The sequence below is a fragment of the Hypanus sabinus genome, unplaced genomic scaffold (genome assembly GCF_030144855.1).
Source record: "Hypanus sabinus isolate sHypSab1 unplaced genomic scaffold, sHypSab1.hap1 scaffold_705, whole genome shotgun sequence".
Lineage (NCBI taxonomy): Eukaryota > Metazoa > Chordata > Chondrichthyes > Myliobatiformes > Dasyatidae > Hypanus > Hypanus sabinus.
The window spans coordinates 132221-204309 of NW_026781557.1; the positions used below are offsets into that span (position 1 = coordinate 132221).

General features: G+C 46.7%; 2 protein-coding genes and 1 long non-coding RNA gene across 3 annotated transcripts in view; all 3 read right to left on the reverse strand.

The window, feature by feature from the left end:
- Window positions 1–358: 358 nt before the first annotated feature.
- Window positions 359–5782, reverse strand: LOC132389918 (uncharacterized). Its single transcript, XR_009510726.1, has 3 exons — window positions 4959–5782; window positions 3856–4743; window positions 359–1249 (listed from the first exon to the last, which is right to left on the reverse strand). It is a non-coding gene; the product is annotated as an uncharacterized LOC132389918 (long non-coding RNA).
- Window positions 5783–5787: 5 nt separating this feature from the next.
- Window positions 5788–25256, reverse strand: LOC132389916 (uncharacterized). Its single transcript, XM_059962483.1, has 6 exons — window positions 25183–25256; window positions 16948–17019; window positions 15859–15978; window positions 9236–9352; window positions 6491–6883; window positions 5788–5804 (listed from the first exon to the last, which is right to left on the reverse strand). Exons 1-6 carry the CDS (start codon window positions 25232–25234, stop codon window positions 5788–5790), a joined length of 771 nt encoding a protein of 256 aa, XP_059818466.1. The 5' UTR covers window positions 25235–25256.
- Window positions 25257–55505: 30249 nt separating this feature from the next.
- The window catches only part of LOC132389920 (uncharacterized), a 26528-nt gene continuing 9944 nt past the window's right edge, over window positions 55506–72089 (reverse strand). Inside the window, exons 4-8 of the mRNA XM_059962487.1 lie at window positions 71391–71510; window positions 64730–64846; window positions 63784–64006; window positions 56077–56219; window positions 55506–55576 (exon numbers count right to left, since the gene is read on the reverse strand). Coding sequence (XP_059818470.1) covers window positions 63927–64006; window positions 64730–64846; window positions 71391–71510 — 317 coding nt within the window. The 3' untranslated portion in view covers window positions 55506–55576; window positions 56077–56219; window positions 63784–63926. The remainder of the gene's footprint in view (window positions 55577–56076; window positions 56220–63783; window positions 64007–64729; window positions 64847–71390; window positions 71511–72089) is intronic.

A 72089-nucleotide genomic window follows, 5' to 3' on the forward strand; every position in this document is an offset into this window, starting at 1 on the left:
TATGTTTTCAGTATAATTATCGTTTCCTTCTTTATAATCGCAGTCAAAGCAGCAGCAATACCTATATATATATAGGTATTTGCAGGGTATATATATATGTATAGATTATATATATATAGAGGTAAGAAGACTTAAACTTATGTATGCGCAGGTGAGGAAAAATAGAAATAACATTCAGTTTAAGAAGTGGCTAAAGCGCTAGGGTTGGATCCAGGTCTTCAGATATGTGTATCACCGGTCTCTCTTCCACGGAAGGTGCGACATCTACAGACGAGACGGTTTCATATCATTTCAATTCAATTCCATTTAAGTTTAATTGCAATTCCGTCACACAGGAATGACCATGAATACAGCCAGGGCCAAGCTGCAAAACACAACACCAACAGTCCCGCACGGCACAATTCATACATAATATGTATAAAATAAAAAGATAGCAAGCATATGTAGGATATCAGTGAAATAGATTCAAGCAGTATTTATGTATACACACACACACACACACACACACACACACACACACACACACACACACACACACACACACACACACACACACACACGCACACACACACACACACGCACACACACACACACACACATTTATGCAGCTTGAAGTCCCTGGTCACTTTGAAGGCCACGGTAATCTACTATTCTTCACATCAGAGATTGTATTCTGCCGAGTGAACACTGGGGGGCAACACAGACCCCTGCAGGAGGCCGAGCCTCCCCGACCCAACTTGCTCAGCTTTTTCCTTTCCTCTCCAATGTGCAACTCTCTCAATATACACCTGAACTCGATTGAAACTAATATCCCAGCGGTCAGTTTTGCCATCAAAAGATGGGAAGCGGTGGTAAAAACCAGATTTGCAGGGGATGAAAACAAGAACGCCATTACAGATATTTGAGTGGTTGTTGGGACAAACGTTGTTAAGAACACAGGCAAAGTAATGAAGCAATAAGTGGAGCCTGCGGGTACTCCTGTTCTGAGCTGCGTACGTTTCAATTCAATAAGTATTGTTCGAAGTGCAGATGCGCTCAGTGCAGGGGTTAACGCCTCTAAGCCTGACACTGCAGATATTAGTGAAACTTGACTGCAACAGGGACAGTACCGTTTGCTCAAAATTCCCGTTTCCGCTGTTTCAGTCGTGCTAATCTGGGAATATTTCAAGAGCGAAGAGTCGGTTTTACAAGTCAGTGATAACATCACGGCAGTGCCCCGTCTCGTCTCAGTGCGGTTTTATAGTCGGAACTGAAAAATAAGAAAGGTATGGTCTCAGTCATGGGGCTACATTATCGATAACCGAACAGTCCTGTGGGTTCAGAGGAACAAAAATGTAGGGAGTTCGCAGTCTCTTGCAAGAAACATAAGGTTGTGATAAAGTGTGATTTCAATTTTTTAGGTATTGGGTGTGAGCCCCAGATAGTCAAAGGACGAGTTTGGTAGTTTGTCAAATGTTCTCAAGAAAAGTTCCTTTATCAATACGTATAAAGTCCTAACGAGTGAGTGCACCAATTTATTTTCTAGTGCGGAATGGGAACAGGCGGGGATATAAGTTTGTGTCGGGGACCAATTTGCATCTGGTGATGGTAATGCCATTAGATGTAAGCTCATTATGGAAATGGACAGGTATGACCTTCGGTGCCGTTTCTGAATTGGAGGAAGGCCAACATTATTGGGGTCAGGAATGATCTGGCAAGTGCAGATTCGGACCGGATGTTTCCTGGCAAAGGGGTAGTTGGTACGTTGGAGCTCAAGCGCTATTGAACCTCAGTGTCGAAGGGACTGGCCCATACGGTCAACAGTGGGAAGTTTTGAAGGAGAGAAAGACAACAGTGTACCAGATTGTGGTGCAGAGTAACAGACGGACAAAGTAGATTGGGATTGTAACTGGGGCTGACGTTCCCGAGTTCACTAATTCATTTCCTGTCGCCCCGTTACAGGAAGAGTATGGATTTTTTTGGAGACATACCAAAGGTTTCACTGTGGCGTTGCCACGAATAGAGATTTTCTTTTGTCTGGAGCGGGGCGGTCTGAGGGAACATCTGACAGTTGTTTTTTTATCATTACGAGAGACACAGATAAAGCAGACAGCAGATATTTTAAGCTCTAGGATGGAATGTCTAATCGCAGAGGGATCGTATCAAGATGAAAGTGGGTAATTTCAAGGGATATGAGTTTGGTAACTTTCTGTTGTCACAGAGAGTGGATTGTGATTGTAACGTTCTGCCAGCGCTGGTGGTGGAGGGCGATTCAGAGAGGCGGTTAAGGGGGTCTTCAACAGGCACTTGTGTGTGCAGGGAACTGAGGGAGACGGAGTTGGTGTCAGAAGTAGGGATTTGTTTGCTTGATATATCACATTTCTGAGCCGAAGTGTCTGTTCTCCTCTCTGATCTACGTTCGCTGTTCTGTAGACAGAGAAGAGAGTGATTGGAACTCATCAGAAACCGTGATATAGAGGAGCACCAGGATGTAACCCGACACAGCTCGAGATCACATAAATCACTCATGACCCCCGCTACCCGGGAATTGCCCTGTGCCCACTTGTACCATCAGGGAGGAGATATCGATGTCCGACACTGAACGAGTGTGGAGTGGGTTCCACGCGGGTGAACGGAAATGATTCCGGGATTGAAACGCTTATCAGAGGAGGAGCTTTTGCTACGGGTCCGTACTCAATGGAATTCAGAAGAATGAGGGGTGACCTCACGGAAACCTGTGAAATGTTGGATATCTCGATAGAGTGGCTGTGGAGAGGAGGCTTCATAATGTGGGGCCGGGGGCGATACTAAAACAAGCGAGCTCGACCTCAGAATGGAGGGATGTCCATTTACACGGAGATTGGGAGCCGGAGAGATGTGAGTCTGTGGAATTCGTTGCCTCCAGCGGCCGTGGAGGAGAGTTTACTGGGCATCGTTATGTCAGACTTTGACTGGGACTCAGACTGAAGTGGATCAGCCAAGATCAAATGCTGGAGCAGACCCGATGAGCCAATTGGCTGAATTGCGCCACTATCCTCTGATTGGAAGTTCCTGTGAATCTGGGAGTCAGCATCTCTGAGGATCTACACTGGGTCAACACATTCAGGCAGACGGGAATGAGGTGTCGTATCCCGACTGAACGGCCTCAGGCATTCAGATTTCAACACTCCCATTCCTCGCTGTCACTTTCCCTCTTAGACTCAGACTGCCAGCTATTCTGAACCAATGTTCCGCCATGGGATGTCTATCGGTAAAGTCCCGTGCTGAGCACTCAGTGCTCTACCGTAAGAGATCCATTTATTGCGCCGCTCTTTGTGACTTTACCTTTGGATTTCACCATTGACGACCTGTTTATTTCGTGCCTGATTCGGAGTGCATTCTGGACCGGACTCGGCACTTGCCTTCACCGCCATCGGTAGCTCTCCCGTCACGGAATGGATGGCAGCGGTGGAGAGCTTTCTGGCGTGTCGCATGCCCGCCTCGTGTGGAGGCGGCAACACCCAGGGTCGCCGGTGGCTGCAGAGGGTTACGGACCCACTACGAGCACAACCCTTCCAGCCAAAGTGGACATCTGCATGTGGCGATACACCGAGAAGATCACATCCATCATTGTGGACCCCCGCCACCCGGGAACTGCCCTGTGCTCACTTGTACCGTCCGGGAGGGGATACAGGAGCCTGATGACCGATATTCAACGAATTAAATGATTTGCTTCCCCTCCGTCATCAAATTGCGAGCGCTTCCTCGACACATAAACACTGACTTAATATTCACCTTCTTGCAGTATTTATAATTTCTTTTTGATTGACTTTAATCTTATATTTTAGCACTTTAATGATAATGATGCTGCAAATAAACAAATTACAGGTTATTTACCAGTCTCAGATAATAAATCAGGCGGTGATTATGGTGGACAACAAGCGACACCGTTAGACAGGAGATTCGACACCCGGACCGTCATCACTCAGGGCGCTGAGCACTGGATTCACCAGGACACGTTGGAATTGTACAAGACGTTCGTGCTTGCGTTTTGGTGCCACTGCTGTTGCAAAGATGCCACTGAGCTGGAAAAGAGTGCGGAAGGAGATATACGAGGTTGTTTAGAGAACTCGATAGACTGAGTTATGGAGAGAAGTAAGGAAAGATGTGACTTTATTCCTTTGGAGGGTAGAGATGGCCTGGCAGGGGCGTATATATCCACTAGTGGCACAGATAGGGTGAATGTGCAGAGACATTTTCCGCAAGGTTGGGGTAATCAATAGACAGAGGGCACAGAATGCAGATGAGAGTGGGTGTGCAGTGAGTAGGGAAAGATAGGCTGGAAAGAGAAGGGAGAGCGGAAAGGACGGGACTATGATAAGGACGGGGTAGGAAAGGGGAAACAGAGTGGGAGATGGAGATCAGCAGCGGGCAGGTTGGGTATAGAGAGGAGTTGCGAAGGAGAGCGGGGTAGAGAATGGGGACGAGAGTGAGCCAGGAGAATGGGGCAGAGAGGTTGGGAGATTGGGAGAGGATAGGGGAGTGAGAGTTAGGGAGAGATGCGGGGGTTGTGGAAAGAGGGGTCGTCACTTGACTCAAAGTGCACCCATGGGATCTTGACAGAGATCAAGCATCTTTTCAAGAACATCCGGGGACAAAGGAGCAGACTTCTCACAGATGAAATAGTGTCCATCACTACAGTTGTAAGTCCATCCGTACGCTTTACACCGAGTGCAGGTGGGTTTTCTATCTTTCACAGTATACAGGATATTAGATTCCACGTTCCTGTCAAAGAGGGTTAAACAATTACATAAGAGAGAAAAAAAAATAGCGCACACACATTCCTACAACCCTGTCTTGCACCCCCCCCCCCAGAGCCATGAATTAATCCCCAAACTAATCCCATTGTCCCATTCCAACAGCACAGTCTCGTGTTATTCCCCAGATGGATCCCATTCGCCCACTCCAACACCACACGCCTGCGCCAGTCCAAAACTCACCTGTCTTCACATTTTCCGATCCAATATGTCCGGTAACGGTAGAGAATAGAGTTGGAAATAAAACTCTGTGAAATGAATTATCGTCTATAAATGCTTGGAAGGAGAATCTTTCAGTGCATGTACCCGGCTGCGTGAGATGTGACAGAGTGCGAAGAGATTGAGATTGTGTCTGTCCCCGGGAGTGTGTAATGGGACGGTGTGGAGGGAGATTCACTCCGGGTGCGTGAGATGGGACAGAATGCGAAGAGATTCACTATGAGTCTGATCCCGGGAGTGTGTGACGGGACGGTGTGGAAGGAGATTCACTCTGTGACTGACCCAGGGAGTATGGGATGGGGCGGTGTGGAGCGAGATTCACTCTGTGTCTGACCCCGGGAGTGTGTGATTGGACGGTGTGGAGGGAGATTCACTCTGTGTCTGACCCCGGGAGTGTTTGATGGGACCTTGTAGAGGAATAATCGCTCTGTGTCTGTCCCTGGGAGTGTGTGATGGGACCGTGTGGAGGGAGATTCACTCTGTGTCTGACCCCGGGACTGTGTGATGGGCGGTGTAGAGGAATAATCACTCTGTGTCTGACACCGGGTGTGTGTGATGGGGAGGTGCAGATGAATTTTCACTTTGTGTCTGAAGAGAGTACAGAGCTTCAATCACTGCCTCTCACCCCCAGTGTAGAAGACGTTCGTGTGTTTGTGTGGAATCATACAGTGGTGTCAGTCATACCGCTTCGTCATTTGAATTTATTTCAAACAGTCTTGAATCAAAGCTTGAACAATGTTGTTTTGCTTCGTCGTAAGAAACGTAGACGGTGGATATGAAATAACAGCGGCCTTTACTTCTGATCCAGTTCTGGGAACACGTTTGTTCTGGAAATCAGGAACAAAGGAAAGTCAATCTGCTCACCCGGTACGTCAAATAACCCGAGCAAAATGAAACACCCTCCACACCGTCCCATCACACATCCCGGGATCAGACAAACAGAGAACCTTCCTCCTCCCCCTCCCATACACACTTCCGGGGTCTGACACAGAGTGAATCTCCCTCCACACCGTCCCATCACACACTCCCGGGGTCAGACACAGAGTGAATCTCCCTTCACACCGTCCCATCACACACTGCGGGTGTCAGACACACAGAGAACCTTCCTCCTCACCCTCCCATCACACACTTCCGGGGTCAGACACAGAGTGAATCTCCCTCCTCACCCTCCCATCACACACTTCCGGGGTCAGGCACGGAGTGAAACTCCCTCCACACCGTCCCATCACACACTCCCGGGGTCAGACACAGAGTGAATCTCCCTCCACACCGTCCCATCACACACTCCCGGGGTCAGACACAGAGTGAATCTCCCTCCACACCGTCCCATCACACACTCCCGGGGTCAGACACAGAGTGAATCTCCGTTCACACCGTCCCATCACACACTCCCCGGGTCAGACACCGGTGGCCAGATTCAAATTATATCTTCCTACCTCTCTTTAATATGATGAGTAGTAGGTGAAGGTGGTTTGGAGGTTGGTGTGTTAACTCACCTTTTCTGCTGGTCAGCAGTTGACAGATTTGACCCTTCTCTTTGATCAGAGATCGGTACTGATTTTCGAGGTCACTGTTCTTTTGACGGAGGTTGGTTTCGATTTGATTCAGATCGGAGAGATGGGTTTTCAGGACGGAGTTTTCATTTTCGAGGACGAACAATTTGTTTTCGAGGATGGAGAGGTTGTTGTTGAGGACGGAGATATCCTTGAGACAGGTGCTCCGGGAGAGAGCCAGGCGGGAATTCTGGGTTATGCTGGATTCAAGTGTTTTGTTCAACTCATCTTGCTGAAGTCGACATTGCAGCTGGTTCCGGTTTATCTCCTGATATTGTTCCCAAATTTCCTGGTGGCCTCGGTCGCAGGTGATCAGAGAGTGACGAATCTGTGATACTGAGAACGATATTGTGTCAAATATCGCTGTCACATCGAGTGGCGTGTCAGTGTTACATTGATTAGTGTGTTGGTGTCATATTGAGGTGTTGTCGGCTTCACGGTGAGGCACGTGTCAGTGTTTCGCTGATTGTCCTGTCGGTGTCACGGTCAGGGTATTGTCGACATCACATTTGCCTTCTTGATAGTCTGCTGCACAATTCCCTTTCCCTCTCAGTTTAGTATCATCAGCAAAATTAGATACACTACACTCGAAGCCCTCTTGCGGATCGTTAATGTATATCGTGGAATGTTGCGGGCCCAGCACCGGCTCCTGCGGCACACAGGATTGCTAACCACAATAACATCCGTGTATCACAATTCCTGCTTACCTTCAATTAACTCATCTTCTATCTATGCTGATACATCATCCCCAACTCCGTATCTTGTGGATAACTCAATTATGCGACACGCTTTCTGAATATCCAGTAAATAATGTCCATCCCTTCCCCTCTGTTCACTGCGCACGTTATATCCTCAAATGTGTTTATCAAACAGGATCTGCCTTTCCTGAATCCACCTTGCGTCTGTTTCATGGATCCATTTATTTCCAGATGTCTCGTTATCTTTTCTTTAAAGACAGCCTCAAGCATTTTCCCAACTACATATGATAAACTAACTGGCCTAGAGTTAAATGCCTGTCGCCTAAATCCTTTTTCGAACCGTGACATTCGGCGCAAAATTTGGGACCGGCCCAAAGCCCAGAGGATTTTGCTAAATTATCACAAAGCCTCAACTATAACTTCTGTCGTTTCCTTCAGCACCCTGGGATGCATTCAATCCGGACCATGAACTTGTCTATTTTCGGGCCCACAAGTTTGCTCAACTATTGTATTGAGGCCCTCAACTCCCGTCACATCCATGACATCTCTCTTTGGAATGTGAGGCGCGTACTCCACCGTGAAGACGACACAAAGTATTCATTCAAAGCCTCTGGTATTTCCTCATTTCCATATATCAATTCCCCCCTTTTCTTCCGCCAACGGACCTACATTCACTTTGGCCATTCCTTTCTGCTTTAAATAATTTCAAAAAAATATTTTTAGCTAGTTTGTTTTCATGATCTAGCTTCCATGTTTTTGTTACTCGTTAGTGTTTTTTTTTTCGCTGCTTTATAAAGATTGCCCTGTCTTCCAGTTTCCCACAACACTTGGCGAATTATTGCACCAGCTTTTAATCTGATGCCTTATTTTATTTCCTTCGTTATGCAAGGCAGGCTCTCCCCACCCCTCTCCCATTGTCTCTGCAGTTTATAGTTTTGTTCAACAGGGTAAAAAATTCTTTGCGTCCACCACTGTTCCTCAACCGTCCCACCATATTGCCTGTGTTCCCAGTCTACACTACCCAAATCCTCACTCATTCCATTGTGGTGTCACAGTGCGGGCTGTGCCGGTGTCACGTGTCGGGGAACTTCGGGGTCACGGTGAGGCGTGTCCTGGCGACCCGGTGAAGTGCGCGTCCGTGTCACGATGAGAATCGTGTCACTGTCACAGTGAGGGGGATGTCAATGTCAAATTGAACCGGGTATCGGTGTTACAGTGAGCGGGATGTCAGTGTCACATTGAACCGTGTGTCGGTGACACGGGTAGGGGATCGTCGGGGTCACGATGAGGATCGTGTCACTGTCATAGTGAGGGGGATGTCAGTGTCACATTGAACCGTGTGTCGGTGTTACAGTGAGGGGGATGTCAGTGTCACATTGAACCGTGTGTCGGTGTTACAGTGAGCGGGATGTCAGTGTCACATTGAACCGTGTGTCGGTGTTACAGTGAGGGGGATGTCAGTGTCACATTGAACGGTGTGTCGGTGTTACAGTGAGGGGGATGTCAGTGTCACATTGAACCGTGTGTCGGTGTTACAGTGAGCGGAATGTCAGTGTCACATTGCTCCGTGTGTCGGTGACACGTGTAGGGGATCGTCGGGGTCACGATGAGGATCGTGTCACTGTCACAGTGAGGGGGATGTCAGTGTCACATTGAACCGTGTGTCGGTGACACGGGTAGGGGATCGTCGGCGTCACGATGATGATCGTGTCGGTGTTACAGTGAGGGGGATGTCAGTGTCACATTGAACCGAGTGTCGGTGTCACGGGTAGGGGATCGTCGGGGTCACGATGAGGATCGTTTCGGTGTTACAGTGAGGGGGATGTCGGTGTCACATCGGGGCACGATGAGGCACTTGTCGACGTCACAGTGAACAATATGTCAGTGTCACATTGAGGGGCGTGTCCGTGTCACTATGGTGTTTTACGCTCACGTTTCTTTCCACTCTGTCTGTTTACGTCTGACTCCACCAGAAGCTCGATCGACTCACCATAGATCGACAGCCCGGCCACTATCGCGACAAGGACGGACGTAACTAGGCAGAGAAGGCAGATCTTCCGGTACCGTCTATTTCCGATGTTCTCGTTCGTCTCCTGTTTATGCGGACCTGCGGAGAGACCATTCAGAGTGTGTGTAAATTCAGCCGTGACCCCACTGGGTCACCATCCGCTCTCTCCTTCAACCACGATCACACCTTCCCTCCCTCAATCTTATCTAGTTTCAACCGCCATCGCCGAGAGTCCAAATTCTTTGAGTTCACAAAGTCCGACAGGTGTCTGCCGGATTTCAGAGATCAGTCAGATCCCCCCTGAGCCTCCTCCGCTCCAGAGGAAGCAACCCAGGTGTCCGACCTCTCGTTGTAACACAAACCACCGAATCCCAGCAGAGTCCGGTTAAACCTCTCCGGAGGCTCCCCAACGCACTGATACTGGGGTGAGCAGTACAGTATACAATACGCCTGATTCAGCCTAACTAGTGATTGTTATAAAGTTACAACGTTACTCCTTGACATTTGTACTCAATGCCCCGACAAATGAAGGTGGCGTGCTGGGGAGGCAGCATTAAGAAGAGGGACGCCTCACGTCTTAATAAGCTGGTCAGGAAGGCGGGCTCTGACGTGGGCACAGAACTGGAGAGTATGACATCGGTGGCAGAGCGGAGGGCGCTGAGTAGGCTACGGTCAATCATGGAAAACCCTGAACATCCTCTGCACAGCACCATCCAGAGACAGAGAAGCAGCTTCAGCGGCAGGTTGCTGTCAATGCAATGCTCCTCAGACAGGATGAAGAGATCATTACTCCCCAACGCCATTCGGCTCTACAATTCAACCACCAGGGGCAAGACATGTTAAAGTGCCGGGGTTAGGACTGAGTTTAAATGAGCACTCAATGCACTTCAGTAAACTACTTATGAACTTTTCAAAAGCTATTTATTAATGGTTTTTTGGAGGGTGATTTTAGATGCATATCATATTTATACTGAGTTAAATACTGTATGTAATTAGTTTTGCTACAATAAGTGTATGTTGAATTTCCCCTTGGGGATGAATAAAGTATCTATCTGTCTATCTATCTATCTATCTATCTATCTATCTATCTATCTATCTATCTATCTATCTCTCTCTCTCTCTCTCTCTATCTATCTATCTATCTATCTATCTATCTATCTATCTACCTATCTATCTATCTATCTATCTATCTATCTATCTATCTATCTATCTATCTATCTATCTATCTATCTATCTATCTATCTATCTATCTATCTAAGAATGCCACAGGACTTCTTAACCATCCTATCAAACTGTGCATCCACGTTCAGGGAGCTGTGAACATGGACCCCAAGATCCTCTGCCCATCTAAAGTAAGGACATGTTCGGCACAGCATTGTGGGCTGAAGGGCTCGTATTATGCTGTACGTTCTCTATGTTTCTATGTTTCAACACTGTTTAGGTCCTGGATTTGATAGCGTGTCATTTCCTTCATTTGACCTATCAAGGTACAACATTTTATGTTTGTCCGGGTTAAACTCGCTCGGCCCGGTCTCCAAACTATATCTGTAACTGATTTATGTCCCACTGAATTCTTTGCCAGTCTTCTTTGTTCTCCACAGCACCAGCTCTCGCCATATCAAACCTACTAACCCAGCCGTCTACACTTTCATTCGAATCATTTATACATATTTAAGAGCAGAGAGGTCATGTTACAACTAGATAGTGCCCTGGACAGTCGCTACTTGGAAAACAGTGCTCAGTTCTAGTCGCTTCACAATAGGAAAGACGGGGTAACCACAGGATGGGTGCAGAGCAGATTTACAAGGATGTTTCCCCGAGTGAGGAGCATGCCTGATGAGAATAGGTTGAATGAACTCGGCCATTTCTCCTTGGAGCGACGGAGGATGAGAGGTGACCTGATAGAATTGTAAAAGATGATGAGATGACTTGATCGTGCGAATAGTCAGTGGCTTTTCCCCAGGGTTGTAAGGGCTAGCACGAGAGGGCATGGTTTTAAGGTACTTGGAATTAAGTATAGAGGGCAGAATATTTTTACGTAGAGAGTGGAGTCTGCGTGAAATTTTCTTCGGCTGTTTACCGGGGGCACGACTGCGCAAGCGCGTGTAAGTCGGACTGAGACTGAGTAGACGGGGACAGTGTAGGAAGGCTTTATCTCGAGAGGCTTCGGCGCGCAGAGGCTGAGGACGAGCTTCACATCAAGACAGGTAAGGCCGGCTAAGTTCCTTTAAAAGGAGAGAATTTTAAAAGTTGAGGCAACGTATTGGGTCGGACATGACAGCTGAGATTGGCCCCGTGGTTTGTTCATCCTGCAGCATGTGGGAAATCAGGGATACTTCCAGTGTCCCTGACGACTATGCGTGCAGGACGTGTGTCCGACTGCAGCTTCTGGCAGACCGCATCGAGCGTCTGGAGCTGCGATTGGATTCATACTGGAGCATCCGCGATGCTGAGAAAGTCGTGAATAGCACTTTCACTGAGTTGGCCACACCGCAGGTAAAGGCTACATAGGCAGAAAGGGAATGGGTTGCCACTAGATAGCGTAGCAGTAGGCAGGTAGTGCAGGAGGCTCCTGAGGTCATCTCCTTCCAAAACACATATACTGTTTTGGACACTGTTAGGGGAGATGTTTCTTTAGCGGAAGGCTGAGCCGAGTTCATGGCACCATGGGTGGCTCTGCGGCACAGGAGGGAAAGAAAAGGAGTGGGAGAGCTATGGTGATAGGGGATTCGATTGCAAGCCGAATAGATAGGCTTTTCTGCGGCCGCAAACGATGTTCCAGGGTGGTATGTTACCTCCCTCGTGCAACGGTCAACGATGTCTCTGAGCGGCTGCAGGACATTCTGGAATGGGAGGGTGAACAGCCAGTGGTCGTGGTACACGTAGGTACCAACGATATAGTTAAAAAACGGGATGAGTTCCTACAAAGTGAATTTAGGGAGTTAGGAGATAAACTAAAAAGTAGGACCACAAAGGTAATCATCTCTGGATTACTACCAGTGCCACGTGCTAGTCACAGTAGAAATGGAAGATATTTCAGAAGAATACTTAGCATGAAAAATGGTGCAGGGGAGATGGATTCAAATTTCTGGGGGCATTGGAACCAGTTTCGTGGGAGGTCGGACCGGCATAAAGAGGACGGTCTGCACCTGGGCTGGACTGGAACCAATGTCCTAGGGGGAGTGTTTGCTACTGCTGTCCTGGAGGATTTAAACTAATGTGGCAGGGGGATGGGAACATGTGCAGATAGACAGAGGGGTGTAAAATGAGGGTAGAAGCAAAAAGTAGTAAGGTGAAAAGTAAAAGTGGCAGGCAGGCAAATCCAGAGCAAGAATCAAAAGGACAACTTTTCAAGATAATTGTATAAGGGCTAAGAGTGTTGTAAAAAGAAGCCTGAAGGCTTTGTGTATCAATGCGAGGAGCATTCATAACAAGGTGGATGAATTGAATGTGCAGATACTTATTAATGAATATGATATCGTTGGGATCACAGAGACATGGCTCCAGGGAGACCAAGGATGGGAGCTCAACATCCAGGGATATTCAATATTCCCGAGGAAAGAGAGGAAAGAAAAGGAGGTGGGGTAACGTTGCTGGTGAGAGAGGAGATTATCGCAATAGGAAAGGACATTAGCCTGGAGGATGTGGAATCGATATGGCTAGAGCTGCATAATACTACGAGACATTAAGCGCTGGTGGGAGTTGTGTCTAGGCCACCTAACAGTAGTAGTGAGGCTGGGGGAGGCATTAAACAGGATTTAGAAATGCGTGCTATAAACGAACTGTAGTTTTAATGGGTGACTTGAATCTACATATAGATTGGGTGAACCAAATTGGTAAGGGTGCTGAGGAAAAGGATTTCCTGGAATGTATGCGGGATGGTTTTCTGAACCAACGTGTCGTGGAACCAACTAGAGAGCAGGCCATTCTAGATTGGGTATTGAGCAATGAGGAAGAGTTAGTTAGCAGTATTGCCGTGCGAGGCCACTTGTGCAAGAGTAACCATAATATGGTTTTATTCTTCATTAAGATGGAGATTGACATAGTTAATTCAGAGATAAAGGTACTGAATTTAAAGAAGGGTAACTTTGAAGGTATGAGACCTGAATTAGCTAAGATAGACTGAAAAATGATACCTAAAGTGTTGACGGTCGATATGCAATGACAAGCATTTAAACATCGCATGGATGAACTACAATAATTGTTCCTCCCAGTTTGGCAAAAGAATAAACCAGGGAAGGTAGTGAACCCGTGGCTGACAAGGGAAATTAGGGATAGTATCAAGTCCGAGGAAGAAACTAATTTGCCAGAAAAAGCGGCACCCCTGAGGACTGGGAGAAATTCAGCGACCAGCAGAGGAGGACAAAGGGCTTAATTAGGAATGGGGGGAAAAATGGTTAGAGAGCAAGCTGGCAGGGAAAATAAAAAAAAAAACTGACTGTAAAAGCTTTCATATAAATGTGATTATAAAAAGATTGGTCAAGACAAATGTAGGACCGTTACAGTCAGAAACAGGTGAATTGATCATGGGGAACAAGGACATGAAAGACCAACTGAATAACTACTTTGGTCTTGTCTTCACTAAGGAGGACACAAATAATTTTCCGGAAATAATAGGGGACCGAGGGTCTAGTGAGATGGAGGAACTGAGGGAAATACATGTTAGTAGGGAAGTGGTGTTAGGTAAATTGATGGGTTTAAAGGAAGCTAAATCCCCAGGGCCAGATGGTCTGCAGCCCAGAGTGCTTATGGAAGTAGCCCAAGAAATAGTGGATGCATTTGTGATAATTTTTCAAAACTCCTTCGATTCTGGATTAGTTCCTGAGGATTGGAGGGTGGCTATTGTAACCTCACTTTTCAAAAAAGGAGGGAGAGAAAAACTGGGGAATTATAGACCGGTTAGTCTAATATCGGTGGTGGGGAAAATGCTACACACCGTTATCAAAGATGTGATAACACCACATTCAGAAAGCGGTGAAACCATCGGACAAAGACAGCATGGATTTGTGAAAGCAAAATGATGTCTGACGAATCTTACAGAATTTTTTTGAAGATGTAATTCGTAGTGTGGATACTGGAGAGCTGTTGGATGAGGTATATCTAGATATTCAAAAGGCTTTTGACAAGGTCCCACATGGGAGATTAGTGTGCAAACCTTAAGCACACAGTATTCGGTGTATGGTATTGATGTGGACAGAGAATTAGTTGGCAAACAGGAAGCAAAAGGTGGGAGTAAATGGGACGTTTTCAGAATAGCAGCCAGTGACTAGTGGGGTACAACAAGGCTCAATGCAATTAAATGCAGCATTTCCACCTTTGAGAATCACACGAAGCTGGGCGGCGGTGTTAACTGTGCGGAGGATGCAGGGTGACTTAGATAGGTTAGGTGAGTGGGCAAATTATGCAATTTAATGTGGATAAATGTGAGGTTATTCACTTTGGATGCAACAACAGGAAAACAGATTATTATCTGAATGTTTTCCGATTAGGAAAAGGGGAGGAGCAACGAGACCTGGGTGTCATTCTACACCAGTCATTGAAGGTGGGCACGCAGGTACAGCAGGCGGTGAAAAAGGCAACTGGTATGTTGGCATTCATAGCAAATGGATTTGAGTACAGGAGCAGGGTGCTTCTTGGTGAGACCGCACCTAGAGTATTGTGTGCAGTTTTGGTCCCCTAATCCGAGGAAAGACATTCTTGCCATAGAGGGAGTACAAAGAAGGTTCACCAGATTGATTTCTGGGATGGCAGGACTTTCATATGAAGAAAGACTGGATTGACTATATTTATACTAACTGGAATTTAGAAGATTGAGGGGGAACCTTATTGAAACGTATAAAATTCTAAAGGGATTGGACAGGCTAGATGCAGGAAGCTTGTTTCTGATGTTGGGGGAATCCAGAACGAGTGGCCACAGTTTAAGAATAAAGAGGAAGCCCTTTAGAACCGAGATGAGGAAAAACCTCTTCACACAGAGAGTGCAAAATCTGGAATTCTCTGCCACAGGAAAGAGTTGAGGCCGGTTCATTGACTATATTTAAGAGGAAGTTAGATATGGCCCTTGTGGCTAAAGGGATCGGGGGTATGGAGAGAAAGCAGGTACAGGGTCCTGAGTTGGATGATCAGTCATGATCGGACAGAATGGCGGAGCAGGCTCTAAGGGCTGAATGGCCTACTCCTGCGACTATGTTCTATGTTTCTATGAATGGGCTGCCGACAGCGGTGGTGGAGACGGAAGGGATAGGGCATTTTACGAGACTCCTGGATTGCTACATGGAACTTAGAAAAATAGAGGGCTATGGGTACAGCCTAGCGAGCTCTTAGGTAGGGGCATGTTCGGCAACAGCTTTCTGGACCGAAGGGCCTGTGTTTGGATGTATCTTTTCTATGTTTCTAACCCACCCATCTACAATTTCATAGAGATCATTTGTATACATCACAGACAGGGATTTCACTGGGGAGCCGAGTGACAACCTTTTATTACCCAGATGGTTGTCGGTCAATGGAACGAGCTGACAGAGGAAGTGGTTGATGCAGATGCATTAGAAACTTGGACACTTGGCACATGACCCATTCATAATGACGTAATCACTGTGAACTCTGACCTGTTTGTGCAGAGCTTGACAGCCTGCTGTGTCCGGAGGAAATGGGAGGATCTTCGTCCTTATTGACGCGGGTTTCTTCTTTCCGAAAATTCAGCTCTGAGTAGGTGGAGTTCAGACCGACTAGGAGAGAGAGAGCGAGTCTGACAGGCTGATAAGGAACAGTGAGAGGAGTAATGGGGGAGGGATTCGGGCGAGAGAGAAGAGAGAGTGGGATAAGTGAAGGGGTGAAAGGGGATGAGACAACGAGAAGGTGTGAGGGGGGGGAGAGGTGACACACAGGAAGGAAGAAAAGTAGACCGATGGGCAGAGAAGGGGAGACAACGATAGGGGCGATGGGCGGGAAGATGCGAGAGAAATATGGAGAGGGAGAAAGGGGTGAAAGAGGCGGAGAGAGAGGGGGGAGAATGTCTGGAACAGTAAGACGATGGGGACAGGATTGAGAGAAAGGGAAAAAGGTGCAGAGAAGGGAGAGTAAGGGGAGGAGAAAAGTGTGAGAGGGATGTGGAAGACAGAAGAAGATAATTTGAGAGGGAGAGAGAAGAGCGAGGGGAGAGACCGGGAGGAAGAGAGGCATGGATGGACAGGAGGAGAAGGCGAGAGGGTAGATGAGCGGAAAAAAATCGGGGCCGAAAGAGGTGCGAATTCCGGGAGCAGCGGAAAAGGGAAGAAAGAGAGAGAGCGGAGAGAGAGGGGACGAGTGCCATGGGGAGACCGAGTGTTAGAGACCGGAGAGAGAGAGAGGGCAATGAGAGATGGCTGAGAAGGGGACAGTGGGAGACATTAGGGAAAACTAGGAGAGAGAGGAGGGGAGAGAGGAGGGAAAGAGAGGGTGGAGGAGGTAAGAGAGGGGACCGAAGGGGAAAGAGGGAAAAGAGAGTTGGATTTGAAAAGGGAGAGAGAGGTTCAGTCTTTATACCCCGCTCACAAAGTTCAACAACCCCTCGCCTCCAATCGCCGCTCACACGCGATCGCTTCGGCTGATGCTCAAACAGGGAATCACTAGGGTCAATTGTCAGGTTCTACTGAGATCTCTCAACAGAGTTGGGCAGAGCAGCTAAACACAGTCAGCGCAACAAAGATGAAACTGACCTCCAACTATCCGGACCCTGGGCTCCGTGAGCATCTTCACATTAATTTCCGCGTACGATACATCAGGTTCAGCTGGGAATAGAGCAGCGAAGGTCAGAAACAGAGTCAGAGACTCGATCCACAACGTCCCATCGCACAATTCCGGGGGTCAGACCCAGAGTGAATATCCTCCCTGAGTCTTTCTGCTTCACTCACCTCCGGAAGGAGACGGTGAATCCGTTTTTGTGAAATTCACATTCATGTAAGTCTCGCTGTCGTCCATCCTGTCGAGGGTTCTCTGAGACTCTGAGCTCAAAAGGGGAAGCAGCCGTTGTCAGAAGAAGCCCGTGTTGACAAGCTTGTCCGACCGACACCAACAAACACCAGATGAGCAGCTGGTGAAGAGAGGAACCGAGAACAGGCGGAGGATTGCGGGGAGGAGGGAGGATGGAGGCTTTGGGGAAAGTGATTAGAGTGCCGGGTAGAGTAGTGAAAGTGGGGAGAAACATAGCGTGGGATAAGGAGAGAGAGTGGAAATTGGGCGTTTAGAGGAGAGAAAGAAGCGCGTGACAGGGAGAGAGTGGGGAGTGTGAGGAAAGAGGGAACAGAGAGCGATAGAGACGGGGAAAGGAGGGAGGAAGAAGGGAGAAATTGAAAGGGGGTGATTGGGAGGAAGAGGGAGAAGGGAGACGGCGAGCGAACGGCGTGGAGGGATGGAATAAGAGGTAGCGGGGGGATCGGGAGAGCAATATAGATAGGAAATGAGTGCAGCACAGGGAGGGATGAGGGAGAAGGAATTTAGACGATGGAGGGAGTGATGGATCGGAGGGGGAGAGAGGGGAATGGAAAGGAAGGAGAGAAGTAGAGCAGGATGGCAGCAATGAAGAAGGAGGGAATGTCGGAGGATTTTTTGTAACTCATACAGAGCCTCTATTGTCCTGGAGATTTGCACCACGCGGTCGGTTCGACATTTCTCACCACACCTGACCATACCCAAGGCTTCAAACCCTCAGTTCGCGGGAAACCACTGTCCCAGGCCAAAGCCCCAGCACATCCACCGAGGTGTAAGAACCCCCTCCCTCGGAGAGATGTGAACAGAGTCCAGTGACGCGTCCATTACCTTAACCGACTCTCTCACCCATCTGCCCAACACAATCAACCCCACCCCACCGTCGCAGTGACCTAGAGATGTCCCGACACGCCAACCCATTGCACCCCAATCAGGAAGTTCCTTACATTTTCGGTCCCGGCACTTCCACGTTTCCGGAGATGGTGAATGGGGGATCAGAAAATATTTGACCCTGGACAGCCGGACATGTCTCTACTCCGCCCTCCTCTCTCCAAGTCTCCCACTAACCGCCATCCCCGCTCCTTCGATGATCTCGTCTCTCCTCTCACAGCACCCTCCCTCAATTCCCGCGCTCCAGCCCACGGGAACACACCCTCCCGGAGTGAGACAGAGTGACAACCGTCCCCATCACACTCCCAGGGTCAGTCACAGTGAATCTCTCTCCACACCGTCCCATCACACACTCCCGGGGTCAGACACAGAGTGAAGCTCCCTCACCACGGTCCCATCACACAGTCCTGGGGTGAGACTCAGAGTGAAGCTTCCTCACCACCGTCCCATCACACACTCCTGGGGTGAGACAAAGTGAAGCTCCTTCACCACCGTCCCATCACACATTCCCGGGTTCAGACACAGAGTGAATCTCCCTCCACACCGTCCATTCACACACTGCCGGGAACAGGCACAGAGTGAATCTGCCTCCAGACCGTCCCATCACACACTGCTGGGGTAACACTCAGAGTGAATCTCCGTCCACACCGACCCATCACACATTCCCGGGGTGAGACTCAGAGTGAAGCTCCCTCACCACCGTCCCATCGCACACTCCCGGGGTCAGACACAATAGAGAACAGGTGCAGGTTTACGCCACTCACCCCTTCGAGCCAGCACAGCCATTCAATGTGATCATGGTTGATCATCCACGATCAGTACGCCGATTCTGCCTTCTCCCCATATCCCTTGTCTGCACTATCTTTAAGAGGTTTATCTATCTCTTTCTTTAAAGCATCTGGAGAATTGGCATCCACTGCCTTCTGAGTCAGAGTTTAGATCCACAACTCTCTGGATGAAAAAGATTTTTTGCTGCCCCCCTGAAATCCGTTCTAAATGGACCATCCCTGTTTCAGAAAAGGTGACCTCTGGTTCCAGACTCCGACAACATCGGGAACACGTCTCCTGCCTCTAGCGTGTCCAATCCCTTGATAATCATATGTTTCTATCAGATCCCCTCTCATCCTTCTAAATTCCAGTGTATACAGGCTCAGTTACTGCAATCTTTCAACATAAACAGAGTGAAGCTCCTTACGAACCGCCGAATCACACACTCCGGGTGTCAGGAACAGAAAAAAAGCTTCCTCCCCACCATCACATCACGTAGTCGCGGGGTCAGACACAGAGTGAATCTCCCTTCCCACCTTCCCGTTGTTTCAGTTTGTTTGTCAATGAAAAGTACAGATTTGTCGAGGGGTGGGGTCATAATTTTCTTAACTACCCTACCCCACAGGTCTTCCTAGCTCATGGGGTGTTAGTTTTCATTATTCGAGTGGTGGAGTTTAAGAGTCGCGAGGTGTCGATGCAGCTCTATAATACTCTGATTAGGCTACACGTGGACTACTGTCTCCAGTTCTGGTCGCCATACTACAGGAAGGATATGGAAGCATTGGAAAGGGTACAGAGGATATTTACCACGATGCTGCCTTGTTCAGAGAGTATGGATTATGATCAGAGATTAAGGGAGCTAGGGCTTTACTGTTTGGAGAGAAGGAGTGTGAGAGGAGACATGATCAGATATTCAAGATATTAAGAGGAAGAGCTAGAGTGGACAGCCAGCGCCTCTTCCCCAGGGCACCACTGCTCAATAGAAGATGACATGGCTTTAAGGTAAGTGGTAGGAGGTTCAAGGGATCGTTTAATAAGAGAGTAGTTGGTGCGTGGAATGCACTGCCTGAGGCAGTAGTGGAGGCAGATACATTATTGAAATTCAAAGACCACTAGACTGGTATAAGGATGAATTTATGTTGGTTGGTTGTACGGGAGGCGGGGTTTAAAGTTCGGCACAACATTGTGGGCCGAAGGGCCTGTACTGTGCTGTACTGCTGTATGTTCTATGTTCTGTAGTTTTAAGCAGCTTGGATGGTGGTACAAGGGGTTTTCACACAGAGAGTGTGGGTTGCCACAGAGCGAGAATGCACTTCCAGCGATGGTGTTCGAGCCGGATTCAATGGCGTCTTTTAATAGTCTCTTAGATAGGAACTTCGTTCTATGATTTTGTTAATGCAATTGACCCCTACGCCTACTTCCGTTTCAACTGCAAACTCTGCCAGAAAGCCATCTGTTCCACTTAGCATTGAAAATCAATGTGAGAAGTAGCGGTCCTAACACAGTCCCCCTGAGTAAAACATCTCGTCACTGGCAGCCAACCGGAGAAGGCCTTTTTATTCCCACTCGTGGCCTCCTGCCTGTCAGCCATTCCCCTATCCATGCCTGTGTTTTTCCTGTATCACCATGGGATTATGTCTTGTTAAGCAAACTCATCCATGGCACTATGTCTTGTTAAGCAAACTCATCCATGGCACTTTGCTAAATGCGTTCTGGAAATCCAGTAAATGACATCCACTGCCTGTCTTTTGTCCACCCTGCTGGTTACTTCCTCAAAGAACTCTAACAGATTTGCCGGCATAATTTCCCCTGACAGATGCCAGCTGACTTTGACCACTTTTAGCATTAGGCACCAAGTGCCTCGCAACCACAAATTTATTAATAGACTCCAACACTCTCCAAACCACTGAGGTTAAGCTAACAGGAAACATAGAAACTCTACAGCAGAATACAGGCCATTCAGCCCACAAACATGTACCTACCTCAGAAGTTATTAGGCTTACCCATAGACCTCTATTTTACTAAGCTCCGTGGACCTCTCTAAAAGCCTCTTAAAAACCCTTATTCTATCTGCCTCCACCACCGTTGCCGGAAGCCCATTCCACGCACTCCCCACTCTCTGAGTAAAGGAAATTACCCCTGACATCAGCTCTGCACTTACTCCCCAGCATCTTAAGCCTGTGTCCTCTTGTGGCAACCATTTCAGCCCTGGGGAACAGCCTCTGACGATCCACACGATCAATGCCTCTAATCATCTTGTACACCTCTATCAGGTCACCTCTCATTCTACTTCGCTTCAAGGAGAAAAGACCAAGTTCACTCAACCGATCCTCACAAGGCATGCTCCCCAATCCAGGCAAAATCCAAATCTCCTCTGCACCCTTTCTACGGCTTCCACATTCTTCCTGTAGTGAGGCGAACAGAACTGAGCACAGTACCACAAGCGGGTTCTGACCAGGGTCCTATCTTGCTGCAACATTACCTCTCGTCTCCTAAATTCAATTCCACGATTGGTGAAGGCCAGCATACCATAACACTTCTTAACCACAAGGTCGACATGCGGGTCAGCTTGAAGTGTCCTATGGTCTCGGGCTCGAAGATCCCTCTGATCCTCCACACTGCCAAGAGTCTTAACAATAATACCATATTCTGACATCATATTAGACCTACCAAAGTGAGAGACTTCACACTGATCTGGGTTAAACTCCATCTGCCACTCCTAAGTCCATTTTTTTTCATCCTATTAGTGAACCGCTGTAAACGCTGCCAACCCACCGCAATATCCACAACACCTCCAACCTCAGTGACATGAGCAAATTTACTAATCCATCCCTCCACATACTAATCCAGGGCATTTATAAAAACAAAATACTTAGAGTAAGGGTCCCAGAACAGATCCCTGAGCACTCCACTGGAGAGCAAACTCCATGCAGAATATGACCCGTCTACAACCACAGTTTCTCTTCTGTGAGCAAGCCATTGATCCACAAATCAATGTCCCCCGTAGATCCTATGATTCCTCACTTTCTCAGCAAGCCTTGCATGGGGTACCTTATCAAATTCCTTGCTGATATCCATATAGACTGCATCTATTCCATCATAAATGTGTTTTGTCACATCCTCAAAAAATTCAATGAGGTTCGTGAGGCACGGCCTAACCTTGACAAGGCTATGACAACTACTAATTATGTTATACCCCTCCAAAAGCGCATAAATCCTGCCTCTCAGGATCTTCATCAATTTACCAACCAGTCAGGTAAGACTCAATGGTCGATAATTTCCTGGGCTATCTGAACTCCCTTTCCTAAATAACGGACCAATATCCGCAGCACTTTAATCCGGAAACTCTCACGTCCCTATTTATGATGCAAAGATATTCGCCAGAGGCTCAGCAATCTCCTCCCTCTCCTCCCAGAGGAGCCTGGGTTACGTTACGACCGGTCCCAGCGACTTATCCAGCTCCAGCACATCCTCTTTCTTAATATCGACATACTCAAGCTTTTAGGTCTGCTGCTAGTCATCACTTCAATCACTACGATCCTTTTCCATAGTAAATACTGAAGTGAAGTATTCATGAAGTACCTCTACTATTTACACCGTTTCCATCCACAGTTTCCCACAGTCACTCTTGAAAGGTCCTATTCTTTCACGTCTTATCTTCATGCTCTTCACATACTTGTAAAATGCGTTTGGTGTTTTCCTTAGTTCTGCCCGCTACTGCCTTCTCATAGTCCCTTCTGATCTTCTAATTTCCTTCTAAGTTCCTTTCTAGAAGCCTTATAATCTTATAATCTTATGGGAATGTATGGAGGGAGCTTCACTCTGTGGCTGAAGCCCGGAACTCTTGAGGGCGCTTTACTCTGGGTCTGTCCTCGGAATTTTTAATTAGACGGTGTGTCGGGAGTTTCACTCTGAGTCTGAAACGTGAGTGTGTGATGTGACGATGTTCACTTGTGCCTGAACCCGGAGCTGTGTGATGGGCCGGTGTAGATGGAGCTTCACTCACTGTCTGACCAAATGTGTGTGTGAGGAGACCGGAGCTTCACTCTGTGTCTGACTCCGGGAGAGTGCGACCGGGCAGTGTGGAGGGTGAATCTCTCTGTGGGAGCTCGGAAATGTGTAATGAGGGGGTGTGTATGGAGCTTCAGTATGTGTCTGACACTGGGAGTGTGAAATGGGACGGGGTGGAGGGAGCTTCATTCTCTGTCTGACGCCAAGAGTGAGAGTTGGGTCTTTGTGCCTGCTCCCGGGAGTGTGTGATGGGACGGTTTGGAGGGATATTCACTCTGTGTCTGACCCCGGGACTGTGTGACGGGACGGTGTGGAGGGAGATTCACTCTGTGCCTGACCCCGGGAGTGTGTGATGGGACGGTGTGGAGGGAGATTCACTCTGTGTCTGACTCCGGGAGTGTGTGATGGGACAGTGTGGACGGAGATTCACTCTGTGTCTGACCCGGGAGAGTGTGATGGGACGGTGAGGAGGGAGATTCACTCTGTGTCTGACCCCGGGAGTTTGTGATGGGACGGTGTGGAGGGGGATTCACTCTGTGTCTGACCCCGGGAGTTTGTGATGGGACGGTGTGGAGGGAGATTCACTCTGTGTCTGAACCCGGGAGTGTGTGATGGGACGGTGTTGAGGAAATTCACTCTGTGTCTGACCACTGGATTCACGAACGAGAAGGACTTTGAATTGAGTAAGGTAAGGGAAAAAGTAGGGAAATTATGGAAACTCGGAAGTACTGTGATTTTTAAAGTACATAATAGTTGATAAATTTCCGGGTGCTAACAGGATATTCATAGGACCTGGAAGGAGTGTGGGGTAGAAATAGCAGTGGCTCTGAGAGAAATATTTCAAATGTCATTGCAAACGGCGATTGTGCCGGAGTACTGGCGTATTGCTCATGTTGTTCCATTGTTTATAAAGGGTTCTAAGAATAAACCTCTCAATTATAGGCCTGTGAGTTTGACGTCAGTGGTGGGTAAATTAATGGAAGTTATGGAAGTTAATGGAAGTTAGAGATGGTCTATATAATTATTTGGATAGACAGTGTCTGATTAGGAATAGTCAGCGTGGATTTGTGCATGGAAGGTCATGTTTGACAAATCTTATTGAATTTTTTGAAGAGGTGACGAGGAAAGCAGTAGATGTTGTCAATATGGACTTCAGTAAGGCCTTTGACAAGCTTCCACACGAAAGGCTAGTTAGGTATGTTCAATTGTTAGGTATTAAGTTTGAAATTGTAAAATGGATGCAACAGTATTTGGATGCGAGATGCCAGAGAGTAGTAGAGGATAACGGTTTGTCAGTTTGGAGGCCGGTGACTAGTGGTGTGCCTCAGAGATCTGTACTCGGTCCAATGTTGCTTGTCATATACATTGTTGATCTGGATGATAGGGTGGTAAATTGGATTAGTAAGTATACAGATGATACTAAGTTAGGTGGCGTTGTGGCGAATAAAGTAGGTTTTCAAAAATTGCAGAGAGATTTAGGCCAGTTAGAAGAGTGGGCGGAGCGATGGCAGATGGAGTTTAATGCTGATAATTGTGAGTTGCTACATTTTTGAAGGAATAATCTAAATAGGACATACATAGTAAATGGTAGGGCATTGAATAATGCAGTAGAACAGGGTGATCGAGGAATAATGTGCATATTTCCCTGAAGGTGGTATCTAATGTCGTTAGGGTGGTGAAGAAAGATTTTCCTAAGCTGGCCTTTATAAATCAGAGCATTCAGTGTAGAAGTTGGGAGGTAATGTGAAAATTGTACAAGGCATTGTTAAGGACGAAATTAGAGTATTGTGTATAGATCTGGTCACCGAATAATAGGAAAGATGTCACCAAAATAGAGAGAGTACAGAAAAGGTGTACGAGAAAGTTACTCTGTTTCAGAACCGAAGTTACAGGGAATGTTTGAACAAGTTAGGTCTCTATTTGTTGGAGAGTAGAAGGTTGAGGGGGGACTTGATAGAAGTATTTAAAAAAATGAGGAGAATAGATCTAGTTGATGTGGATAGGCTTTTTTCCATTGAGAGAGTAGGGGGGATTCGAACAAAAGGGCAATATTTGAGAGTTAGGGGCAAAGGTTTATGGGTAAAACGAGGGGGAATGTCTACTCAGAGAGTTGTGGTTGTGTGGAATGACCTTTTGGTAGAAGTGGTCCAGGCAGGTTCTGTATTGTCATGGAAAGTAAACTTGGATAGCATATGGACAGGAAAGGAATGGAGGGTTATGGGTTGAGTGCGGCCAGTGGGACTCCGCGATCAGGCCCCGGACAGTTTGTAGTCATCCTCACAAGGTCTGGCACAAACCTCTTCCTCGATTGAGCTCATTTCCAGCATATCCAACCCATTGTCTGACCATTCTTTCTTCGGCCCATCGTGAGGTTTTGCAACGTTGATATCAAATAAAAAGCGCCTTTCCTGTTGATCCATTCCTGTCAACAAGTTTGTTCTGTAAATGGGGAACAGAGAACAGAGAACAGTGAGTGACGGTGTTGTGTTTTCAACCCACGGAGAGACATCATGTCGTTGCTGATTTAAATAGTCACGAGTACACTCACTAAAGGGTTTTCTCCTGCAACCATCCTTTTTTTGTTTGGCAGAATCGTTCACTGTAGTTATCTGACCTCAAGTCTCACACCCCAAGTTTCGGAACTGATATTTCCCCTCAGCCTTCAGGAATGAGTTACACGAGCATCTGGACCCACACAACCTAGTTCAGGGATATCCTTTGCCCCTCAAACATCAGGAATAAAGTTCAGGAGTGTCTGGACTCACTCCAACTGGTTTGGGAACGGTTATTACCCGTCAGATCATAAGGAAGTATGTGCAAGGGATTCCGGATGCCACCCGCACCTTCAGGAGCAGTCACTATCCCTTAGCCACTTAGAAGCATGTACAGAAGCCTCAGGACACGCACGACTAGGTTCATGAACTGCGATTACCCCACAACCGTCGGAAAGGTGGTCCAGGAGCGTGGGTACTCACACCACCAGTTTCGGGAAACGTTATTACACCTCCATCATCAGGATAGACTTACAGAAGCGTCAGGGCGCACACCGCCTGGTACAGATACAGTTATTAACCAGCACCCATAGCTTTCTTACACAAGATGGTTGCGTTTTTTACACAAATTGTAACACCATTTTTCAGACACACGTACCCAAGCTATCCACAGTTAACGCCGTCAAGCTAATTTCCTCGAGTACATAAAATTTTCAACTTGAATTGATCAGTTACTAGATATGCTCATTATTTGTATCCATCAACTCTGCAACTTAGTTTTGAAGCAAAGGTCAAAGTTAACCGTGCGAAATAAGATCTAAAATCAGAATAGATATATGTCACCACATACAACACGGAGATGCGTGTTTTTTTTTCAAATCGTGGAAAAAAGCAAATTAAATAACCCTTTGTCTGATACTGCAACTCTTGAGCAGCAGGAAGTCAGGTGATGTGGGCTGGCAGACTGATTCAGCGAGAGAGCTTGTTTTCAGACCTTTGTTTTTAACTTGAACCTGATTAATGCATAACGTTTCAGTTTTAAGAACAGAAGACTGGCTCCCGTTTACGACCAACAACTAAACAAATTTAATTTAAAAAATAAATCCAAATGGTTGAAAGATTTATACATGGCAGCTGCTGAGTTTAGAAATCTGATCTTGGAAATTTACACCAGGCAAACTGGCCCGGGAAGTGAAAATCTAGACACAGAGAGAAGCTCCCTCCACATCCTGGTCACGTGTACCTCCGTCTAACTGGAAGTTGGACATCCTCGTCCGGAAACCTCAGTCAGTGCAGATTGGCAGTGAAATCACCGATCTACAGGTAGTGTTGAGGAAGTAGAGAGGCTACAGAATGGTTCAGAGAGATTGAGAGAATGAGCAAAGAAGTGGCGGATGGGTTTCTGTGTGACCATACACTTTGGTAGAAGAAACATAGACTACTTCCGAAATGTTGAAAAAAGACAAGATATTTGCGGCGCAAAGGTAATTGTGAGAACTTGGGCTGAGTCCCTCAAAGTCAGTTTAGAGCTGGAGTCGGTGGCGAGGAGGCCAAGTGCAATGTAGCATTTATGTGAAGAGGATTTGAATATAAATCAAGGATAAAAAGTTGAGACTTTATAATGCACAGCCGACGCCTCACTGAAGATTTGGGACAGTTCTGGGTCCGTTATCTAAACCGGCCAGGTGTGATTGCTTTGGAAATTGTTGAAATGAAGTTCACGAAGATGATTCCGGTATTGAAATGCATATCCAATCAGGAGCATTTGGTGACTGAAACTCTGAAGAATGGGGAGTGCCGTAGGGGTGGGGGCTTTTGCCATACTGATGGTATGCTTCAAAGCCTCGATACAGCAGATGCGGAGAGAATGTTCCAGGTGGTGGGAGAGTCTGAGACCATTGGGTCCACATCTGAACAGAGGGCCCTCCTATCAGAACGGAGATTGGGGGTGGGGGAATTTATTTCAACAGTACGTGCTGAATCGCCGGACGTCGTTGCCACAGGCGGCTGTGGAGGCCGCCATCGGGTATATTGAAGTCAGAGATTGATAGATTCCTGATTATTAAGGGCATGAAGAAACACGCGGAGAAGGCAGGAGATTGGGGCAGTGAGGGAATTGTTTCCGCCATGGTGAAATGGCGCAGCGGACTCGATGGACCAAACGGCTTGGCACTGTTCCTCTTTCTAAATTTGAGAAGGATAAGGAAAGATCGGAGGTGTCAGTGTTGCAGTTGAACAAAGGACACTATGGAGCCATGAGGGAGGAGCTGGCCAAAGGTAACTGGACGGATATCCTTGAAGAAAAGACCGTGGAACAGCATATGGCAGGTATTCTTGGGAATAATGCACAAGGTGCAAAATCAGTTCATCCCCCAGAGAAGGAAGGATTCAAAGGGGGGAAAGGGGCCACAGTTGTTGACAATGGAAGTCAGAGATTTAAAAGCATTAAAAAGAAAAGAAGTATGACAGAGCTAAGGTGAGTGGGAGGACAGATGATTGGGAAGTTTTTAAGGAAAAACAGAACTTAACTAAAAAGGCAATACGGGGAGCCAAAATGAGATACGAACGCAAGGTAGCCAGGAATATAATAGCAAAAGCTTTTTTTTTAGGTATGCGAAGAGAAAGAAGATAGTTAAGAACAAAGTTGGTCCCTTGAAGAATGAATTGGGTGAAATTGTTATGGGCAACAGAGAAATGGCCGGAGAATATAATAAGTACTTCAGATCTGTCTTCACTAAGGAAGACACAAACAATCTCCCAGATATATGGATGGGCCAAGGACATAGGGTAACAGCAGAAATGAAACAGATTAACATGAGGAAGGAAACGCTGATGAGTAGACTGATGGGACTGAAGGCTGATAAATCCCGAGGGCCAGATGGTCAGCATCCTAGGGTAATAAAGGAGGAGGCTCTGGAAATTGCGGATGCATTGGGAATCATTTTCCAATGTTCCTTAGATTCAGGATCAGTTCCTGAGGATTGGAGAATGGCTTATGTTATCCCGCTTTTTAAGAAAGGAGGGAGGGAGAAAACAGAGAACTATCGTCCTGTCAGCCTAACATCAGTAGTGGAGAAGACCCGAGAGTCCATTATTAAAGATGAAATAATGGCATATCTAGATATCAGTGATAGGATTGGGCCGAGCCAGCATGGATTTAAAAAGGGCAAATCATGCTTGACTAATCTATTGGAGTTTTTCGAGGATATAACCAGGAAGTTAGACAAGGCAGATCCAGTGGATGTAGTGTACCTCGATTTTAGAAAGGCATTTGGTAAGGTCCCACATAGGAGATTGGTGGGTAAGATCAGAGCTCATGGCAGTGGTGGGGAAGACATTGACATGGATAGAAAACTGGTTGGCAGATAGAAAGCAAAGCGTAACGGTGAATGGGTGTTTCTAGGAATGGCAGGTGGTGACTATTGGGGTGACACAGGGCACGGTATTGGGACCACAGCTGTTTACGATTTACATCAATGTTTTAGATGAAGGCATTGAGAATAACATCAGGAAGTTTGCTGATGATACTAAGCTGGGTGGCAGTGTGACATGTGATGAGGATGTTAGGAGAATTCAGGTTGACTTGGATAGGTTGAGTGAAATGTGAATAAGTGTGAGGTTATCCACTCTGGGACTAAGAACAGGTGTAGAGTAAGGGTGAAATACAAAGAGATCTAGGAGTCCTTGTTCATCAGTCACTGAAGGTGAATGAGCAAGTACAACAGGCAGTGAAGAAGGCTAATGGAATGTTGGCCTTTATTACTAAGAGAATTGAGTACAAGAGCAAGGAAATCATTTTGCATTTGTACAGAGCCCTGGTAAGACCACACCTGGAGTATTGTGTACAGTTTAGGTCTCCAGGGTTAAGGAAGGACTTGTTGGCTGCAGAGGAAGTTTATTCCTGGGATGTCCGGACTGTTTTACATAGCGAGTTTTGGGACACTGGGGTTGTACACGCTGGAATTATGGAGATTGAGAGGGGATCTGCTTGCAACATAAAATATTATTAAGGGATTGGACAAGATAGAGGCTGGAAATATGTTCCAGATGCTGGGAGAGTCCAGTACCAGAGGGTATGGTTTGAGAATAAGGGGTAGATCATTTAGGACAGAGTTAAGTGAAAACTTCTTCTCCCAGAGAGCTGTGGGGGTCTGGAATGCACTGCCTCGGATGGCAGCGAAGGCCAATTCTCCGGATGCTTTCAAGAAGGAGCTAGATAGGTAACTTATGGATAAGGGAATCAAGGGATATTGGGAAAAGGCAGGAACCGGGCATTGATAGTAGATGATCAGCCTGGATCTCAGAATTGAGGTGCAGGCTCGAATGGCCGAATGGTCTACTTCTGCACCTATTGTCTATCTGTTGGTCTTATTTTAATTTCCATAGGACCACAAGACATTGGAGCACAATGCGTTCATTTGAACCTCCTGAAACCCAATTCACGGCTTTCTCCCCATAACCTTCGATGCCGTGTCCAATCAACAACCGATCAATTTCTGCCTTAGATACACCAGCAACCTGGACTCCACAGCTGCAGCAAACTCCACAAGTTCCCCAAGTTTTGTCCCATTACACACTGCCGGGGTCAGATACAGAGTGAATCTCCCTCCACACCGTCCATCACACATTCCCGGGGTCAGACACAGAGTGAATCTCCCTCCACACCGTCCCATCACACACTCCCGGGGTCAGACACAGAGTGAACCTCCCTCCACATCGTCCAACACACAAACACGGGGTCAGACACAGAGTGAATCTCCCTCCACACCGTCCATCACACATTCCCGGGGTCAGACAAAAAGTGCATCTCCCTCCGCACCGTCCCATCACACACTCCCGGATTCAGACACACCCAAAGCCTCTGATTATCCACACGAAATACCCCTCGCAACATCTTATACGCCTCTATCAGGTCACCTCTCATCCTCCGTCCCTCCGAGGAGTTAATAAAGAGTTCACTCAAACTATCCTCATAATACATGCTCCTCAATCCAGGCAACATCCTTCTAAATATCCTCTACACTCTTTCTGTGGCTTCCCAATCTGTCTTGTAGTGAGACGACCGAAGTTGAGCACAATACTCCAAGTGGGATCTGACCGGTGTCCTCTATAGCTGCAACATTACCTCTCTGCTCCGAAATTCAATTCCACCATTGATGATGGCCACTATAACGTGTGCCATCTTAACTGCAGCTTCATCCTGCGCAGGATTTTGAACGTCCTATGGGCTTACATCCCAAGATCACTCTGATCCTCAACATTGCCAAGAGTCTTACCATTAATCCTATATTCTGCCGTCATATTTGACCTACCAAAATGAAGCGTTTCAGATTTATTTGGGTTGAACGTCTGTCAGTTCTCATCCCCGTTTTGCATCTTATCAGTGTCCCGCTGTAACCTCTGAGAGCCCTCCACACTATCCTTAACACCCCCAGCCTTTTGTGTCAACAGCAATCTTGCTAACCCATCCCTCCCCTTCCTCATCCAAGTCATGTTTACGATTAGAGAAAGCTTTCCCTGCCTCTATCTTATCTATCACCTTTCGTATTTTATCTGCTTCTATACAATCTCCTCTTATATTCTGAATTCCAATGAATAGAGTCGCAGGAGATTCAATCTCTCCTCATAGCCTAACCCCTCATCCCTGCAATTAACCAGGTGAAACTGCTCTACACCGCCATCGAAATCAGTACATGCTTTCTCAATTTAGGAGACAGGAGCTGCATGCAGTACTCCAGGTGCGGCCGCATCACTAACCTGTTCAGTTGCAGCATAAACTCACTCAACTTAAATTCAACCCCTCAAGCAATGAACCCCAACAACCTTTTTAAACAGAAGCAAGAGGCTGAGAGTAAAAGAGTAAAGGCATCTCGGAGAGAAAGGTTGTCTTTCACTACTGTGGAAGTGAGACTACACTGCGCAGGCGCGTGACGTAGAGCACCAACGTTTTTAAAAAGACTGCCATATACAGCAGGCAGTGGAATGAGAAGCAGCAGAGTGATAAGTCATTGGCTCAACAGGCTTCGGCATGAACAGCCAGAGGTGAATACAGGCTAACTTTGTTTTTTCTTTTCCGCTTTGAGTAGAGAGAGTGCCGGGAAGGATGTTGGAGTATTCCTCTTGTAGGATGTGGGATATCAGGGAGGCATCCGGTGTCCCTGCGGGAAGTGCATTCAGCTGCAGCTCCTAACAAAACGTTTAACGGAACTGGAGCTGGAGCTGGATGACCTGCGGACCATTCGGGAGAATGAGGAGTTTATAGATAATAGTTTCACGTAGGTTGTTACGCCAAAGGAGCAGCACACAGTTAACTGGGTTACGGTCAGGCGAGGGGAGAGAAAAGGGCATTCCGAGGAGGTTTCCCCTGTGGCCATTGTACTCAACACGTATACCGGTTTGGATACTGTTGGGGTCGATGACTAACCTGGAACAAGCTGCGGCAGCCAGATGTTTGCCACTGGGTCTGGTTCTGCAGTGCTGAATGGAGAGTGGAAGACGAAGAGAGCGGTAGTGATAGGGGACTCGGTATTAAAGGTACAGGCAGGAGGTTCTGTGGTGGTGACAGTGACTCCTGGATGGTTTGTTGCCTTCCGGGTTCCATGGACAGGGATGTCTCCGATCGCGTGCACAGATTTTGTAGCGGGACGGTGATCAGACAGATGTCATGGTACACATCGGTACCAAGGACAAAGGAAGAAAGAGTGAAGAGGCCCTGAAGCGTGAGTATCGACAGCTTTGTAGGAAGTTAAAAGCTGGTTCTCGAGGGTGGTAATCACAGGATTGATACCTAAGTCACGTGCCAGCGAGGATGACATGTGGCTGAGGAACTGGAGTAGGGGCAGGGTTTCAGATTTCAAGATCATCGAGAGCTGTTGATATAACCATATCACCATATCAGAACTACAACACGGATACAGGCCATCTCCGCCCTTCGAGGCGGTACCGAACGCATACTCTCACATAATCCCACCTACCAACACTCAGTCCATAACCCTCTATTCCTTTCCTGTCCATGTACCTATGGATTATTTTAATGACAAAATCGAACCTGCCTCTTCCACTTCTACTGGACGTTCTTTCCACACAGCTACCACTCTCTTAATAAAGAAGTCTCCCCACATTTTACACACTAAATATTTGCAACATAACTCTCAACTCATGTTCTCTTGTTTGAATCTCCCTTACGCTCAATGGAAAAAGCCTATCCACGTCAACTCTATCTATTCCCCTCATACTTTTAAAAACCTCTATCAAGTCCCCCCTCAACCTTCTACGCGCTAAAGAATAAAGACCTAACTTGTTCAACCTTTTCCAGTGACTTAGGTGCTGAAACCCAGGTAACATTCTAGTAAATCTCCTCTGTACTCTCTCTAAATCCTTGACATCTTTCCTATAATTCGGTGACCAGAATTGTACACAATACTCCAAATCTGAAATCACCAATGGCTTGTACAATTTTAACATTACATCCCAACTCCTATAATCAATGCTCTGATTTTTTAAAGGCCAGCATACCAAAAACTATCTTCACCAAGCTATCCACACGAGGTTCCACATTCAGCGAACGATGCACCATTATTCCTAGATCACACTGTTCTACTGCATTCCACAATGCCTTACAATTTACCATATATGTCCTATTTTGATTATTCCTACCAAAATGTAGCACCTCACACTTATCGGCATTAAACTCCATCTGCTATCAGTCAGCCCACTCTTCTAACTGGCCTATATCTCTCTGCAAGCTTTGAAAACCTGCTTTATTATGCACAGCGCCACCTATCTTAGTATCATCTGCATACTTACTAATATAATTTACCACCCCATCATCCAGATCATTAATATATATGACAAACATCTTTGGACCCAATTCAGATCCCTGAGGCACACCAGCAAATACCGGCCTCCAACCTGACTAACCGTTATCCACCACTATTCTCTGGCATCTCCAGTCAGCCACTGTTGAATCCATTTTACTACTTCAATATTAATACCTAGCGATTGAACATTCCTAACTAACCTTCAGTGTAGAAACTTGTCAAAGACCTTACTGAACTCCAGATAGACAACATCCACTGCTTTACCCTCGTCAACTTTACTCTTAACCTCTTCAGGAATTTCAAAAAAGATTTGTCAAACATGAACTTCCACGAACAAATCCATGTTGACTGCTCCTAATCAGACCCTGTCTATCCAGGTAACTATATATACTATCTCTGAGAATACTGCCTATTAATTCACTCACTACTGACGTCAAACACACAGGCCGATAATTGCTAGGTTTACTCTTAGTACCCTTTTTAAACAGTGGAACCACATGAGCAATTCAACAATCCCCCGGCGCCATCCCCGTTTCTAATGCCATTTGAAATATTTCTGTCAGAGAACCCGCTATTTCTACACTAACCTCCGTCAAGGTCCCAGGGAAAATGCTGTCAGGACCCGGAGACTTATCCACTTTTATATTCTTTAAAAGCTTTTGTACGTCCTCTTCTTTAATCGTCATGGTTTACATAACTACCCTACTTGTTTCCCTTACCTTATACAATTCAATATCCTTCTCCTTTGTGTGCACCAAGGAAAAGAAATTGTTCAAAATCTCCCCCATCTCCTTCGGCTCCGTATGTAGCTGTCCACTCTGATTCTCTAAGGAGCCATTTTATCCCTCACTATCCTTTTGCTATTAATCTTCTGTGACAGGTGGGATGTGTACAGGGGAGGTGTGTTATACCTAAACTACAAGGGGACCAATATCCTTGTAGGGAGTTTTGTTAGTGATTTTTGGAGAGTTAAAACCAGTTATGCGGGGGAATCGGAGACAGTGTGCCAGAGCAAACAGTGGAGCTGGGGGGAAAATAAATGTTGTTAACTGTTCTTGCAAAGTCACGAATAGAAGGGTTGCGTGTGCTGAGAATAATCTTCTAAGGTGTGTTTATTTCAAAGCTCGGAGTATTCTCGGGAAGGCTGACGAACTGAGGGCGTGGATTGACACATGGATTTACGACATTATAGCCATTACTGAAGCTTGGCTACAGGAGATGGCGGACTGGAGTTCTGATGTTTCTGATGAGGAAGAGAAAGGAACGGTGGAGGGAGGAGGCGTTGGCATTGCTAGTCAGAGAAAATGCTACTGCAGTACTCGGGCAGGAAAGATTAGAGGGTTTGTCGACCGAGGCCATATGGGTGGAGCTGAGAAACAGGAATGGTATGACCACATTATTGGGGTTGCATTATAGACCACCCAATAGTCAGCGAGAACTAGAGGAGCAAATCCGCAGAGAGATAGCAGACTATGCAGGAAAAATAAAGTTGTGATAGTCGGGGATTTTAATTTTCCACAAATTGACTTCTATGCTGTTAAATGTCCAAACGGGTTAGAGTTTGTAAAATGTGTTCAGGGAAGTTTTCTAAATCAATATATAGAGGTACTAACTAGAGAGAATGCAATATTAGACCTCTTATTAGGAAACAAGTTAGGACAGGTGACGTAACTGTGTAACGGGGAGAACACTTTGGTTAAAGTTATCATAACGCCTTTAGTTTGAACTTGATCATGTACAAGGCAGATCTGCTGCGCGAGCTGAAGTTCTAAACTGGAAAAAGGTTTTATTTGAAGATCTAAGTATGCAAAACCGTGAATTGGGGCAAGTTGATCTCTGGCAAGAATGTTATTAGTAAGTGGGAGGCCTTCAAAGGAGAAATTTTCAGCTTGTATTTTCCTGTTAGGAATAAAGGCAAAGTGAATAAGAATAAGGCACCCTGGTTCTCAAGGGATATTGGAACTCTGATAAAGAAGAAGTGAGAGATATAAGTCAGGTATAGGAAACAATGAGCAAATAAGGTGTTTGACGAGTACAAAACGTGCAAAATAATCTTTAAGAAAGAATTCAGGAGGGCTAAAAGAAGACAGGAGGTTGTTTTGGTAATCAAGGTGAAGGAAAATCCAAAGATCTTCTGAGGGAATGTTAAGAGCAAAAGGATAGTAAAGGACAAATTTGGTCCTCTGAACGATCATAGTGGTCCGCTACGTATGGGATCAACATAAATGGGGGAGATTTTAAATGGTATTTTTCCGTCTCTTTAATAAGGAAACTGACATGGAATCAATGGAAATAAGGGAAACAAGTACTGAGATCACGGAACCGACACAGATTGAAGAGGAGAGGGTGCTAGCTATCTTGAGGCAAATCAGAGTAGATATATCCGCAGGACCTGACAGGGTATTCCCTCGGACCTTGAAGGAGACTGGTGTTGAAATTACAGGGGCCCTGGCAGATATATTTAAAATGACGTATCCACGGATGAATTGCCGGAGGATTGGAGAAGAGCTAATGTTGTTCCGTTGTTTAAAAGGGCTCTAAAAGTAATCCGGGAAATTGTAGGCTGGTAAGTCTGACGTCTGTGTAGGTAAATTATTCGATGAAGTACTAAGAGATAGCATCTACAAGTCTTTGGATAGACAGGGAATTATTAGGCAGAGTCGCAGTGGCTTTCGTTGTGATAAGTCATGTTTAACAAATCTATTAGAGTTTGTCGAGGAGGTTAACAGGAAAGTGGATGAAGCGAAGGCAGTGGACGTTGTCTACATAGACTTCAGTAAAGCCTTTGACAAGGTCCCACATGGGAGATAAGTTAGGAAGATTCTGTCGCCAGGTATACATTATGAGGTCGTAAATTGGATTAGACATTGTCTCAGTGGGAGAAGCCAGAGAGTGATTGTGGACGATTGCTTCTCTCAGTGGAGGCCTGTGACTAGTGGTGTGCCAAAGGTATCAGCATTGGGTCCACTGTTGTTTGTCATCTATATCAATGATCTGGATGATAATGCCGTAAATTGGATTAACAAGTTTGCTAATGATGCAAAGATTGGAGAAATGGTGAACAGTGGGGAAAGTTTCCAAAGCTTGCAGAGGGATTTCGACCCGATGGATAAATGGGCTGAAAATGGTATGTGGAGCTTAATACAGACAAGTGTGAGGTATTGCACTTTGGAAGGACAATCCAAGGTAGAACATGCAGCGTAAATGGCAGGGCCTTGAAGAGTACAGCAGAACAGAGAGATCTGGGAATACAGATACAACGTTCCGTACAGTGGCTTCAGAGGTAGACAGAGTCGTAAAGAGAGCTTTTGGTACTTTGGCCTTTATATATCAAAGTATTGAGTATAAGAGTTGGAATGTTATGAGGAGGTTGTATAAGGCACTGGGGAGGCCGAATTTGGAGCATTGTGTGCAGTTTTGGTCACCTAATTACAGGAAGGATATTAATATGGTTGAAAAAGTGCAGAGAAGATTTACAAGGATGTTGCCGGGACTTGAGAAACTGAGTTACAGAGAAAGGTTAAATAGGTTATGACATTATTCTCTGGAGCGCAGAAGGATGAGAGGAGATTTGATAGAGGTATATAAAATTATGATGGGTATAGATAGATTGAATTCAAGCAGGCTTATTGCACCGAGGTATGAGTAGAAAAAAACCAGAGGACATGGGTTAAGGGTGAAGTGGGGAAAGTTTAAAGTGAACATTGGGGGGCTTCTTCACACAGAGAGCGGTAGGAGTGTGGAATGAGCTGCCAGATGATTTGGCAAATGCGGACTCACTTTGAACATTGAACATTGAACTTTACGAAAAACATGGACAGGTACATGGATGAGAGGTGTATGGGGGGATATGGTCCAGGTGCAAGTTCATGGGACCAGGAAGAAAAATGTTCCGACACAGCCAAGAAGGACATAGAGGCCCATTTCTCTGCTGTAATGGTCTATGGTTCTATGGTTCTAACATTGCAATCTCTCTGCAGATCTGCTCCTACTCATGCAGCAGTCTGTTCGCTGGTCTACAATGTAGTTCCAATGTCACGGCGATACATTTAAATATTCCTCATTTCCTCATTCCCATTGATGAAGGAAGCGCATCAGATGTAGTGTACATGGATTTCAGCAAAGCATTTGTTAAAGAACCCCAGGCAAGGCTTATTGAGAAAGTAAGGAGGCAAGGGATCCAAGGGGACTTACTTTGTGGATCCAGAACTGGCTTGCCCATAGAAGTGGTTTTCCATCGTGGCTGTAGACGGATCATAATCTGCATGCAGCTCGGAGATCAGTGGTGTGCCTCAGGGATTTGTTCTGAGATCTTCAGACTTCCTGGTTTTTATAAGTGACCTGGGTGAGGAAGTGAGCGGATGGGTTATTAAGATTGCTGATGACGCAAAGTTTGGAGGTGTTGTGGATAGAGTGGCGGGCTGTCAGAAGTTACAGCGGGACATTCATAAAATACAAACCCGGGCTGAGAAACAGCAGATGGAGTTCTGTGGAGTGAAGTGGTTAATTTTTGTAGGTCAAATATTATGGCAGTATATAAAATTAATGGCATGACTCTTGGCAGTGTGGAGGATCAGATGGCTTTTGGGGTCCGAAAGCACAGGAAGCTCAAAGCAGCTGCGCAGCTTGACTCTGTGGTTAAGAGGGCATTGGCCATCATAAACCGTCGAATTGAATTTAGTAGCTCTGAGGTAATCTTGCAACCTCCTGGGACCCTGGTCAGACCCCACTTGCAGAACAGTGCTCAGTTCTGGTCGCCTCACTCTCGGAAGTAAATCGGAAGTTGCCTGGCATGGGGAACATGTCTTATGAAGACAGACTGAGTGAACTCGGTCTTTTCTTCTTGGAGCGACGGAGGATGAGAGGTGAGCTGATAGAGGACTACAAGATGACGAGAGGCATTGACCGAGAGGACAGTCAGAGGCTTTTTCCCCAGGACTGAAATGGTTGCAACAAGAAGTCACAGGTTTAAGGTGCTGGGGAAGAGGTACAGAGGAAATGTCAAGAGTGAGTGTTATACGCAGAGAGTGATGTCTGTGTGTGGAATGGGCTGCTGGCAAAGGTGATGCAGGCGGATACAATAGGCTCTTTAAACAGACATTTGTACCGGTACTTGGAGCTTAAATAGAGGGCTGTTTGTAAGCCTAGTAATTTCTAAGGTAGGGTGAAGCTGGGTGGAACTTTGTGGGCCGAAGGGCTTGTGCTGCGCTGTAGGTTTTCTGTGTTTCTGTATTTCCACCCATAAAGCCTCAATTAGACAAGTTGTCTTGTCTGTTCTGACTGTGTATTGCGGTACCATTTGCTCAGCCCTGTAATGTCGCCCCTCTTCCTGTAATTCTTCCAGTTTCTCACGTCTGAAAATAGTGAAACCCGATAAATCGTGCTGAGCTGCTTGTCCCTCCTGCACCCTATTCTCGATAACGGCTACAATATCATAATTCACTGTGTTGATTCCTGCCCTGAGCTCACCTGCCAGTCTTTAAATCTTCCTGCATTGAAATATACGCAGCGCAGGGCACCAGCCGCTTGATGCACAACCTTTTGATTCCTGCCTTTTTCTGAGGTCTGAACAATATCTGTCTCCATATCGACTCCGCTATGTGCTCCTGAACTCTGAATCCCATCCCTCTGCACCTCCAGTTCAACTACTCCCCCAAAGACTCTCATGCACATTCCTGACAAACCTTCCCTCTGGGATATCAGTTCCTCTCCAGTTTATGTGTAAACCGTCTTCCATCTCTTCTGTAGACATCTCACGTTCCTTGGAGTAAACACAATGAATATTGAAGCCCTCCCAACTGCACCGTAACTTGGGCCACGTGCTAAACTGTATGGTCTTCCTAGGTATGGGCACACTGGGATGGGTGTTGGTCCTGCCCTTTAGTTTAATAGCTAAATCCCTGACCTAACTTTGCAGAGCCACCTTCCCATACATACCGATTTCATTGGTACATATATGGACCAGGACTTCGAACTGCTCACTCACCAACTTAAGAATCATAGAATCTTTTTGCAATTACATTTGAGCCTCTTTCCATGCACTTAAGTCATCTAAATTATTTCAAGGTGTTAGGAAAGGGGGGTCGTAGAACATTGCCATTAAAATCCTCTCAAATTACATCTAACCCTGTCGTACTCTTCACCGTCAAAATGATTATTCAATTTCGCATCAGCTCAGTTTTGGGTCCCATTCACAGAAATCATCTATTTCTTCCCTCCACACTCGATTCAGTTTTTAGACTATGAGTTTTGAATGTTCTTATGCGCATTAAAGATTTGTGCACTGATAATATATTTAATAGTTTTGATAACCTGTGCAGTAAATGTGGTCTTTCGTATAATCATTTTATTTTCAATACCTGCAGATCCTCCTCATTGTCAAGGAAACATTCCCCTCTTTTCCTGATCTAGCACCTGCTATGTTGTGGGACAAACTCATTCTCAGCTTTAATAATAAAGGGCTGATCTCTGTACTATACTCTCAGCTGATGTCTTTGGGAGTTCGTTCTCAACAAAACTACGACCAACTGGGAGGTTGACCTTGGTGTGGATCTGGCTCAGGAATATTTGGCAATATTGGATTCATTCCTCGTCATGATGTGCTCGACTATGGCTCATACAATTTAAAGTTTTACACGGTATAGTTAAGTAAAGCCAGGCGTGCTGACATATATCCTGGGACAGAGGCTGGCTGTGAAAGGTGTTCCTTCTCTCCGGCTGGTTTAGTGAATGCATTTTGGTCTTGCCCTCGGCTTGATGGCTACTGGGTACTGGATTTAAAAATTATCAGTGAGGTTTTTGGAGTGACACTGAGACCGTGCCCATTTGTAACTGTATTTGGTGGAGCAGATGATGTTTTTGATTTAATGCAAAGCAGTAGGATACCATTTTACTTACATCGCTTTTGGCCCGTAGGAGAATCTTGCTGGTCTGGAAATCTGCCACTCCGCCATCTGCTGCTACTTGGTTAGAGGACGTAATGTTTTTTTCTGAAATTAGAAAAGATTAAATTCACTCTGAAGGCGTCTGTGAAAAAGTAATATTCGAAATGGGGGCCTTACTTGTCATATTTTGGGAGTCTTAAGGAATTACCTACTAGCTGAGGACATTTGATTGTACTTGGGAAGTTGCTTCCCTTTTAACAGGCATATGGTTTACCGCACAGGCTGGTTGATGAATTGTAATATATTCTGGATCATCTGAGATGTTGTAGATGTGTGTGGGACTTCGTCTTGAATTAGTGTGGGGGTACGGCTGTGAAATGCCAGTACTTGTATTTTGTGACATTAACTGTCATTGTATGCTTCGGGAGGGCGGTTGAGGGGAGGTTTATTCCGGGGTAAGATACAAAAGCAAAATGGAGGAAAATGTAATCCATTGTGTATTCTATATTATGCCGTTCCTTCAGTAAAAAAATATTATAAAGAAAGAATCATAGAGAAGGAATGGTGTGCTGTGAAAAGAGGAAGGAAGGGGCGGAGAGTGGGGCCACAGAAAGGGTGTTCAGATTCTGCCGTTGGTGCAGAACATGTGAGACGCCATTTTCTTGTTCCCTGTCTTTGTTTGGAGTCTGTTTAAACGCCGAAATCCACTGACCCATGGCCAGGAGTCACAGACAGAGCGAGAATCCCTCCATACAATCCCATCACACACTCCTGGAAACATACACTGAGTAACGCTCCCTCCGCAACGATCCATCACACACCTCCGGGATCATAAACAGAATGCAACTCCCTCCATATTTTTTCAACACACACTCCAGGGTCACACAAAGGGCGAAGCTCCGTCCACACCGTCCAAACGCACAGTTCCTGGGTCAGATAACCAGCGAAACTCCCTAAATATTATCCCATCGCACTATCGGGGCCAGACATGTGAAGTACCTCCCGCACATCGCAGTACACCCTACCGGAGTCCGCAGAAGTACGAAACCCTCTCCCTCCTCCGTTCTCCCCATTCACCAATACCCAACCTTTCGGCTTTCTAGTAGTCTTGAATCGTGTGTGTCTCTCGGAGATGGTGTGTGTGTGTGAGCGGATTGTGTGCTGCCGTTAGAGGAAGGAAGGGGAGGAGAGAGCAGGCCAGGGAAAGGGTGGTGAGAATGCAAACACTGATGCAAGCGGTGTGGAAGCACATGACCGGCCTGTGCATGCAGAGTTGTGGGGAGATTCAGATCCTGGCGATCGATCGCCATGGTACGGGGGGAGGTGAAACACCAGCCGTCATCTCTCCCTCGTACTCCGCACAATTGCCTGTGTCACAGGGTGCGAGGAGAGTGGAGGGACGACGTAGATGGGGCGCGTTTAGCGGGTGGAGTGTATCGCGGAGACGGGGCGGGGCGTATGGGTACGAAAGCGATGATGGAGACGGCGAAGTGTGCGGGAGAGGATGTGGGTCACGGAGACTGGGTTGCTTGTAGATGAGGGTTGGGTGACGGAGACCAGAGTGTTGTACTGCAGTCTGAGTGACGGTGACTGGCAATAGTGTAGGAGTAGGGTGACGGTGTCGGGGAGTGGTTTAGGAGAGGGAGGGTGTTATGCATACGGGGAGGACTGTATTGGAGTTACTGTGCAGGGCCTGACTCTGTGTTGGTAACGTTGCGTGGTGAGATCCTGCTGTGGTGCAGAGCCTGTCAGTGTGTCAGTGTCACGATGAGGGCGTGTTCATGTCAGATGTGGGTTGTGGCTGTGACACCGAAACACTTTCAGTGTCCTATTGAAGAACATCTCCGTGTCACAGTGACGGTTGAGTGTCTCGTTCATACCTTATGCAAACAGTACTGTCCCACTTGCACTTTAGTTTCACTAATATCTGCCGTGTCAGGCTTAGAGGCGTTGACCCCTGACCTGAGTGCATCGGCCCTTCAAACAATACTTCCTGCATTGAAACGTACGCAGCTCAGAACATGAGTCCCAGCAGGCTCAACCTTTTCCTTTTTGACTTTTTCAGATGTGTTCACAAAATCTGCCCCAAGAACCACTCAACTAACTGTAATGGCGTTCAGGTTTACATGTCCCTGCAACTCTAGTTTATCCCACCACTCTCCCCTTCTAACGGCAATCCTTACCGCAGGGATATTAGATCGATTCCATGTCAGGTGTAAGCTGAGAGAGTTGTTCATGGGAGAGGTAATGAGGGCGGTGTCGCGCGGCCTCCAGGCAGGAGTCTGTGCTGCCCCCAAGTGTTCGGTCGGCAGAATACAATCTGTTTTGAGAACAGTTGTAGATTACATTGGCATCAATGTGTGTGTGCATGTGTGTGTGTGCGTGTGTGTGTGTGTGTGTGTGTGTGTGTGTGTGTGTGTGTGTGTGTGTGTCTGTGTGTGTGTGTGTGTGTGTGTGTGTGTGTGTGTGTGTGTATGTGGGTGTGAGCGGATTGTGTGCTGCCAGAATTGGAAGGAAGGGGAGAAGAGAGGAGGCCAGGGCAAAGGTGTAGAGATTGCAATCACTGATGCATCTTGTGTGGAGCTACTCGAACGGCATGTGCATACGGAGCCGTAGAGAGGATCAGATCATGTTTATGGATATCCAGTGGAATGAGGGAGGTGTAACTCTCCCTCATACACGCAACAATTGCCTGTGTCACAGAACGGGAGGAAAGACGACGACGTAGATGAGGAGCGTTTAGCGAGTGGAGAGTATCACGGAGACGGGGAGGGGCGTATGGCAACGTATGGGAGGATGAAGAAGGCGATGTGTGCAGGAGAGGGCATGGGTCACGGAGACGAAGCTGCCTATAGGCGAGGGATGAGTGCCGGAGACGGGAGTGGTGCACCAGAGACTGAGTGACGTAGGCTCAACTTTTTGCTTCCTGACTTTGTCAGAGGTCTTAACAACATCTGTCCTAACAACCACTCAACTATCTGCAATGGCATTCTTATTTTCATAAAGTTTTAGAGAGTTCTTACAACATTCGTTCATACCAGCACTACCCTGTTTTAATGGTAAACCTCACCGATGGGATAATAGTTCCAATCCAGTTGAGGTGTAAAAATGAGGGAGTTGTTCATGGGATACGACATGATGCCGCTGAGCAAGGTGATGGCGGTGGCCGCTGCCTCAAAGCAGGAGCCTCTGCTGCCCCCCAGTGTTCACGTGGCAGAAAACAATCTCTGTGGTGAACAATTGTAGATTACCGTAGCATTCAAAGTGCCCAGTGGCCTCAAGTTGCATAACTCTGTGTGTGTGTGTGTGTGTGTGTGTGTGTGTGTGTGTGTGTGTGTGTGTGTGTGTGTGTGTGCGCGCGCGCGCGCGCGTAATTGTGTAAGGTGTAAGGTGTAATTATGTGTAAATGTGTAAGGTGTAAATTGTGTAAGGTGTGGGAAACAAGTAAGGAAGTTATGGAACATATGACAATTAAAGAGGTGGAAGTACTGGCGTTTTACGAAATTTAAAACTGGATAAATCTCCGGGTCCTGACATGATATTCGCCAGGACCTTGAGCGAAATTTGTGTAGAAATAGCAGGAGCTCTGTAGGAGATCTTTGAGATGTCATTAGAAACGGGGATTGTGCCGGAGGATTGGCGTATTGCTCATGTGGTTCCGTTGTTTAAAAAGGGTTCTAGAAGTAAGCCTAGCAATTATAGACCTGCCAGGTTGACATCAGTGGTGGGTAAATTAATGGAAAGTATTCTTAGAGATAGTGTTAATAATTATCTGGATAGACAGGATCTGATTAGAAGTAGCCAGCATGGATTTGTGCCTGGAAGGTCATGTTTGACAAACATTATTGAATTTTTTGAAGAAGTTACGAGGAATGTTGACGAGGGTAAGGCAGTGGATGTAGTCCATATGGACTTCAGCAAAGACTTTGACAATGTTCCACATGGAAGGTTAGTTAAGTAGGTTCAGTCGTTAGGTATTAATGCTGGAGTAATAAAATGGATTCAACAGTGGCTAGATGGGAGATGCCAGAGAGTAGTGGTGGATAATTGTTTATCGGGATGGAGGCCGGTGAAGAGCGGGGTGCCTCAGGGATCTGTTTTGGGCCCAATGTTGCTTGTAATATACATAAACGATCTGGATGATGGGGTGGTAAATTGGATTAGTAAGTATGCCGATAATACTAAGGTAGGAGGTGTTGTGGATAATGAGGTGGGTTTTCAAAGCTTGCAGGGGGATTTATGCCGATTAGAAGAATGGGCTGACGTTGGCAGATGGAGTTTAATGCTGAGAAGTGTGAGGTTCTATATTTTGGCAGGAATAATTCAAATAGAACAGACAGGGTAAATGGTAGGGCATTGAGGAATGCAGAGGAACAGAGAAATCTAGGATTCATAGATCTAGGATGCATAGTTCCCTGAAGGTGGAGTCTCATGTAGATAGGGTGGTGAAGAAGGCTTTTGGAACGCTGGCCTTTATATATCAAAGCATTGAGTTCAGAAGTTGTAATGTAATGTTAAAATTGTACAAGGCATTGGTAAGGCCAAATTTAGAATATTGTGTGCAGTTCTGGTCACCGACTTATAGGAAAGATATCAATAAATTAGAGAGAGTGCAGAGACGATTTACTAGGATGTTACCTTGGTCTCAGCACATATGAAGTTACTGAGAATGGTTGAACAAGTTAGGTCTCTATTCATTGGAGTGTAGAAGGTTGAGGGTGGATTTGATCGAGGTATTTAAAACTTTGTCAGGGATATACAGAGTTGACGTGAATATGCTTTTTCCATTGAGAGTAGGGGAGATTCAAACGAGAAGACATGATTTATGAGTTAGGGGGCAGAAGTTTAAGGGAAACACGAGGGGGTATTTCTTTACTCAGAGAGTGATAGCTGTGTGGAATGAGATTCCTGTAGAAGTGGTAGAGGCCAGTTCAGTTGTGTCATTTAAGGTAAACTTGGATAGGTATATTGACAGGGAAGGAGTGGAGGGTTATGGGCTGAGTGCGGGTCGGTGGGACTAGGTGAAATTAAGAGTTCGGCACGGACTAGGAGGGCCGAGATGGCCTGTTTCCGTGCTGTGATTGTTATATGGTTATATGGTTAATGCGTCAATGTACTGACTGATATCCTACATATGCTAGCTGTCTTTATATTTTATACATATTATGTGCGATTCAACCTTACCTGTTTAGCCACGTTTTAAATTGAATGTTCTTTCTAATTTTGTCCACACCAGCACATACATAAGTTTGGAGAACAGACTCTCTTTTCCCACCTATACACTGGTGACGATAACAACCGCATACCATCGAGGAATCTCGTTCTCGTCCATATTCCTTCTTTTCCGTTCTCCTATCAAAGAGATCCCTATCGATACAACTCGCCAAGTTTCAACCCTTTTTCCCTACTGATCCACAGAACCATAGTCAGTGCTAGGGACCTGACCGGTGAGACTTTCCCCTGCTTGGTCATTTGCACCCCTCTCCGCCCATCCAGAAGTATCTGAAGTGGTGTGCCTGTTATTGAGCAGTTTGGCCACAAGGGTTCTCTCCACTGCTTCTGGCAGTTTACCCCTTTTCACCTTCCTATCTGTCACCCAGCTTTTTGTATCCTACACGGTGGGTGTAAATACATCTCTATATGTCTTCCTTATCACCTACTCAGCTTGCCGAATGATCCCCAGTTCATCCAGTTCCATTTCCAACGCTGTTACGCAGAGGGTCACGGCGAGATGCGTGTCGGTGTCAAGGATTGGTGTCGATTAGCGTCCGGTCGGGGTTGTGTCCATGTCATGGTGAGGGGTGTGTAAGTGTAACAACGACAGCTGTGTGGTTCTTTCACTGCCTGTGCTGTCTGTGAAATGCTTGTACTCTGTGTTTCGCAATCTATCGTCAAAGTCCTTGATTCACCCCACCCCCTTCTCTGCCCACCCGATGGGTTTAAATCTGTCTTTTTGTCCCTCTTGAAGAGCAGTGAACGTAAATCACCTAACAGAACAGACCCTTTGGCCCACAATATTGTGATATACCAATTGAGTAAATCACTTCTGACTGCAAACAACCACCTCCCAGTATTACGCGCACATTAACGTCGCTGTCAAAGAGGCACATGAACCCCTCTCTCCATGAGTTTGTCAAAGAATCTCATGTGAATAGTGACGCCGCCACTCAACTTTGAATATTCTCCACTCCATCGCGGCTAATACAACCGAAAGCGAGAATGTTGAGCTGACGCTCCTGCCCGCCCTGCAACGGCGTCTGACTAATGTGTGCAATATCATAATTCCAGTCCTTGGTCCCTCCCTGAGCTCATCGGTCTTTCGTACAATACTTCCTGCGCTGAAATGGAGGCAGCTCGGAACATGAGTCCCAGCAGGCTCAACCTTTTGCTTCTTCACTTTGTCTGTGGTCTTAACTACATCTGTCCCAACAACCATTACACTATTTGTTTTGGCATTCTGTCCCCCCCCCCCTGCATCTCTAGTTCAATCCCCACCCCGCCTCTTCTTTAATGGCTGAACTTCCCGCTGGGTTATTAGTTCCAGTCCAGTCCAGGTGGATATTTGCTGATGTTTGCTCAGTGGCGGAGAAAATGAAGGGGCTGCGTCACGTGGTGGCGCTGTGGCGCAGCCTTCAAGCGAATGTTTGTGCCGCCTCCTAGTGTTCGCTCGGCAGAAGACAACCTCTGTTGGCGTGGAATCCAGGTTCCGGTTGCATTCTGTGGACACCGGGCCTCAAGATGCGTTGTGGCCTATTTTAAGACTTACATATTATAGGTGTTTTTGCGCCTTGGTCCTGGAGTAACGCTGTTTCGTCTGGCTGCATTTATGGCTATTCATGCAGTCTTGAATGAAAATTTAACATGGGTTGTATAGAAACAGGTCTTATACGCTACTCGCACCTTTCTTGGGAAATAACATGATCCAACTATAAGAAGACCAAAAGACAAAGGTGCAGAAGTCGGCCATGCAAAACCATCGAGCCTGCTCCGTCATGTCATCATGAGCTGATACAAATATCCCCTTTATTCCCATTCCCCCGCATTCTCACCATACCTGTGATGCCCCGACGACTTAGATACCTATCAATCTCTGCCTTAAATACACCCAATGACTTGGCCTTCACTGCCGCCCGTGGCGTCAAATTCCACAGATTCACCACCTCTGGCTAAAAAAAAAAATCGCATCTCTGTTCTAAATGGGCAACATCCTGAAAAATCTCCTTTGCATCCTCTCCATAGCTTCCACATCCTTCCTATAAGGAAGTGACGAGAATTGAACACAAAACTCTTAAGTGCAGGCTCACCAGAGATTTGTAGAGCTGTAACATGACCTCTCTATTCTTGAACTCAATCCCCCTGTTCATGAGGCCTGGCATCCTTTAACTACCCTATCAACCTGTGCAGCGACCAGAAGGGATGTATGGATTTGAACAGCGAAGAACCTTTGTTCATCCACACTCTATGTAACTGAGCATTAACACTGTACTTAGTCTACTGGTTTGTCCTTCCGAAATTAATCACCTCACACTTGTCCGGATTGAAATCCATCTGCGATTTTTTTCTGACCAGCTCTGCAGCCTGTCTATATCCTGTTGAAACCTTCGACAACCTGCAGCTCCATCTACAACTCCTCCAGTCTTAGTGTCATCCGCAAACTTACTCACCCATCCTTCTGCCTGTACATCCAGGTCATTTATAACAATGACAAATAGCAGGGGTCCCGGGACAGATCCCTGCGACACTCCACTAGTCACCGACCTCCAGGCAGAGTCCATTCTTTCCACAACTACACTCTGCTTTCTTCCTTTAAGCCATTTTTCAAAAATCCAAACGGCCAAGGTTCCACTTATCCTATGTCTCATGACTTTCTGGATGAGACTGTCATGGGGAACCTTGTTAAATGCATGGCTGAAGTACATGTAGACCAGATCCGCTGCCCTACCCTCATCACATTCTTTTGTTCCCTCTTCCAAAAACTCAGTCAGGCTCATGAGGCACGACCTTCCCTTCACAAAGCAATGTTGACTATCAATGAGTGAACTGTACTTCGACAAATGCTCGCAGATCCAATCCTTAAGAATCCTTTCCAGTAGTTTGCATATCACCGACGTAAGACTCACGGGTCTATAGTTCCCAGTTTTCTCCCTCTTACCTTTTATAAACAAGGGAACTACATTTGCCATACACAAGTCCACCGGCACTTCCCCTGCAGCCAAAGAGGAATCACCGATTATAAATAATGCTCCTGTGATCTCCTCTCAATTCCCACAGCAACCTGGGGTGTATCATTACCGGCCCTGGGGATTTATCCATCTTAATTTTTGTAAGAAGATCCAGCATTTCTTCTTCCTTAATCTCCACATTGTCCAGCACACAGACCCGCTCTACTTCGACCTCATCCTGGTGAAGATCCTTTTCACGTGAATACTGAAGCAAAGTATTTTTTTAAAGGAGCTGAGCAGCGTGGGATAGTGCTGCGCGGCCTCCAGGCTGATGTCTGTGCTGCCGCCTAGTGTTCACTCAACGGAAGACAAGCTATTATCTGGTTTGCAGATTTCAATGGCATTCAGTGGACCCAGAGGCGCAAGCTGCGTTAGTCGCCCATTTTTATATTTGAGCCCACAGAAACTTTTATCTCTCCCGTAAGATTAATCCCCTATCACCAGAGCTGACCTCATCTAACAGTTACCTTCCTTTCTGAACAACAGAATCAACCTCAGGGACGTCATTTGTCAGACTTGCATCTACACGGTCATTTGCAACACATCCCCCACCCAGAAGTATACGCTATGCCTGTTGTTGAGGGGTTTTGCCACAGGAGGCTTGTTAATTCTATTCATCCTCCTGACTATCATCCAATTTCCCGTGAACTGCGCTTTGTGTCCAACTCTCCATAATTTCTCACAATTTTTAGGGTCCAATTTGATCCTAACCCCTTTACTGCCTTGTTTGGTATTATTGTAGATGAAGATATAACTTTAAATACTTCTAACCTACAGGTTTTAGTTTTTACCTTTCTTTTAGCAAGGAGAGCAATTTTGCTTAAATGGAAGGAGTCTACCCCTCCTAGACATATTCAATGGCTACATGATATTATGTCTTATTTAAATTTAGAAAATATCCGCTGCTCAGTCTTAAATTCGAAACAATCTTTTTATGATTTTTGTGGTCCTTTCATAAATTACTTTTCCAATTTATAAAGTTTAACAGTGCACAGACTTTTATGTATATTTTTACCTTTTCTTCTTGAGCGAGTATGTTTTTTACACTTTATCCATTATCATCCATCAGCTTTTTTCCTTTGGTAGTTGGTATGGGGTTGACTTTAAAAAAATATTTTTTATGATGTATGACCTATCTTTAATTTTTTTGATTACAGAGTGGTATACCTTTATGTGTTATGCTATAACATTTTGATCAATTTTATTACAATATATGAATGTACACAAGTTATGTTGAGATGTATCTATGAGTTGCACTCTGTAAATCTTGTTTTTTCTGCTGAACAAAAATATTGTTAAAAATATACTCTCCTCATCACCTCCTCAGATTGCAGAATAATCCGGAGATAGATAACATCGAACACTAAAAACACCGGAAACCTACAGCACATTACAGACCCTTCGGCCCACAAAGCTGTGTAGAGCATCTTCTTACCTTAGAAATTACCTAGGGTTACCCATAGCCCTCTAATTTACTAAGCTCCATGCACCTGTCCAGGAATCCCTTAAAAGTCACAATCGTTTCCGACTCCACCACCGACACAGGCAGACATTCCACGCACTCACAAGTCTCTGCGTAAAAAGTTACCCCTAACTTCAACTCCATACCTACTTCCAAGCACCTTAAAACTGTGCCCTCTCCTGTTAGCCATTTCGGCCCTGGGAAAAATGCTCTAATTATCTACACGATCAATGACTCCCATCATCTTATACACATCTAACAGTCACCTCTCATCTTCCGTCGCTACAAGGAAAAAAGGCCGAGATCACTCAACCTATTGTCATAAGGCATGCTCCCCGATCCGGGCAACATCCTTGTAAATCTCCTCTGCACCCGTTCTATGTTTTCACGACCTTCCTGTAGTGAGGCGACCAGACCTGAGCACAGTTCTCTAAGTGGGGTCTGAACATCGTCCTATATAGCTGCAGCCATTGCGTCTTGCCTCCACGATTGTTGAAGGCCGCTTTTCCCTTCATTTTCCCTTTTTAATGAAACCGCTTCCCTGATTGGTTGTTGTTCAAACAGACGCGAGGCTCTACTTTTTAATGCGCACATTTTCCAATCCCGATCTCTGTTTGGAGACTGTCCTAACCCCAAAATTATATGAGTCTGTGACTCCGTCATTCAGGCACAGAGCGAGGTTCCCTCTATACCATTCCATCACATACTCCCGGAATTATACACAGAGTGACACTCCCTAAGCAACGATACATCACACCCACCCGTGGTCAGACACAGGGTGAAGTCCCCTCCACACTGTGCCTGGTACAGACACAAAGTGAGACTTATTCTTCCCCGTCGCGTCACACTCTCGCGGTTAGACATTATGTGTCGCTCCTCTCCACCCATTAGTTTCGAAAGAACGAGAATGCCAAACAAAGGATGGAGTTTTATCGCTTAATAAGAACTGTGAGGCCACATTTCCAGAATATTGAGCAGTTTGGGATCCCAAATCGAACAGATTATGTGTTCATATTGGAAAGGATTCAAAGCGGGTCACTAAAATGATCCAAGATTGAATAGATTGTCATACGAAGGGGGTTTGATGGGTCTGGGACCTGCGCTCGCCGGAATTCAGAAGAATGAGAGATGACATGGAAAATTCTCGGATCGTTAAAGGTTATGACAGAGTGGAGGTCGAGAAAATGTTCCCTATCTCAGGGGAGTCTAGGACCAGAAGACACAGCCTGATAATAGGAGGATATAATTTAGAACGGAGATGAGTTGATTTTCCTTCTCCAGTGCGTGGTAAATCTGTGGAATTCAATGCTACAAGCAACGGTGGTGGCCAAGCCATTCGAAATATTTAAGGCAGGGATTGATAAATATTTCATTGTTCAAGGCCTGAAGGGAGACAGATGCTATTAGATCTCTGATTAGTCAGGGCATGAAGGGAGACAGGGTGAAGGCGGAACGGGAAATGAAGCAACCATGATGAAATGGCGAGCAGACTCAATGGTTTTAATTGAGGTTCCTGGGTTCCTGGGTATCAGCAACTCAGAGGGTCTATCGTGGGCCCAACACGTTCATGCAAACACGAAAAACAGAGGCAAATATTCAATTTTCAACACGTTCAGCATTTCGGCGTTCCAGCAGTCACGGATTTTGTGCCTCTCTCAGAGATGGTACGTGTGAGCAACCAGATTTAGAGCGGAGAGAGGAGGAGGGAAGAGGCTGAGAGGGAGGACAGTGAAGGGATGTTGAGTTGGCCGTCACTGGGAGGAACCAGACGACGGGCCTGCCCCCACAGACAGGTAGAGAGCCTCAGAACGGAGAGCTCGATGCTGAGTGGAAGGCGAGGGTTGTAACATCTGACGTTAATCCCGCAAATCCGTTTGAACACAGGCAGGGAGGCTTTGAGGGTGGGGGGAGCGGTGACAGAGCACGGGTTCTGTAGGGGAGGAAGCCGGTAACGGAGCATGGGCATCGGAGCGGGAGGGAAGACGAATAAGCGGAAGGAAGTAGGTGATAAAGGGTTTGACGGAGACAGAGAGACATAGAGGCGTGTGGATAAGGGATAAGATGACGGAGAGGAGAGGGACTGTAGCGGAAGTTGGAATGTCCGAAGACATCTGCAAACTTTCTCTGCTGCAGTCGGAATTTCCCACCTGCTTCAAACAGGCGACAATCACACCAGTGCCCAAGAATACTAGGGAGAACTGCCTGAACTGCACTCGTCCAGTGACACTCACAGATGCAATGTTATGTGCTGTGGGAGGCTGGTGATATCTCGTCCAATCCATAGACGACGTGACCGCTGTAATTCGGCGAACTCCAGCTGGACATTACATCACCAACGTCAGGCTGCTGTTGGCTGTCAACAGTCCGGTGGTCAGCATCATCATATCCACAGTTCTAATCCACAAGCCCCAATTTTTGGGCGAATGTACCTCCCTCTGCAACTGGAAGATTGAGATCTTCATACGGAATTCTCAGTCAGTGCAGATCGGCAGTGACGTCACCGATCTACAGGTGTTGCTGAGGAAGCAGAGAAGCTACAGAAGGGTTCAGAGAGATTTAGCGAAAGGGCAAAGAAGCGGCGGGTGGATTACTGTGTTGGGAGATGTATGACCATGCACTTTGGTCCAACAAATAGACCAAAATTTTAAATGAAGAGAAAATTCAAAAATTGAGGCGCGTAGGGACGTGAGGGATCTCGTGCAGGATTCCCAAAAAGTTACCTTACAGGTGAAGTTGGTGGCGAGGAAGCCAAGTGCAATGTTAGCATTCACGTCAAGAGGATTAGAATACAAAAAGAAGGATGTAAAGTTGAGGCTTTATAAAGCACTGGTGAGACCTTACGGAGTACTGTGAGCGGTTCCGGGTCCCTTGTCTAATCCGGCCGGATGTGCTTGCATTGGGAAGGGCTGAAAGGAAGTTCACGTGAATGATTCCGGGATTGAATCGCTGATCATATCAGGAGCGTTTGATGGCTGGAACTCAGAAGTATGAGGGAGCGGGGGTAGGGTTGCTGCTGTTGAAATCGACCGAATGTTTAAAGGGCTCGATAAAGTCGATGTGGCAGAAGGTTCCCCGTGGTGGGACAGACGAAGACCAGTGGACCCACATCGGAATGGAGATCCGTCCTTTCAGAACGGAGATTGGGAGGAATGTATTTAGCTTGAGTATGGTAAATCTATAGAATTCATTACACAGGCGGCTGTATTGCGTGTATTGAAGTCAGAGGTGGACAGATTGTTGATTACTCAGACCATGAAGGAATACGGTGAAAATGCAGGAGATTGGGGCTGAGGGGGACCTGGATCAGACATGATGAAATGGCGCAGCAGACTCGATGGCCTAATTCTGCTCCTGTATCTCATTGTCTGATTTTAGGTTCCTGTGTTGCCGGGTGTCAGCATCTCAGTGGATCTGTCTTGGTGGGACCAACACATTCATGCAAACACGGAGAGGGTGTCATGTTCCCGACTGAACAGCGCCAGGCTTCCAAATGTCGGCACGCCCATTCCCCGGAGTGCGGAGTGCTGACACTTTCCCTTTAAAACTCATTATTACCTGTCAACATTGCTTCATGGAAAGTCTGTCATTGACGTCACCGAGCTGAGCACTCAGTGCTCAACCGGAGGAAATCCATTTCGAGAACTATTCTTTGCGATATACACTTTTCGAGTCTGCGTTTCAGTGTATTCCAGACCAGACTCTACACTTCCCAGCACCACCATAGATCTCTCGTTCCAGAAGGAATTACAGCGTTTGAAGTTGGAGAGGATTTGATCTTCCATTGAAGACGAGAAAGTGATCGCTGGGAGCATTCCGACTTGTTGCATCGCCGCCTGGTGTCGAGGCTGCAACGCACAAGGTCACCAGAGGCGTGCGAGTGGTGTAGAATCAAACAGCTCCATCACGGGCACAACACTCCCCAGCCTCGAGGACATCTTCAAGATGCGATGCCTCGACAAGGCGGCATCCATCACTGAGGCCCCTCACCCCGGGGACAAGCTCCCTGCTCATTACTACAATCGGGAAAGAGACAGAGAAGACTGGAAGCTCAACGATCCTGGAACACTTTCTTCACCTACGCATCACACTTTTGAATGTAGGAGCACCGCCTCGACATTTTTGCGGGACTTTTTTTTAACTTTTTGCACCTTACATTGATTTAACATTCATGCCACGTACTGATCATACAAAGGTACAAAGTTCAAGGCGGATAAGTTACAGATAATGAGTCAGGTGGTAAACATGTGATACAGTCCTCAGATACTGGGAGAGCGAGGCAAGAAAGTGAAGGGAAGGAATATGGGAATGAAATAAGGAGAGACAGCAGTGGAGGAGTTATGAGAGAGAGAGCGAGTTTGGAGGTTCGAGGGTAAAGAGAGAGCAAGATGCCGACTAAGAGTGCCATAGGTGGAAAGAGAAGAATAGGGTAAGGGCGAGGGGTAGAGGAGATGGAGTCAGAGTATGTGAGGGAGTTGTGCTGGAGGGAAGAGTTTGTTGTCACTAGATTTAAGTCGGCCCCACGAGCTTTTGACACAGATCCCGGATATTTTTAGGAATATCCGGCCACAAAGGTGCGGGCTTCTCACAAATGAAACGGTGCAGATCATTTTTGCAACTGCCAATCCGAGGAGATTTACATTCACCGCATTCGAACTTTCCAGCGCTCATCTTGTACACGGCGTTAGAGGCATCTTCCCTGTCGAGGAGGGGAAAACAATTTTAAAAGAGAAAACACTACTGCAGCACAGTCCGGTGTCAGCCCCCAAAATACTCCCACTGACACAATCTCTCAACAACCGGCCTGTGTCAGTCCCCAAAATAATCCCACTGAATCAATCTCTCCTCACCGACTGGTGTCAGTCTCCAAAATACTCCCACTGACTCAATCTCTCCTCACCGACCGGTGTCAGCCCCCAAAATAATCCTACTGACTCAATCTCGTCTCACCGACCGGTGTCAGTCCCCAAAATACTCTGACTGAATCAATCTCTCCTCATCGACTGGTGTCAGTCACCAAAATACTCCCACTGACTGAATCTCTCCTCACCGACCGGTGTCAGTCCCCAAAATACTCTGACTGAATCAATCTCTCCTCACCGACTGGTGTCAGTCACCAAAATACTTCCCCTGACTCAAACCCTCCTCACCGACCGGTATCCGTCCCCAAAATACTCCCACTGACTCAATCTCTCCTCACCGACCGGTGTCAGTCCCTATATTACTGTCACAGGCCCACTCTCTTCCCACATACCTGTACAACATCCCAAAACACTCCAACTTACCTACTCTCTGTATTCCTGTGTCGGCCCCAGTTTAATCCCCTGTCCAACTCTCTACCCACAGAGTTCTGACAGTCCCCAGAGGAGCCCCACGATCCCATCTCCTCCCTACAGGCCTGTGCAACTCCACAAATTACTCTCAAAGCCCCGGCATCGCCCACGGTCCGTGTTAGTCCCCAGGATACTCAAACACCCCGAATTACTCCCCATGGAAACATATCTGTCTCCAAACTGATCCCCACTGTTCTAATTTCCCCACAATCATGTCTGATTCACTACCATTCTGTCACTGATCTACTCTGTATCTCAACGCTGCGTGTCTGTCCCGAAAATACTTGCAGCTCCCACTCTCATTCCAGCACCCAATGTATTCCCACCGTCCGCTCCCTTCTCGCATCCCGTATCAGTCCCCGAATAGAACCCACGGACCGTTCTCTCCTCAAGAACAATATGAGAACAAATCTCACCCAGTTTTGCATTTCCCGATCCAGAATGCATTGTCTTGTTCGCTGACAGCTTTGATAACAAATTTCTGTGAAATTGAATTGCTGTCATTAATAATTGAAATCGAGCACAATCTAAGGAGCGACATTCACTGCCTGACACGCGGAGAGTGCGCCGGCCGTCGTGGAGGGAGTTCCAATCTGTGTCTGAAATCGGGATTGTGTGAAGAGACAGTGTAGAGGGTGCGTCAGTCTCTGTCTGACCCCGGGAATGTGTGATGAGACAGTGTGGAGTGAGTTTCTCTCTCTGTCTGACCTCGGCAGTGCGCAATGGGACGGTATGGAGGGAGATTCACTCTGTGTCTGACCCCGCGACTGTGTGCAGGGAACTTTACTCAGGGTCAGACCCCGGAAGTGCGTGATGGGACGGCGTGGAGTGAGCTTCACACTGAGTCTCACCCCGGGAGAGTGTGGTGAGACCGTGTGCAGGGGTATTCTCTCTGTGTCTGACCACGGCTATGTGTGACTGGACATTGGGGAGGCAGATTCTATCTGGTGTGGATATATCTTCTCTCGATGTGACACATACCTCTTCTTCTATAAAATTTATTTCAAGAAGCTTTGAATCCAAGTGAGAACAAAGTTCTTTCGCTCCATCATAAGGTATTGTAAACGTCGATATGAAATAACACCGGTCTTCATTTCTGATCCAATCCTGGGAACACGCTTGCTCTGGAAATCAGGAACACAGAAAAGTGAATCTCCCTCCACACCCTCCCATCACACACTCCCGGGGTCAGACATGTATGGGCTGAGTTGTAAAGTGACGTTTTCTGCGAACCGGCCGTTCACTCAGTCTCGCCGCGTCAGAGACAGTGTGTAGCTCTATCTGCCCTGTCCCATCATACACTCCCGATGGCAGAGATGTAGTGAAGTTCCCAAAACACTCTTTCAAAACATATTCTCGGCTGTCAGCCACAGAGTGAAGTTTCCTCCACACTTTCCCATCACACTCCCGGTATCAGACACAGCTTCCTCTCCCCACACCGTTCAATCACACATTTTTGAGTTCAGTTGTAAACTGAAGATGTCAGCGAAACGTCCAATCACTTAGACTCGCCGGGTCAGAGACACAGTGAATCTCCCTCCGCACTGTTCCATCAGAAAACCCGATATCAGACATGCAGAGAAGTTCCCAGAACACTCTCGCAAACCGCATCACGGCATCAGACACAGAGGGAAGATCTCAAAGCACTGTCGCAGGACATACTCGCACCGTTAGGCACAGACTGAAGATGTTTCCACACCAACCCATCACAAAATCCCAGGGCCCGACACACAGTGATGCTCCCTCCACTCTGCCCCATCTGTCACTTTCACTGCCAGGCCTGGACTGATGCTCTCTGTACAAGACCCGAACTGTGAAAGTCCAGGGTAAGCATAAAACTGGGTAAGCAGGTAAAGGTGAGAAAATAGGGGTTTTAATACACAAAATGTTTACAATCTCAACAGAACCGTTCTAGAGTCCGAACTTCAATCAGCTGAACAGAACGGAACTGGGTTACAACAATATTGAAAATACTTCTCAAACCAATAGACGCACCACACCTCCTGCCTGTGGGTTTATATTCGATGCTGGCCAGTCCATAGTGAGGACAGAAATCATTCATCTCCTTAAAAGGATACGGCATGAATGAAGCAGCTCCAGAGACTACCCCTCTGGCTGTCGCAGAATGGCACATTCCAATTATCCAGCCCCATCTCGGCTGGTGTAATGCAACAGCTCAGTCGTTTGCTAGATTATCAGGGGGATGATCGGCGAGAGGACATTATAATATGGTGAGGCTGGTGATGGTGAGGTTGGTGATTGCAGCCGCCGCACCAACAAACAACACGGTGTCCGACACAAAGTGGAGCACTTCCACACAATCCCATCACACACGCCAAGGATCAGATACAGAGTGATGCTCCCTCCGTAGCATTCCTTCACACGCACACTGTTTCAGTCACAGAGCGAAGCATCTTCCACAACATCCTTTAACAGAACATGGACGTCAGGGGAGGAGTAACGCACCTCTCCAGACACTCCCATCTGAGTCCCAGGGGTTGAACACAGTGTGAGCATCGCATGGCACTCTCCCATCAGACACTCCCGGTATAAGACACGGAGTGAAGCTCCCTCCAGACTCTCCCAATACACATTCCAGGGGTCAGACACAGAGTGATGCTCCCTGCATAGCATCCCATCGCAAAAACACTGCATCAGATGCAATATAAAGCTCACTCTAACCGTCTCATCATTCATTCCCAGTGTTAGACACAGAGTGAAGCTCCCTCTACAACGTCCCAGCACACAGTCCTGGGCTCAGACACAGATTGAAGCTCCCTCTAAACTGTTCATTACACGTTTCCGCAGTTAGATACAAACAACCTCCTGTCACGCATTCCCGTAGACGGACTCAATATGCTTTCTCACCGTCCTATCACACTCTACTGGTGTCAGACTCAAACTGAATCTCCCGCCACGACACCCATTGTAGACTTTCGGTACCCGTCACAAGCTTTAGCTCCGTCAAAACCGTCCCATCATAAACTACAGCAGTCAGTTACACATCTCCTTCCCACCATCCTATCACAGACTGCCTGAGGGACAGAAACAAACAGAATTTCAATCTACACTGTCCAGTCACTCACTCCCGGGATGAGACACAGGATTTAGCTCCTACCGCAACTTCCAATCATCCACTCCTTTGTCAGACACTGGGGGAATCTCCTTCAACGGTGTCCCATCACGGAATCCAGGAGACAAACACAAAGAGAAACTCCCTTACACTGTTACGTCATACCCAACAGAGTTCAGACAGAGTGAAGCTCTCTCTCCCTACGGCCCCATCATACAGGCATGGGTTCAGACTGCAAGCTGCTCACTGTCACATCACACGTTCTTGCGGATAGACACAGAATGAGGCTCCCTCCACACCGCCTCATCAAACAGACGTAAGAGGCAAGGAATGAAACTCCTTGAGCAACGTTCTCTCCCGGGGTCAGGCACAGAGAGAATCGCCCTCCACACCGTCCCATCACACACTCCCGGGGTCAGACACAGAGTGAATTTCCCGCCGCACGGTCCCATCACACACTCCCGAGGTCAGACACAGAGTGAATCTCCCTGCACACCGTCCCATCAAACACTCCTGGGGTCAGACTCAGAGTGAATCTCACTCCACACCGTCCCAACACACACTCCAGGGGTCAGACACAGAGTGAATCTCCCTCCGCAAAGTCCTATAACACGACCCTGCTATCAGAGAGAGAGCGATACACCATTCTGTCACGCATAACTGTTCCCGGTGTCAGACGCACATATGACCCCTCCCCCTAAACGCAATCACCCACCCCATTTCTCGCCATATATTTTCATCATACGCACTATGCGTCAGACAACAAGACACTGATTCAATCTCCCTGCACACCGTCCGATAATACACAACCTTGGTCAGACACAATGTGAATCTCTCTCTCCACGTCCCCATCACACACTCCACGGAAAGAAACTTCCTCAGTACAGCCGAGAAACAGACATAGACACAGAATGCAGAATAGTGCACGATAGTACAGGTCTTGCAACACACTATTACAGACCGACCCTTGAACCGTCTCTCTCAGATATCACCCCAACTTATATTCCAACAGAAACCTAGTAGTCTCTGAAATTTCTCTTGTGTTTCTGACTGCACCACTGACTCAGACAGTGAATTTCATGCACCAGCCATCTCCTGAGTTAAGAAAACTTTCCTCTAAAATCACCTTTGACGTTCCCACCACTTATCCTAAAGCCATGTCCTCGTGTATTGAGCAGTGGTGCCCTGGGGATGAGGCGCTGGCTGCCCACTCTATCTATTCCTCTTTACATCTTGCATACCTCTATCATGTCTCCTCTCATCCTTCTTCTCTTTAAAGAGTAAAGCCCTAGCACCCTTATTCTCTGACCATAATCCATACTCTCTAAATCTCCTGTGTACCCTTTCCAATGGTTCAGAATCATTCCAACAGTGAGGCGAACAGAACTGGACACAGTACTCCAAGGGTGGCCTTATCAGAGTTTTATAGCGTTGCATCATTACCTCGTGACTCTGAAACTCTATCCCTCGACTGATGAAATCTGACTAACCATAAGCTTTCCTAGCTACCCTATATACCTGTGTGACAACATTCTCGGATCTGTGGACGTGTACCCCCATATCCCTCTGCTCCTCCACACTACCAAGTGTCCTGCCATTTACTTTGAACTCTGCCTTGGAGTTTGTCTTTCCAAAGTGTACCACCTCATACTTCTCCGGGTTGAACTCCATCTGCCACTGCTTAGCTCACTTCTGCATCCTATCAATGACTCTGCGAAATCAGTGGCTCCTTCTAAACTAACTATAACAACAACAAACTTTATTTCGTCTGAAAACTTTCTAACCCACAATTCTACCCCACATCTTGGTTGTTAATAAAAACCACGAAAATTAGGTGTCCCAGAACCGATCCTTGTTGGACACGACTGGTCACAACCCTCCAATCCAATGTCGTCCTTTCACCACAACCCTCCGCTTCTGCAGGCAAGTCCATTCTGAATTCACCTGATCAGGTTTCCCTGGATTCTATGCCTTCTGACTTTCTGAACAGGCCGACCTTCTGAATAAGCCGAACCTTGTCAAATGCCTTACTAAAATCCATGTATATCACGTCTACTGCACGACCCTCATCTATATGCCTTGTCCTCCTCAAAGAACTCTATCAGGCTTGTTAGACACAATCTGACCTTCACAAAGCCATGTTGACTGTCCCTAATCAGATCATGATTCTCTAAATAGCAACAAATTCTATCTCTCAGAGTATTTTCAACAGCTTACCCACCACAGACAGAAGGCTCTCTGGTCAATAATTACCCGGACTATCCCTACTAACTTATTTGAAGAAGGGGACAATATTCGCCTTTCTCCAATTCACTGGTCCAATTCCCAGGGACAACTAGGGTATAAAGATCCGAGCCAGAGAGTTAGCAATCTCTTCGGTGGAGCAGCCTGGGGAATATTATTTTAGACACTCGGGACCTATCCGTCCTAATGTATTTCAATAATTCCAGCACCTCCTCTCACTTAATATGAACTGTGCTGTAGATCTTAAAACTCACTCATATTGTGCGCACCGTCATCAAGTTCACCCTCATTTCTGAATACCGAAGAGAAGTACTCATGCGGACCTCTATCAGTTCCGCAGACTTCATGAACATCTTCCCACCTTTATCTCGAACCGGTCCTGCCTTCACTCCCACTATCCCTCTGTTCTTCGCATAATTGAAGAATGTCTTAGGGTTTCGCTTTACCCTACTCGCCAAGGTCTTCTCTTACCCACTTCTTGCTTTGCTCAGCCCCTTCTTAAGCTCCTTTTTTGCTACCCTAACTTGCTCAATAGAACGATCTGATGCTTGCTTCCTAAACATCATGATGGCTGCCTTTTTCCACCTGACTAGATTTCCCATCCTACTTGTCACCCATGTTTCCTTTACCCAACCATTTTTTATTGTCCTCACCGGGACAAATTTATCCCTTATATCCTGCAAGAGATCCTTAAACATCGACCACATGTCAATAGCACATTTCCCCGCAAAACGTCTTCCCAATTCACACCAGCAAGTTCTAGCCTTATAGCCTCATAATTTGCCGTTCCCCATTAATAAAACAAATCCTTTCATCTCTGATTCTATCCTTTTCCTCCATAATGCTAAAGGATAGGGAGCGGTGATCACTGCCCCCCAGAGGCTCACCGGAGTTTTGTCACCTGACTCGGTTCGTTACCTAATTCTAGATCCAGTATGATATCCCCCCAGTCGACCTGTCAACCAACTTAACAAACTCTGCCCATCTGCACCATTGGAACTAATTAGGGGTCTATCAATAGCAGGGAGGTTAAAGTCACCCATGATATCAACCATGTTATTTTTGAAGATTTCAAAAATCTGCCTCCTAATCTGTTCCTCGGTGACTCTGCTGCTGCCAGGGTGCCTATGGTATATAACCAAAAGAATGACTGCTCCCTTCCAGTTCCTGGCTTCCATCCATACTGACTCAAAAGAAGATCCCGCTACGTTACCCACTTTTTCAATAGCTGTAGTAGTATCTCGGACCGGTAATGTCATCCCTTCTTCTATACGCACCCCCCACTCTATCCCTCTTAAAACACTGAAATCAGTGGATATTGAGAACCCATTTCTGTCTTGGTGCCAGCCAATTCTCTGTAGTGGCCTCTACACCGTGCTTCCATGTATGTGTCCAAGTTCTCAGTTCATCAACTTTCTTCCTGATGTTTCTTGCATTGAAGTACACACACATTAGCCCTCCTATCTTACTACCCTTACACCCTTTATTCTGCTTCTCTTTCCTCAAAGCCTCTTTATATGTTAGCTCTGGGTTTACTCCTTGCACTATACTTGCAGTTCTCGCATGACTTTTATCCTCCACCACCTCACTAACTGTAACACTCTGCTTCCCCTCGCCGTGCAAGTCTAGTTTAAAACCGGCGCAGCAGCAGTAGCAAACTTTCCCGGAAGGATTTCAGTCCCCTTACAGTTCAGGTACAACCCGTTCCGTCGGAACAGTTCCCACCTTCCCTGAACTAGGCCCAATTGTCCAGAAACATGAAGCCTTCCCTCCTGCACCAACTCCTTAGCCACGTATTTAACTACATTATCCCCTATTTCTGGCCTCACCAGCAAGTGGCACGGGTAGCGATCCTGAGATTGCAACCCTGGCGGTCCTCTGCTTCAACTTTGCACCAAACTCACTGAACTCCCTTTGCAGGACCTCCTCCTTCTTCGTATCAACCTCATTGGTCCCTACATGGAACACGACATCTGGCTGCTCACCCTCCGTCTTGAGAACACTGAGAACTAGAGCCAAGATATCGCTGAGCCTGGCACCAGGGAGGCAACAGACCTTCCGGGATTCTCGATCTCTACCACATAAGCTCTTATCTGCCCCCGTAGCTATTCAATCCCCTATCATTACTGCTCTCCTCCTTTCACGCCTTCGCCTCTGAGCTGAGTGTCCAGTCTCGGTGCCAGAGACGTGACCACTGCAACTTGTCCTTGGTAGTTCATCCCCATCAACAGTTTCCATAACGGTATACATTGTTGATGGGAACGGCCACAGGGGTGCGCTTTTCATTCTGTCTATTCCCCTTCCCTCTCATGACAGTCAGCCAGTTACCAGACTCCTGACTCCTACGGGTGACTATCTCCCTGAAACTCCTGTCTGTCACTGCCTCTGCCTCCCGAATGATCCGAAGTTCATCCAGCTCCAGCTCCTGTTCCCTAACCCGGTTTGTCCGGAGCTGCAGCTGATGCACCTTTTACAGGTGCAGTCATCAGGGACAACAGTGCTCGCCCTGAGTCCAACTCCAGCTCCTGTTCCCTAACCCGGTTTGTCCGGAGCTGCAGCTGATGCACCTTTTACAGGTGCAGTCATCAGGGACAACAGTGCTCGCCCTGACTCCAACTCCAGCTCCTGTTCCCTAACTCGGTTTGTCCGGAGCTGCAGCTGATGCACCTTTTACAGGTGCAGTCATCAGGGACAACAGTGCTCGCCCTGACTCCAGCTCCCGCTCCTGTTCCCTAACTCGGTTTGTCCGGAGCTGCAGCTGATGCACCTTTTACAGGTGCAGTCATCAGGGACAACAGTGCTCGCCCTGACTCCAACATCCCGCAAACGGAGCACTCGACTGCCCTAGCTGTTGCCTTTATTACCGAATTCTAAACTAATTAGATTAAATAAAGATTACACGGCCTTACCTCACTGTGAGAAAGCTAGTTCCCCGTCTCTGCTCGCCGAAGCCTCTCGAGCCAAACCCTTCCTCCTCTGTCTCCCACTTCTCCGTCGCCCACTCCAATTATCTGTTCGCTTTCTAAACTCTCGCTCTGTCTCCGAGGCCGACCTTCATGCCGTTGAACGTCTCGTTCAAACTGCCGAAGAAATTACCTTCCCCCTCTCAATCGGCTCGCGGTTTTAGCTCTCCCGCTGTCTCAGAATGAGAGAGATTGTCCATCTACAGCTTCTCAACACACTATAGAGCAAAGTGTCAGACACAGAGGGAAGCGGCCTCCACACGGTCCCATCAGACACTCACCGGGTCAAACACATAGTGAATCTCCCTCCATAACATCTCTTCACACACTCCCGATGTCAGGCACAGAGTGACACTTCATGCCTGCCCTGTGATGAGGAGCGGGTGAAAGAGGGGGACGATGCCTTACCTTTTCTGCTGGTCGACAATTCACAGATTTGAGCCTCGGTTTCGTTGACGGATCTGTACTTCTTTTCCATCTCAGTGAACTGGTGTCGGAGATCGCTGTGCCTTCGTTTAAGATCGGAGAAACTAGAATTGAGCGCAGAAATCTCAGCTATCTTGGATTGAAGAGTTGAGTTTAACGTGGTAGTTTCGGTCGGTGGTGATCTCTGACTGACGAATCTGTGATACTGAGAGAGATGGTGAAGGATGTTTAGCGTTTACAGTGACACGTGAGTCAGCGTCACTCTACCGAACGTGTCACAGAGAGTGTTGTGTCAGCGTCACGGTGAAGGGCGTCACAGTGAAAGACGTGATGGTGGCACAGTGAGAGTCGTCGGCGCCACTTTGAGGGGCGTGTCTGTGTCACGCTGAGGAATATATCAATGTCCCGGTGAAGGTTTTGTTGATGTTACAATGGGCGTCCACGTCAGTATCGGTCATGTCCGAGTTGCTGTGAGGAAGGTGTCGGTGTCACTGTGATAGGTGTTTCTGTGCCCCGGTGAGAGTTGTGCCGGATCACAATGAAGTGTATCTCGATGTCACGGCGAGGGAAATTTCAGAATGAGGGGCGTGGTGGTTTCACGGTTGGTGGAGTATCTTTGTCGTGGTATGGGGTGTGGTGGTCTCACAGAGAGGGATGTGTCTGTGTCACGGTGAGAGGCATGTCATGGCTATGGTAGGTGTGTCCCTATCCAGGTGAGTGTAGTGTCAGTTTCACCGTCAGGAAAGTGAGGGTCTCATTGTGAGGCACGTGTCGGTGGCACTGAACGGTATGTGTCAGGGCCATGGTGAGATATGTGGTGAGGTAAACGTTGAGCGACGAGTCCGGGTCACTGTGAGATTTTACATTCATGTTTTATTCCACACTGTTAATTTACGGTTTGACTCCAACCGGAGTCCGTTCGACTCACCGTGGATTGACAGTCCGACCACTATCGCGATGAGCACGGAAAGAACTAGGCAGAGTAGGCGGATCTTACGGTCCGGTCTATTTCCGATTTTCTTGTTCGGCTCCTGTTTACGCAGACCTGTGGACAGAAAATTCACATAAACAGAGGGAAAAGAAAAGGGATGATGGGAGGGGACCGATGGGCGGGAAAATGTGAGAGAATGGGTGAGAAGAAACGGGAGGAGAAAAGAAAGAGGGAAAGGTGGCGTGAAAAGAGGAAGCTATGTTCAGTTTTAATGGGGAATTTGATGTGTGTAAGAGAGACAGCGAAAGAGTGGAGAAGAGAGGGAGTGAGGGTAGGAAAAAGTGGGAGAGAGAGGGGGAAGAGAAAGGGAGGGAGCGAGAGGGGGTGCGAAAGACTAGAAAGAGATAGTGTCACGGTATAATTACTTTTCGTAGCTGTATTATTGTTTGTCCGCTTTGTTACTTCTTTTTCATGCATGATTAAATGACGGTCTTGTGGGGATGAACATGTTGTGGGGATTTTCGTGGGCTCCATTGTGTTTCTTTGTTTTGTGGCTGCAGACAAGGAAAAGGGCAGCACGGGCCCGTGATGGTTAGCGCAGCGCTTTACAGTACCAGCGACCCGGGTTCAATGCCCGCCGGTGCCCGCAAGGAGTTTCCAATTTCTCCCCATGAGCGAGTGGATTTCCTCCGGGCGCTCTGGTTTCCTCCCACAGTCCAAAGACATACCGGACTATCGGTTAATTGGTTATTGTAAATTGAACAGTCATTAGGAAAGGAATAAATCGGAGAATTGTTTGGCAGCGCGACCGGAATGGTCGGGAGAACCTATCCCGAACAGTTTGTTTCAATAAAAAATAAAACTAAATAGATTTTGAGAAAAATAAGATGAATAACGAGGTGGAAAAGTGGTCTACATATACGACAGGACAATCCGGTGATTGTGATGTGTATGACTGTCCTGTATGAAAATAGAGATGGATGGTTGTAAAATCTCAGACGACACAATGATTGGTGGTGCTGTGGGCACTGCGGAATATCGCCAATAGTTTCTGTGGGGTATGGATCAGCTGCAGAGCTCGATGGAAAAATGGTAAACTGAGTTTAACACAGGTAAGTGTGAGGTGTTTTCTTCAGGGGCATTAAATGTGAAGGGACCGGAAACAGTTAACGGCAGAACCCGTAACTGTGGACGGGAAATGGATCTCGGGTTGATCACGCAGCTCAATGCAGTGTTAACCCTTACAGTGAGTTCATATTCTATACGTTCTCAGTACGGTCCTGGTCAATTTTGACCCGGCCCGAGAATCCCCTCATAACCAATATTTTGAACCACAGATCTATTTAGAATGTGTAAATAGCTTATCCGACATTAATATAGGAATAACAGTGCATAGTTCCCTGAAGGTGGAGTCTCATGTAGATAGGGTAGTGAAGAAGGCTTTTGGAACGCTGGCCTTTATAAATCAAAGCATTGAGTACAGAAGTTGGGTTGTAATGTTAAAATTGTACAAGGCATCAGTAAGGCCAAATTTGGAATATTGTGTGCAGTTCTGGTCACCGAATTATAGGAAAGATATCAATAAATTAGAGAGAGTGCAGAGACGATTTACTAAGATGTTACCTGGGTTTCAGCACTTAAGTTACAGAGAAAGGTTGAACAAGTTAGGTCTCTATTCATTGGAGCGTCGAAGGTTGAGGGGGGATTTGATCGAAGTATTTAAAATTTTGAGAGGGATAGATAGAATTGACGTGAATAGGCTGTTTCCATTGAGATTAGGGGAGATTCAAACGAGAGGACATGATTTGAGAGTTAGGGGGCAGAAGTTTAACGGAAACACGAGAGGGTATTTCTTTACTCAGAGAATGATAGCTGTGTGGAATGAGATTCCTGTAGAAGTAGTAGAGGCCAGTTCAGTTGTGTCATTTAAGGTAAAATTGGATAGGTAAATGGACAGGAAAGAAGTGGAGGGTTATGGGCTGAGTGCGGGTCGGTGGGACTCGGTGAGATTAAGAGTTCGGCACGGACTAGGAGGGCCGAGATGGTCTGTTTCCGTGCTGTGATTGTTATATGTGTTATATATGTGTTAATAAATGGGTGATTAATCCTTAATGAATGTTTCAGAGATGTAACATCCACTTCAATATATACGGGTAAAATTTGACCCGGAACAGCTTCAATATACAAAAAAAAATTGTAGCACCTGCAGAAAGGTTTAAAATATTTAAATAGTTTAATTGTCGCACATTTTTTGCCACTTTAGGAAACGTCATCAAATTTCGGCCAAACAAGTGGCATTTGGAGTGTTCTTACTGTTTTCAAATGTCAAAACCGGTCAAATATGACCCGAACAGTATGGAAGAGTTAAAGGATTGACGGTAGATGGGCCTTTGACAAAGTCTCTATCATGGGAGAGCCATTTACCAGATTGCGATGAATGGGATTCACAGTGAATTGTCAATTTGGTTTCGGTTCTGTCTTGTCCACAGAACACAGAGGGCGGCGGATGTCCGTGATCGGTGCTGTCACCCAAGATTCCGCACTGGGAACTGCTGTCTGTGGCCAAAACTTGTGAGAACCTGGACATTTAACAAGGCTTTGTGTGTTTCGAAGATCCTGCATCGGAGACGAGCCAGTCCCGCAGATGAATGCTGTTCAGGATGCATTCCCTCTCGTGTTAGACATTTCACATTTGGGAATGAGATTCAACACGCCTGACTAAGCATAACAAGATTTTTTTTATAAATTTGCATTGTAGCAGCCGAACCTTTAAACCCAGTACCCCAACTAATAATGTCAATCATGATGTGAGCCTTCTTTGACTTCACAACAGAAAGCATGGCCAAGAACAATGGATTTCGACTGCAAGATCGCTCTGCTAAAGAACACACTGTAGGGTTTTGGCTTTAGTAGTGAGCTTTCTTTGAACTTCTGACCTGCCAAGGTGCAACATTTTACGTTTGTCCCGGTTAAACACCATCTGCCACTCCTCCATCCCATATCAGAAATGATCCATGTCCTACTGAATTATTTGCAGGACCTCTATCAAAGTATTATCTGCAAACATACCAAACCACCCTTCTACATTCTCATCCAAATCGTTTATATACATCAGAGACAGGAGAGATCCCACCCACATCCATAGATACAGGTCACTTCATTGGGGTAGAACAAGGTAACCCAATCATGAATGCAGAATAAAGTATCAAAATTACAGAGAAATTGCAGTGCAGGCAGATCGCTATCAAAGTATTATCTGCAAACATACCAAACCACCCTTCTACATTCTCATCCAAATCGTTTATATACATCAGAGACAGGAGAGATCCCACCCACATCCATAGATACAGGTCACTTCATTGGGGTAGAACAAGGTAACCCAATCATGAATGCAGAATAAAGTATCAAAATTACAGAGAAATTGCAGTGCAGGCAGACGAAAAGGTTCAAGAGCGACGAAGAGGAAGATTTGAGGTCAAGTGTACATCTTATCGTATTAGGGGTCCGTTCAATTGTCTGATTACTGTTGTGAAGAATCTGTCCTTGAGCCTCCTGATACATGCTTCCGCATTTGCCCTCGGATGGGAGGTGCAGAAGACAGAATGTCCGGGGACCTTTGATGACGCTGGGTGCTTTATCGGAGCAGCAGTATGCGTAGAAAGAGTTCATGGAGGGGACGCTGGTTTCGGAGCTGGACTCAGCTCTGTCCACAACGCTCTGCAGTTTCTTGCGGTCATGGGCGGAGCAGTGTTTATATTTTTAGTGAGGAACCAGGACGCTTCATGAGAATAGGGTAGTAGACATGGTGAACATGGAAGAAATAAAACATTTTTTTTCACTTGGTCGACTACACTGTGTAACGGTGTGAGGACCCAGGGGAATTTGACTGTCCGGATTGATAGCTATAATGGACGCTTGAGAAGTCCAGTATCACGATCCCAGATGGTAGATCACTCTGGAAGATGGGAGACAGAAATGTAGAGAGAGTCCGAGAAAGAATGGAGCGGTGAGACTGGGCGGGAGAACAGAATAGAGAAGGGAATAAGAGATGACAGGTGGCGTGAGATCCAGGTAGATATGTCCTGCGGATTTGAATGGGGAGGACAGATCATACATAGGCTTGAACATGGCTATTAACAAGGTCTCAGATGGTAGACTGGTCTGGAGATGATGTGGAACCCAAGGAGATCTGTCTGACCATTTGAATTGTGGAGGACTGATCAGGTTGATGTGCTGGATGTAATGTACGTAGATTTTAACAAGATGGTATTCCGTTCCAAGAGATGGTGCGCAACGTTGGGAGGGATGGCTGATTATTTATACAATTGGCTTGGACGAAGGATGAGAATGTTTAGGGTTGCAGTTCATTTCTCAGACATTAAGTCCGTCCCTAGCGTTGTTCATGGGTGGTCTGTGGTGGGACCAGTGATCTTTCCCAACTATATCGACCATTTATAGCGGATTATACAACACACGGTAGGTAGTCTAGCATATGGCATTAACGCTTCTGGCATTTTAAGCAGTGAAAACAATTATATCTTACAGAGGGATCTCGATTCGCTGAGTCAGTGGGCCGAGCAGCAGCAAATGCAGTTTAGTTTGAGCTATCGTATTTCAGGAAGGCAAACAACAGCGTAGAACTTGTGTCAGGGAAGATTTCTTGACACAATCTGTAGATAAGCCCACTAGAGAGAGCCTGTACTTGATCCCGTGTTGGGAAATGAAGCTGGTCAGGTGTCAGATGTCTCAGTGGGAGAAATTTTGGAGATAGATATCATAATTCTATCTCCTTTACAATATCATTGGAGATAGATAGGAACGGAGAAGTTGGAAAAACGTTTAAATGAAGTAATGAAATTATAAGACTATCAGGCAGAAAACTGGAAGCTTAAATTGGAAACAGATGTTCTCAGGGATAAGTACGGAAGTAATGTAACAAATGTTCAGGGGATATTTGTGTGGAATTCTCTCTAGGTATGTTCCAATGAGGTGAATTATTTTTGGCAAGTTATGGTAGGGTACAGGAACCGTGGCGTACAAAGGCTGTGATAAATCTAGCCAAGAAAAAGAAAAGTTTACCAAAGGTTCAGAGAGCTAGGTAATGTTAGAGATCAACCCAGATATGTTTCATGTAGTTCATTTTGGTAGGTCAAATATGATGGTAGAATATAGTTTAATTGTTAGACTCTTGACAGTGCGAAGGATCAGAGTGATCTTTGGGTCCGAGTCCATAGACGCTCAAAGCAGCTGCGCAGGTTTAACCTGTGGTTAAGAGGGATACGGTGTGTTGGCCTTCATCAATCGTGCGATTGAGTTTAGGAGCCTAGAGGTAAGGTTGCAGCTATATAGGACCCTGGTCAGACCACTTGGAGTACTGTGCTCAGTTCTGGTCGACTCACTACAGGAATAACGTGGAAGCCATAGAAATGGTGCAGAGGGAATATACATGGATACAAGGATATGCCTGGATTGGGAAGCAGGCCTTATGAGAATAGGTTGAGTGAACTCAGCATTTTCTCCTTAGAGATGTGTACAAGATGATGAGAGGCATTGATCGTGTGGCTAGTCAGAGGCTTTTTCCCTAGGTCTGAAATGGTTGCCACAAGAGGAGACAGGTTTTTTGTGCTTGGGAGTAGGTACACAGCAGACGTCACGGGTAAGTTTTTTTTTACTCAGAGAGTGGTGAGTGCTTGGAAATGGCTGCCGGCAATGGTTGGTGTAGGCGTATACGATAGGGTTTTTTTAAGGGGCTTTTTGATAAGTACATGGAGCTTAGAGGGCTATATGTAAGCCTCTTAATTTCTAAGGTATGGACATTTTCGGCACGACTTTGTGGGCCGAAGGGCCTGTATTGTGCTGTAGTTTTTCTATGTTCTATGTTCTAACTTGCACGGCCAACGGGAGGGACCATGGGAAACATTATGGAACGGGGCTAGAGATAAAATGTTGCTGAAAGTGGAGTCACAGATAGTCAGGAACCCTCCGGAGTGTTGTAGAACAGAGGGTCCCAGAGATACAAGGTTGCTGAAAGTGGAGTCACAGATAGTCAGGAACCCTGGGGAGTGTTTTAGAACAGAGGGACCCAGGGGTACAGCTACACGGTCCCTGGAAAGTGGAGTCACAGGTAGACAGGGCGGTGAAGAAGGCTTCAGTCGAGCCGCCCTTTATCAGTCAGGGCAATGAGTCCAGGAGTAGGGAGGTCACGTTGGAAATGTACAGCCGTCAGTGAAGCCACACTTGGAGTAGAGTGTTCCGTTTCCCTCACTTTCCCCTGGATAAGTTGCCACTGAGCTGGAGGCAGTACAGAGGAGATTTACCACGACATTGCAGGGACTCGGGTGACTGAGTTATGGAGACTTTATACTTTGGACTACAGAGGTGACCTGAGGGAATTGTGTAAAAGAACATGGGCACAGACAAGGTGAACGCACAGTGTAATCTTTCTCCAGGTTTGGACAATCGTGGACCAAAGCGCTCAGGGATACAGTGACAGCCGTAAGTGGGGACAAGATTGACAACTTTGTTTTTACCCAGACAGTGGTCAGTCTGTGGGACGAGCTGCCAGAGGAAGTGGTCGAAGCAGATGCATCAGAACTTGTACACTGATGCGTAAAGCACGTGATCCCTTCAGCGTGACGTCATTATTTTGAACACTGACCTGCCTGTGCAGTCACTGACATTTCGGCGGGTCCCGAGGCAATGGGAGGATCTTCGTACTCTTCCACGAGATATTCGTCTTTCGGCAGGTTCAGCACTGAGTAGGTGGAGTTCAGACCGTCTGAGAGAGAATGAGAGAGAGAGACAGAGAGAAATAAAAGGTTGAGAGACTGGCAGAGAATGTACTTTGGCTATCGGCGGCGTCAACAGATCTTTATGAAATGGGAATTCTCGTAGTTCTGCAGTGGTTATTTATAAAGGGGGATTCGAGAACTCTAGTCCATTGTACGTGGCCTGTCAGTGGCTGTAACCGGAGCACCAATCGTGAGTTGGGTAGCAGGGAATGTTCAGCCACAAAAGGGAGACACTGCCTAGCGGAGCGGTCACCTAAGGAGCGGTTGTCAAAGCAGTGATCTGAGACAGAGTGGTCGGGGCTTTGGTACATTCGGGCTCCAGCAATAACGGATCGAGACGAGGTAGGCTACCTGTAGGAATAGAACAGGAAGTAAGTCTGTCAGGCCGGCATTCTATACTGCGTGTTAGATGTGGGAAGTCCAGGAGATACACAGCCTCCCGGACGGCCACATCCGAGCCTGGTGCGTCGAGCTGCAGTTCCTGTAGGGTAGGGTAGGGGACAGGAACCGTGGTGTACAAAGCCTGTAATGAATCCAGACATGAAGAAAAGAAAAGCTTACAAAAG

Bases quoted from the DNA above. Each gene is read 5' to 3' on its own strand.
- LOC132389916 (XM_059962483.1), bottom strand. From the start codon at position 25,234: ATGGTCAGACAATGGGTTGGATATGCTGGAAATGAGCTCAATCGAGGA. The intron at 9,353-15,858 runs GTCAGAGTTCAC...GTCTCTCCGCAG, and splicing joins GTCAAGCTCTGCACAAACAG to GTCCGCATAAACAGGAGACG. The intron at 6,884-9,235 runs GTGAGTCGATCG...TATCGTTCTCAG, and splicing joins GGCCGGGCTGTCGATCTATG to TATCACAGATTCGTCACTCT.